The sequence below is a fragment of the Rhinoderma darwinii genome, unplaced genomic scaffold, assembly GCF_050947455.1.
Source record: "Rhinoderma darwinii isolate aRhiDar2 unplaced genomic scaffold, aRhiDar2.hap1 Scaffold_773, whole genome shotgun sequence".
NCBI lineage: Eukaryota > Metazoa > Chordata > Amphibia > Anura > Rhinodermatidae > Rhinoderma > Rhinoderma darwinii.
In genome coordinates this window covers 10-72,098 of record NW_027464337.1, presented here as the reverse complement: position 1 = coordinate 72,098, position 72,089 = coordinate 10, and the positions used below count along the sequence as shown (strand labels likewise).

The 72,089-nt window shown below is 45.2% G+C and overlaps 1 protein-coding gene across 3 annotated transcripts; it reads right to left on the bottom strand.

Moving 5' to 3' along the window:
• Positions 1-14,619: 14,619 nt before the first annotated feature.
• Positions 14,620-71,165, bottom strand: LOC142730621 (plasma membrane calcium-transporting ATPase 2-like). 3 transcript variants are annotated; one of them, XM_075849374.1, is made up of 7 exons: positions 70,933-71,165; positions 70,636-70,847; positions 68,975-69,082; positions 59,193-59,375; positions 30,387-30,552; positions 22,647-22,701; positions 19,998-20,083 (listed from the first exon to the last, which is right to left on the bottom strand). In XM_075849374.1, exons 1-6 carry the CDS (start codon positions 71,120-71,122, stop codon positions 22,694-22,696), a joined length of 867 nt encoding a protein of 288 aa, XP_075705489.1. In that variant the 5' UTR covers positions 71,123-71,165; the 3' UTR covers positions 19,998-20,083; positions 22,647-22,693. The 3 variants fall into 3 exon arrangements, with proteins under 3 accessions (XP_075705487.1, XP_075705488.1, XP_075705489.1); XM_075849373.1 differs by lacking the exon at positions 22,647-22,701 and having other exon boundaries at positions 19,968-20,083; XM_075849372.1 differs by lacking the exons at positions 22,647-22,701; positions 30,387-30,552 and having other exon boundaries at positions 14,620-20,083.
• Between the last annotated feature and the right edge of the window lie 924 nt (positions 71,166-72,089).

Sequence of the window (72,089 nt, the reverse complement as noted above, 5' to 3'; positions counted from 1 at the left end):
TGGTCACTATCCTGTCAGAGCGGGGGTCTCTCTTCTATACTGGTCACTGTCCTGTCAGAGCGGGGGTCTCATCTATACTGGTCACTATCCTGTCAGAGCGGGGGTCTCCTCTATACTGGTCACTGTCCCGTCAGAGCGGGGGTCTCCCCTATACTGGTCACTATCCTGTCAGAGCGGGGGTCTCTCATCTATACTGGTCACTATCCTGTCAGAGCGGGGGTCTCATCTATACTGGTCACTATCCTGTCAGAGCGGGGGTCTCATCTATACTGGTCACTATCCTGTCAGAGCGGGGGTCTCCTCTATACTGGTCACTATCCTGTCAGAGCGGGGGTCTCATCTATACTGGTCACTGTCCTGTCAGAACGGGGGTCTCATCTATACTGGTCACTATCCTGTCAGAGCAGGGGTTTCCTCTATACTGGTCACTGTCCTGTCAGAGCGGGGGTCTCATCTATACTGGTCACTGTCCTGGCAGAGCGGGGGGTCTCATCTATACTGGTCACTATCCTGTCAGAGCGGGGGTCTCCTCTATACTGGTCACTATCCTGTCAGAGCGGGGGTCTCATCTATACTGGTCACTATCCTGTCAGAGCAGGGGTCTCCTCTATACTGGTCACTGTCCTGTCAGAGCGGGGGTCTCATCTTTACTGGTCACTATCCTGTCAGAGCAGGGGTCTCCTCTATACTGGTCACTGTCCTGTCAGAGCGGGGGTCTCCTCTATGCTGGTCACTATCCTGTCAGAGCAGGGGTCTCCTCTATACTGGTCACTGTCCTGTCAGAGCGGGGGTCTCCTCTCTACTGGTCACTGCCCTGTCAGAGCGGGGGTCTCATCTATACTGGTCACTGTCCTGTCAGAGCGGGGGTCTCATCTATACTGGTCACTGTCCTGTCAGAGCGGGGGTCTCATCTATACTGGTCACTATCCTGTCAGAGCGGGGGTCTCATCTATACTGGTCACTGTCCTGTCAGAGCGGGGGTCTCATCTATACTGGTCACTGTCCTGTCAGAGCGGGGGTCTCCTCTATACTGGTCACTGTCCTGTCAGAGCGGGGGTCTCCTCTATACTGGTCACTATCCTGTCAGAGCGGGGGTCTCCTCTATACTGGTCACTATCCTGTCAGAGCGGGGGTCTCATCTATACTGGTCACTGTCCCGTCAGAGCGGGAGTCTCATCTATACTGGTCACTGTCCCGTCAGAGCGGGGGTCTTATCTATACTGGTCACTATCCTGTCAGAGCGGGGGTCTCATCTATACTGGTCACTATCCTGTCAGAGCGGGGGTCTCCTCTATACTGGTCACTATTCTGTCAGAGCGGGGGTCTCATCTATACTGGTCACTGTCCTGTCAGAGCGGGGGTCTCATCTATACTGGTCACTATCCTGTCAGAGCAGGGGTCTCCTCTATACTGGTCACTGTCCTGTCAGAGCGGGGGTCTCCCCTATACTGGTCACTAAACTGTCAGAGCGGGGGTCTCCTCTATACTGGTCACTGTCCTGTCAGAGCGGGGGTCTCATCTATACTGGTCACTATCCTGTCAGAGCGGGGGTCTCCTCTATACTGGTCACTGTCCTGTCAGAGCGGGGGTCTCATCTATACTGGTCACTGTCCTGGCAGAGCGGGGGGTCTCATCTATACTGGTCACTATCCTGTCAGAGCGGGGGTCTCCTCTATACTGGTCACTATCCTGTCAGAGCGGGGGTCTCATCTATACTGGTCACTATCCTGTCAGAGCAGGGGTCTCCTCTATACTGGTCACTGTCCTGTCAGAGCGGGGGTCTCCTCTATACTGGTCACTATCCTGTCAGAGCGGGGGTCTCATCTATACTGGTCACTATCCTGTCAGAGCAGGGGTCTCCTCTATACTGGTCACTGTCCTGTCAGAGCGGGGGTCTCCTCTATACTGGTCACTGCCCTGTCAGAGCGGGGGTCTCATCTAAACTGGTCACTATCCTGTCAGAGCGGGGGTCTCATCTATACTGGTCACTATCCTGTCAGAGCAGGGGTCTCCTCTATACTGGTCACTATCCTGTCAGAGCGGGGGTCTCCTCTATACTGGTCACTGTTCTGTCAGAGCGGGGGTCTCATCTATACTGGCCACTATCCTGTCAGAGCAGGGGTCTCCTCTATACTGGTCACTATCCTGTCAGAGCGGGGGTCTCATCTATACTGGTCACTATCCTGTCAGAGCAGGGGTCTCCTCTATACTTGTCACTGTCCTGTCAGAGCGGGGGTCTCATCTATACTGGTCACTGTCCTGTCAGAGCGAGGGGTCTCATCTATACTGGTCACTGTCCTGTCAGAGCGGGGGTCTCCTCTATACTGGTCACTGTCCTGTCAGAGCGGGGGTCTCATCTATACTGGTCACTGTCCTGTCAGAGCGAGGGGTCTCATCTATACTGGTCACTGTCCTGTCAGAGCGGGGGTCTCCTCTATACTGGTCACTATCCTGTCAGAGCGGGGGTCTCTCTTCTATACTGGTCACTGTCCTGTCAGAGCGGGGGTCTCATCTATACTGGTCACTATCCTGTCAGAGTGGGGGTCTCCTCTATACTGGTCACTGTCCTGTCAGAGCGGGGGTCTCCTCTCTACTGGTCACTGCCCTGTCAGAGCGGGGGTCTCATCTATACTGGTCACTGTCCTGTCAGAGCGGGGGTCTCATCTATACTGGTCACTGTCCTGTCAGAGCGGGGGTCTCATCTATACTGGTCACTATCCTGTCAGACGGGGGTCTCATCTATACTGGTCACTGTCCTGTCAGAGCGGGGGTCTCATCTATACTGGTCACTGTCCTGTCAGAGCGGGGGTCTCCTCTATACTGGTCACTGTCTTTCAGAGTGGGGGTCTCCTCTATACTGGTCACTATCCCTGTCAGAGCGGGGGTCTCCTCTATACTGGTCACTATCCTGTCAGAGCGGGGGTCTCATCTATACTGGTCACTGTCCGTCAGAGCGGGAGTCTCATCTATACTGGTCACTGTCCCGTCAGAGCGGGGGTCTTATCTATACTGGTCACTATCCTGTCAGAGCGGGGGTCTCATCTATACTGGTCACTTCCTGTCAGAGCGGGGGTCTCATCTATACTGGTCACTATCCTGTCAGAGCGGGGGTCTCCTCTATACTGGTCACTATCCTGTCAGAGCGGGGGTCTCATCTATACTGGTCACTGTCCTGTCAGAGCGGGGGTCTCATCTATACTGGTCACTATCCTGTCAGAGCAGGGGTCTCCTCTATACTGGTCACTGTCCTGTCAGAGCGGGGGTCTCCCCTATACTGGTCACTATCCTGTCAGAGCGGGGGTCTCCTCTATACTGGTCACTGTCCTGTCAGAGCGGGGGTCTCATCTATACTGGTCACTATCCTGTCAGAGCGGGGGTCTCCTCTATACTGGTCACTGTCCTGTCAGAGCGGGGGTCTCATCTATACTGGTCACTGTCCTGGCAGAGCGGGGGGTCTCATCTATACTGGTCACTATCCTGTCAGAGCGGGGGTCTCCTCTATACTGGTCATTATCCTGTCAGAGCGGGGGTCTCATCTATACTGGTCACTATCCTGTCAGAGCAGGGGTCTCCTCTATACTGGTCACTGTCCTGTCAGAGCGGGGTCTCCTCTATACTGGTCACTATCCTGTCAGAGCGGGGGTCTCATCTATACTGGTCACTATCCTGTCAGAGCAGGGGTCTCCTCTATACTGGTCACTGTCCTGTCAGAGCGGGGGTCTCCTCTATACTGGTCACTGCCCCTGTCAGAGCGGGGGTCTCATCTAAACTGGTCACTATCCTGTCAGAGCGGGGGTCTCATCTATACTGGTCACTATCCTGTCAGAGCAGGGGTCTCCTCTATACTGGTCACTATCCTGTCAGAGCGGGGGTCTCCTCTATACTGGTCACTGTTCTGTCAGAGCGGGGGTCTCATCTATACTGGTCACTATCCTGTCAGAGCAGGGGTCTCCCTCTATACTGGTCACTATCCTGTCAGAGCGGGGGTCTCATCTATACTGGTCACTATCCTGTCAGAGCAGGGGTCTCCTCTATACTGGTCACTGTCCTGTCAGAGCGGGGGTCTCATCTATACTGGTCACTGTCCTGTCAGAGCGAGGGGTCTCATCTATACTGGTCACTGTCCTGTCAGAGCGGGGTCTCCTCTATACTGGTCACTGTCCTGTCAGAGCGGGGGTCTCATCTATACTGGTCACTGTCCTGTCAGAGCGAGGGGTCTCATCTATACTGGTCACTGTCCTGTCAGAGCGGGGGTCTCCTCTATACTGGTCACTATCCTGTCAGAGCGGGGGTCTCTCTTCTATACTGGTCACTGTCCTGTCAGAGCGGGGTCTCATCTATACTGGTCACTATCTTGTCAGAGTGGGGGTCTCCTCTATACTGGTCACTGTCCCGTCAGAGCGGGGGTCTCCCCTATACTGGTCACTATCCTGTCAGAGCGGGGTCTCATCTATACTGGTCACTATCCTGTCAGAGCGGGGGTCCTCCTCTATACTGGTCACTATCCTGTCAGAGCGGGGGTCTCATCTATACTGGTCACTGTCCTGTCAGAGCGGGGGTCTCATCTATACTGGTCACTATCCTGTCAGAGCAGGGGTCTCCTCTATACTGGTCACTGTCCTGTCAGAGCGGGGGTCTCATCTATACTGGTCACTGTCCTGGCAGAGCGGGGGGGTCTCATCTATACTGGTCACTATCCTGTCAGAGCGGGGTCTCCTCTATACTGGTCACTATCCTGTCAGAGCGGGGGTCTCATCTATACTGGTCACTATCCTGTCAGAGCAGGGGTCTCCTCTATACTGGTCACTGTCCTGTCAGAGCGGGGGTCTCCTCTATACTGGTCACTATCCTGTCAGAGCGGGGGTCTCATCTTTACTGGTCACTATCCTGTCAGAGCAGGGGTCTCCTCTATACTGGTCACTGCCCTGTCAGAGCGGGGGTCTCATCTAAACTGGTCACTATCCTGTCAGAGCGGGGGTCTCATCTATACTGGTCACTATCCTGTCAGAGCAGGGGTCTCCTCTATACTGGTCACTATCCTGTCAGAGCGGGGGTCTCCTCTATACTGGTCACTGTTCTGTCAGAGCGGGGCTCTCATCTATACTGGTCACTATCCTGTCAGAGCAGCGGTCTCCTCTATACTGGTCCCTATCCTGTCAGAGCGGGGGTCTCATCTATACTGGTCTCTATCCTGTCAGAGCAGGGTCTCCTCTATACTGGTCACTGTCCTGTCAGAGCGGGGGTCTCATCTATACTGGTCACTGTCCTGTCAGAGCGAGGGGTCTCATCTATACTGGTCACTGTCCTGTCAGAGCGGGGGTCTCCTCTATACTGGTCACTGTTCCTGTCAGAGCGAGGGGTCTCATCTATACTGGTCACTGTCCTGTCAGAGCGGGGGTCTCCTCTATACTGGTCACTATCCTGTCAGAGCGGGGGTCTCTCTTCTATACTGGTCACTGTCCTGTCAGAGCGGGGGTCTCATCTATACTGGTCACTATCCTGTCAGAGTGGGGGTCTCCTCTATACTGGTCACTGTCCCGTCAGAGCGGGGGTCTCCCCTATACTGGTCACTATCCTGTCAGAGCGGGGGTCTCTCATCTATACTGGTCACTATCCTGTCAGAGCGGGGGTCTCATCTATACTGGTCACTATCCTGTCAGAGCGGGGGTCTCTCATCTATACTGGTCACTGTCCTGTCAGAGCGGGTGTCTCATCTATACTGGTCACTGTCCTGTCAGAGCGGGGGGTGTCATCTATACTGGTCACTATCCTGTCAGAGCCGGGGTCTCCTCTATACTGGTCACTATCCTGTCAGAGCGGGGGTCTCCTCTATACTGGTCACCGTCCTGTCAGAGCGGGGGTCTCATCTATACTGGTCACTGTCCTGTCAGAGCTGGGGGTCTCATCTATACTGGTCACTATCCTGTCAGAGCGGGGGTCTCCTCTATACTGGTCACTGTCCTGTCAGAGCGGGGGTCTCATCTATACTGGTCACTATCCTGTCAGAGCAGGGGTCTCCTCTATACTGGTCACTGTCCTGTCAGAGCGGGGGTCTCCTCCATACTGGTCACTGTCCTGTCAGAGCGGGGGTCTCATCTATACTGGTCACTATCCTGTCAGAGCGGGGGTCTCATCTATACTGGTCACTATCCTGTCAGAGCAGGGATCTCCTCTATACTGGTCACTATCCTGTCAGAGCGGGGGTCTCCTCTATACTGGTCACTGTCCTGTCAGAGCGGGGGTCTCATCTATACTGGTCACTATCCTGTCAGAGCAGGGGTCTCATCTATACTTGTCACTGTCCTGTCAGAGCGGGGTCTCCTCTATACTGGTCACTATCCTGTCAGAGCGGGGGTCTCCTCTATACTGGTCACTATCCTGTCAGAGTGGGGGGTCTCATCTATAGTGTCCGTTACACCCCGTTATGGAGTATTACGGCACATACCATGTTGTGAGGGACTATGAGGGGAGAAGTTTGGAGTAAAGTGGTTTTTCTCTTCTATCTGGACGGCTCCACAGGAATCTCAATGTCTTCATGTAAGAAGCTGGAAAATTACTGACTGAACCAAAAACTTCTCTTATTTGTCTCCAGATATTGAGTGTTGTGATTATGATCCATTGGGAGTAGTCCGTTCATTAAGGGCAGAGTTTATTGTGGCTGGTCATACTGCCGGCAGAGAAGAGGGTCCCTGCCTCCCACCCAAACACTTCCTTTATGTCTACACAGCAGTGCCCTCAGGACATACAGACTTGATGCTTTTCCCACCACTTGGATAGAACGTGAGATTAGATTTGTGTGATGTCCATTATTGGCGCCTCCTTCCTGCGTCTCTTGAGATTTGGCGCCTCTTTTCTGCGTCTCTTGAGATTTGGCACCTCCTTCCTGCGTCTCTTGAGATTTGGAGCCTCCTTCCTGCGTCTCTTGAGATTTGGCGTCTCCTTCCTGTGTCTCTTGAGATTTGGCGCCTCCTTTCTGCATCTCTTGAGATTTGGCGCCTCCTTTCTGCGTCTCTTGAGATTTGGCGCCTCCTTTCTGCGTCTCTTGAGATTTGGCGCCTCCTTCCTGCGTCTCTTGAGATTTGGCGCCTCCTTCCTGCGTCTCCTGAGATTTGGCGCCTCCTTCCTGCGTCTCCTGAGATTTGGCGCCTCCTTTCTACGTCTCTTGAGATTTGGCGCCTCCTTTCTGCGTCTCTTGAGATTAGGCGCCTCCTTCCTGCGTCTCCTGAGATTTGGCGCCTCCTTCCTGCATCTCTTGAGATTTGGCGCCTCCTTTCTGCGTCTCTTGAGATTTGGCACCTCCTTCCTGCTTCTCCTGAGATTTGGTGCCTCCTTCCTGCGTCTCCTGAGATTTTGCGCCTCCTTCCTGCATCTTTTGAGATTTGGTGCCTCCTGAGATTTAGCACCTCCTTCCTGCGTCTCCTGAGATTTGGTGCCTCCTTCCTGCGTCTCCTGAGATTTGGCACCTCTTTCCTGCGTCTCTTGAGATTTGGCACCTCCTTCCTGCGTCTCCTGATATTTGGCGCCTCCTTCCTGTGTCTCTTGAGATTTGGCGCCTCCGTCTCCTGAGATTTGGCGCCTCTTTCCTGCGTCTCCTGAGATTTGGCGCCTCCTTCCTGCGTCTCCTGAGATTTGGCACCTCCTTCCTGCGTCTCCTGAGATTTGGCGCCTCCTTCCTGCGTCTCCTGAGATTTTGCGCCTCCTTCCTGTGTCTCTTGAGATTTTGCGCCTCCTTTCTGCGTCTCCTTCCTGCGTCTCCTGAGATTTAGCGCTTCCTTCCGGCGTCTCCTGAGATTTGGCGCTTCCTTCCTGCGTCTCCTGAGATTTGGCGCCTCCTTCCTGCGTCTCCTGAGATTTGGCGCCCCCTTCCTGCGTCTCCTGAGATTTGGCGTTTCCTTCCTGCGTCTCCTGAGATTTGGCGCTACCTTCCTGCGCCTCCTGAGATTTGGCGCCTCCTTCCTGCGTTTCCTGAGATTTGGCGCCTCCTTCCTGCGTCTCCTGAGATTTGGCGCCTCCTTTCTGCGTGTCCTGAGATTTGGCGCCTCCTTCCTGCGTCTCTTGAGATTTGGCGCCTCCTTTCTGCGTCTCTTGAGATTTGGCGCCTCTTTCTTGCGTCTCCCGAGATTTGGCGCCTCCCGAGATTTGGCGCTTCCTTCCTGCGTCTCCCGAGATTTGGCACTTCCTTCCTGCGTCTCCTGAGATTTGGCGCTTCCTTCCTGCGTCTCCCGAGATTTGGCGCCTCCTTCCTGCGTCTCCCGAGATTTGGCACTTCCTTCCTGCGTCTCCTGAGATTTGGCGCCCCCTTCCTGCGTCTCCTGAGATTTGGCGCCTCCTGAGATTTGGCGCCTCCCGAGATTTGGAGCCTCCTTCCTGCGTCTCCCGAGATTTGGCTCTCCCTTCCTGCATCTCCCGAGATTTGGCGCCCCCTTCCTGCGTCTCCTGAGATTTGGCGCTTCCTTCCTGCGTCTCCTGAGATTTGGCGCTTCCTTCCTGCGTCTCCTGAGATTTGGCGCCTCCTTCCTGCGTCTCTTGAGATTTGGCGCCTCCTTTCTGCGTCTCTTGAGATTTGGCGCCTCCTTTCTGCGTCTCCTTCCTGCGTCTCCATAGATTTGGCGCCTCCTTCCTGCGTCTCCAGAGATTTGGCGCCTCCTTCCTCCATCTCCTGAGATTTGGCGCCTCTTTCCTGCGTCTCCTGAGATTTGGCGCCTCCTTCCTGCGTCTCTTGAGATTTTGCGCCTCCTTTCTGCGTCTCGTTCCTGCGTCTCCTGAGATTTAGCGCTTCCTTCCTGCGTCTCCTGAGATTTGGCGCTTCCTTCCTGCGTCTCCTGAGATTTGGCGCCTCCTTCCTGCGTCTCCTGAGATTTGGCGCCCCCTTCCTGCGTCTCCTGAGATTTGGCGTTTCCTTCCTGCGTCTCCTGAGATTTGGCGTTTCCTTCCTGCGTCTCCTGAGATTTGGCGCTACCTTCCTGCGTCTCCCGAGATTTGGCTCCCCTTCCTGCATCTCCCGAGATTTGGCACCCCCTTCCTGCGTCTCCTGAGATTTAGCGCCCCCTTCCTGCGTCTCCTGAGATTTGGCGCTTCCTTCCTGCGTCTCCTGAGATTTGGCGCCTCCTTCCTGCGTCTCCTGAGATTTGGCGCCCCCTTCCTGCGTCTCCTGAGATTTGGCTTTTCCTTCCTGCGTCTCCTGAGATTTGGCGCTTCCTTCCTGCGTCTCCTGAGATTTGGCGCCTCCTTCCTGCATTTCCTGAGATTTGGCGCCTCCTTCCTGCGTCTCCTGAGATTTGGCGCCTCCTTTCTCCGTGTCCTGAGATTTGGCGCTTCCTTCCTGCGTCTCCTGAGATTTGGCGCCTCCTTCCTGCGTCTCCTGAGATTTGACGCCTCCTTCCTGCGTCTCCTGAGATTTGGCGTTTCCTTCCTGCGTCTCCTGAGATTTGGCGCTTCCTTCCTGCGTCTCCTGAGATTTGGCGCCTCCTTCCTGCGTCTCCTGAGATTTGGCGCCTCCTTCCTGCGTCTCCTGAGATTTGGCGCCTCCTTCCTGCGTCTCCTGAGATTTGGCGCCTCCTTCCTGCGTCTCCTGAGATTTGGCGCCTCCTTCCTGCGTCTCTTGAGATTTGGCTCCTCCTTCCTGCGTCTCCTGAGATTTGGCGCCTCCTTCCTGCGTCTCCTGAGATTTGGCGCCTCCTTCCTGCGTCTCTTGAGATTTGGCTCCTCCTTCCTGCGTCTCCTGAGATTTGGCGCCTCCTTCCTGCGTCTCCTGAGATTGGACCCCATTGGATGTAACCACAAGTGTCTGTGTCCTATTGTGCGCGCACGTATGAGGTCAGCGTTACCTTTATCCTTCATTGTATCATGATTCTTGGTCCCTGAGAGGGTCTGCACCTGACTGATGGGGCTGGGGGCAATATTAGTGAGGAACATGTATAAATCCTGCCCGGAAAACAAAGAATCCCCCTCTTAATGGACTGCGCTGCTCTGAATCTTCCTCGCTCGCGGATTCTGCAGCTCTGTCACATTGATGGGTAACTTGAGGCCTTGTTCACGCGCTTACTAAAAAACATCGGAAAATACGAAGCTGTTCTCAAGGGAAAACCGCTCCTGATTTTCAGCTGTTTTTTTTAGCAACTCGCGTTTTTCATGAAAAACGGCTACAAAAACGTCTCAAGAAGTGATGTGCACTTCTTTTTCACGGGGGTTTTTTTACAGGGCCGTTTTTAAAAACGGCCACGTAAAAAAAACGGCTCGTCTGAACAGAACGTCGTTTTTCACCATTGAATTCAATGTGCAGATGTTTGGAGGCGTTCTGCTTACGATTTTACGGCCCAGAATACGGCCGAAAATAAGCGGTGTGAACATACCATTACAATTCTGAGTGAGAGGTTTGGCATCTGGCGTTGTGTATGCGTCTGTGCGACGCCTTAGGCCGTGTTCACTGGGGTTTCAATCAGATCACGGTGAAGAACAGTCCTGCGGGGGGCCTACAATCTAATCCGGATCCGTCAGGGAGACGAGTGGAAGACTGCCTTTAACACACGTGATGGACACTACGAATATTTGGTCATGCCCTTCGGCCTGTGTAAAACTCCCGCAGTATTTCAAGAATTTGTCAATGACATATTTCGTGACCTCCTCTATGTCTGTGTTGTGGTGTATCTCGATGATATCTTGATTTTTTTCACCAGATCTTGTGACTCATCAGGGCCATGTCCGCCAGGTGTTTCTTAGATTAAGAGAGAATCATCTCTACGCCAAGTTGGAGAAGTGCGTGTTCCAAGAGAAGTCTCTACCCTTCCTGGGCTATATCATCTCTGATCAGGGTCTCAAGATGGACCCTGAAAAGGTCAAGGCTGTCCTGGAGTGGCCACGTCCCTAAGGCTTAAGGGCCATACAACGCTTCCTGGGATTCGCCAACTTCTACAGACTGTTCATCCCCAACTTCTCTTCTCTGACAGCCCCCATCTCCACCCTCACTAAGAAGGGTATGAATGCCAAAGTATGGACTCCAGAGGCGTAGATCGCATTTGAAACCTTAAAGAAAGCCTTCACGTCTGCCTCCATTCTGCACCATCCTGATGTATCCCTACAGTTTTCATTGGAGGTGGACGCCTCCTCTATTGGTACCGGTGCTCTATTGTTCCAGAGGGGTTCGAAAGGCAAGACGGTGGTATGTGGTTACTACTCCAAGCAACTACTCGATTGGGGACCGGGAGTTACTGGCCATCAAGCTGGCCCTGCAGGAGTGGAGACACCTACTGGAAGGCGCAGCTCATCCTATCCTGGTCTTCACGGACCACCAGAACTTGACCTACCTACAGAGGGCTCAACGGCTGAACCCTCGTCAAGACAGATGGTCATTGTTTTTTGCACGGTTCCGGTTCGAACTCCACTACCGACCTGCTGACAAGAATGTGAGGGCCGATGCCTTGTCCAGGTCATTTGAGACAGAGGACACTGTGGAGTCCCCACAGAATATTATCGACCCTTCCTGCATCTACTCTGTCAACCCTCTGCAGGTTAAAGACATTCCTCCAGGAAAAACTTTCGTACGGCTGGCAGACAGAGGAAGAATCCTTCACTGGGGTCACAGTTCCAAGCTGGCAGGACATGCGGGTGCCCGTAAGACCCGAGACCTAATTGCCCGTCAGTTCTGGTGGCCCACGCTGCCCAAAGACGTCATAGACTTTGTCTCCTCCTGTACGGTGTGTGCAGCCAACAAGGGTGCCCACTCCGGACCAGCCGTTCTGCTCCAACCACTGCCTGTGCCCGAGGCCCCCTGGCGGCATATTGCTATGGATTTTGTTACAGATCTGCCCCTCTCTGCAGGATGCAGTGTGATCTGGTTGGTGGTGGATCGTTTTTCAAAGATGGCTCATTTTGTTCCCCTGACTGGCCTGCCTTCTGCCGCTCAACTAGCTGATCTCTTCATGCAACACATCTTCCGTCCGCATGGACTACCCCTGCTTATTGTCTCGGATCGAGGGGTCCAGTTCACTTCTAATTTCTGGAGAGCACTCTGCGGCCTACTCGGGGTAAAGTTGGACTTCTCCTCAGCTTACCACCCTCAGTCCAATGGGCAAGTTGAGAGGATTAATCAAATTATGGAGAACTACCTACGGCACTTTGTCTCCAGAAGACATGATGACTGGGTGCAGCTGCTCCCGTGGGCGATGTTCTCTTATAATAACCATACCAGTGAGTCCACCACCTCCAGTCCGTTCTTCATAGTCTACGGCCAACATCCTCAAATACCCCTGCCCGGCTCTACTATGTCTCAGGTGTCTGCAGCCGATTCTACCTTCAGGAACTTTCTGCAAATATGGCAGCAGACACGATCTGCTATTCTGCTGGCGATGGACCGCATGAAGAGAAAGGCAGACACTAGAAGACGAGAACCTTCCCAGTTTCTTCCAGGTACTAAGGTCTGTCTGTCTTCCAGGAATATCCGGCTGAGGGTGCCATCTTGCAAGTTTGCCCCCAGGTTCCTTGGACCCTTCGAGATTCTGCTGCAGATCAATCCTGTGTCGTACAAGCTTCGACTGCCTCCTACCCTCAAGATCCCTTACTCCTTCCACGTCTCCTTGCTAAAACCCGTAGTTCTGAACCGCTACTCTAGGACTCCTAGTTCCGCAGTGGCTCCTGGTGGTTCATCCGGAACTTTCGAAGTGAGGGAGATCCTGGCCACCAAGAAAGTAGGAGGCAGGACATTTTACTTGGTAGATTGCAGGGGATTTGGTCCAGAAGAGAGGTCTTGGGAGCCAGAGGAGAACATCGATGCCCCTGTCCTCGTGAAGACATTTCTTTCCCGCTCTGGTCCCAAGAAGAGGGGGCGTAAGAGGGGGGATACTGTTACATCCATGGCCGGGGGTCGCCGTTCTAACTCACCCCATGACGATCCCAGCCATGGACATCTCTCTGCTCGGCGTCCTCCTCCTCCTGGCAGACGCCGGCACTCTCTTTTCCGGGTCCTTGTGCTGTTTCCCGCAGGGCGTGCGCACGGCCTTAAAGGGCCACCTGCTGTGAAAGCCAAGTCGTGTCTTCCCGCTGCATCCGCGGCGTCACCTGCTGTGAAAGCCAAGTCGTGTCTTCCCACTGCATCCGCGGTGTCACCTGCTGTGAAAGCCAAGTCGTGTCTTCCCGCTGCATCCGCGGCGTCACCTGCTGTGAAAGCCAAGTCGTGTCCCTGCCACTGTCTACATTGCCTCAGGTACCCGTTCAGAACTATAGACATTGTTTTGTACCTTGTTGGCCAGCTGCTATCCCGCTACACGGTACGGCCCAGTGGGTCCACACCCCGCGCCGTGACATGTGTGAACCTTACCGTACCCCCCGCATGAGGCGTGTGAACCTTACCGTACCCCCCCGCATGAGGCGTGTGAACCTTACCGTACCCCCCGCATGAGGCGTGTGAACCTTACCGTACCACCCGCATGAGGCGTGTGAACCTTACCGTACCCACCCCCGCATGAGGCGTGTGAACCTTACCGTACCCCCTGGCATGAGGTGTGTGAACCTTACCGTACCCCCTGCATGAGGCGTGTGAACCTTACCGTACCCCCCGCATGAGGCGTGTGAACCTTACCGTACCCCCCGCATGAGGCGTGTGAACCTTACCGTACCCCCCGCATGAGGCATGTGAACCTTACCGTACCCCCCCCCCCGCATGAGGCGTATGAACCTTACCGTACCCCCCGCATGAGGCGTGTGAACCTTACCGTACCCCCCCCCCCCACATGAGGCGTGTGAACCTTACCGTACCCCCCGCATGAGGCGTGTGAACCTTACCGTACCCCCCCCCCGCATGAGGCGTGTGAACCTTACCGTACCCCCCGCATGAGGCGTGTGAACCTTACTGGGCTGGTGGGGGAGCAGCGTGGAGAGGGAGGTCACAGACTCGCATGGTGACCTAGTTACAGATGTTACCCTCACCTTTTATACTAACCAAACCCATTCATGCAGAGGTAAACCCCACGGCGTGGACCCACCTGCCATAGAACGGAAGAACTTCCTTCTGACGCCTAATTGGCAATCTGCTCCCTGGAGCCGTATTCGACATTAATACCAGTGTCCCTGTGTATTCACATGTGCGGGACTGCGGGTAAAAGCCCAAGCACTCTCTTTATTTTGTCTTCATGATGGGACATGACGAGACGGCGGCTCATCGCGTGATTATTACCGGTCACACCGGGGATTGACATTCACTGGCCCTCATCTCTCATGTACATAGTGATGGTATATTGATGAGATGTGGCGCCATTGTCTGATCAGTCAGGATGCGTCATAATGTACATAACCGCCATCATGGTCTCTACATTCATGTCTATTCCAAGGGTAGAAACCTTGACAAACATTACATGTGGTTAAAAACTGCATGGAAAGCACCGATTGTGACTGTTGTGCGGGCGGACGGGAAGATTATCACTTATAATGTATAGACTGCAGTGCGATAACACCGCAGAGCGCGAGCCGCTCACGGACGCCCGCTGCCGATACTCAGCTCCGTCACAAGACGCTTAGAGGGCTGAGGAGTGATCCTAGAGGTTATTAACCCCTTCCAGCCCAGCGGTCAGCACCCCTATATTCACCTCACACACAACAAATAAGAGCGGGGACTCCGGTTTCATGCTGCTTTGTCAATTTATTGATTTTTTTATTGTTTTTAATTTGACTTTGTTTCCACTTGTGCTCCTGCCAGGAATCACCAGAAAGACAATCACAGCAGCAAGAGTAACCCTCAGCATTGCTGGTCGTAGGTTAGAAAATCATTGACATCACTTATTTCACTTTTTTCCTTTTTAAACTTTTTTTTTTTTTTTCTCTTTTAAAACCACAAACATTCCAGTATGACACGCAGGGGAGGGTCAGCGATACAGAGCATTACCTTTTGCATAGTATTAAATGAACATAGACGACATGGTTTTATTTACAATTAGTATCATCTAGAATTAAAAAAGTATGTAAAAATGGGTGAACCAAGGGTTTCCTCCCCCACTGCTAAAAAAGGCCAAGCGCAGAGCAGACCCTATAGCACAGACAGAGGAAACCCATTAAATATCGGTATATATATATATATGTATAGATCTTTATATAGACTTTGTTCACATCTCCCATGCTGCTAAGGACAGGACATAGAAAGCACATGTGTTAATAATGAGCCTTTATAAATACACACAGTTCCATCTCCTGAATTCCCCTCCAGTCTCGGAGTGCGACTCTTGCGCTGCCATCATGCGTGCAAACATTTGTTAACCAGTTCATAAGTCAGGACGGACACGGGAAGCAGCTGCGGCTCAATCACTTGTGGGAACATGAAGCCTGTGCATTGGTCAGCGGTTCATTTCTGCCACCTCCATGTTGGGTTATGTCTTGTGGCCGTCGATCAACATGGAATACACCGGAGCCGGGATCGGCAGGCCTCCGCATTGAATGTAGCACAGTGCTCGGCTGAATCTAGAGAAGACCAGAGACAAGATGGCGATGATGGTGATGGGCCAGACACGCTTATTGCTGTGATACATGCTTTGAGTGGCAGCTTTCATCAGACGTTTCTTCATGTGGAGATTCGTGGCTCCCGTTTCCATGCACAGTGGGCTGTATCTGTGCCACGTACTGCTAATATACAGGAAAGATGCCTGCACTTTTCTGATTCCACTGTAATCTTTCAATATTTTTAAAAAAGTAAAAAAAGAATAAAAAAAAATAAAAAGATTGCGAAATGGAAGTCACGTGGACATAAAGCCAGGAGAGGAGCCGTGATCTGTGGCCTTTAGCTACAGGAACCTTCAGTGGATTCAATATATGTAGAACCCGGGGCCCCTCCCAACAAAGAGAAGCCATACTGACGTGGTGGAGAGAAGGACACTCTTTTTGGCCTTCGTTGGGCTAATAAAGCACTAGGGACACATTCAGCGCTAGACGCAATGTAAACCAGGCCTTAAAGGGGTTTTCAAGGATTAAAAAATAGGGTCTGCTTTTTTCATTAATGTGTCTTATGATGAACTGGGAAAGATTCTTTGTGGGGTGAAATGGGCAAAAAACAGCGATTCGACCTTTTTGTTTTTTGGGTTCCGTATTTCTGATGTACATAGAGCGGTAAAAACGACGCGTGAACTTTATTCTACCGCTCCGTCCCACAGAGATGCCAGATTTATACGCGTTTGATATTTTACAACTTTTATTAAGAAAAAACGAATTGTTAAAAAAAATAGTTTTGCGTCGCCATATTCTGAGCGCCATAACTTTCTTTTTAATTTTCGGACGATTTAGCGGTGTGATGGCTTATATTTTGCAGGGTGAGCTGTTTTTACTGGTAAAACTTTGGGGCAAATGTGACTTTTGATCACTTTTTGTTCCATTTTTCTTAGAGCCAAGGTGACCAAAAAACAGCAATTTTGTAAAGATTTTTTACTGCATTCACCGAGCGGATAAAATAACGTTATATTGTAATAGTTCAGACTTTTACGGACGCTGCGATACCGCTTATATTAATTATTTACTCTAGCGGGAAAAGGTGGGGTTTTTTTTGTTGTTTGTTTTTACTTTTAATAGTTTTTTTTGTACATTAAAAAAACAACAACTTTAGGCCTAATTCACACGAGCGTGTTCGGTCCGTGATATACCGTGCATACGTCGGCTGCATTTCCTGGGCTGAACACGCTGCAGGGAGCCGGGCTCCTAGCTTCATAGTTATCTATGACGCCAAGTGTCACTGCCTCGCTGCGGGAAACCTGCCCCGTACTGTAATCATTCTGATGGAAAGCCCTGACGCAGGTGTGAACCAAGCCTAATGAAAACCTCTGTGACTTTCTGCTGTAAATTCATTGTCTGCATCTGAGGCTGAGAACCCGTTCTAACGTAGCGTAAAAAACGGATATTCTGTGCAGAAATTCTGCAGCGTTTCCGCAAGAAGAATTGACAAACTACAGACCCTGGATCAGCGCTGGTCAATTTGCGCATTTCTCCTCCACTCACTGCATAAAAAAATCTGCAGGAAAGATTTGCTGCTACTGTAATGCTGTGCGCAATATTGTGCAGTATTCACGCTACACGTGCGGCGCTTGTTACAGTGTGTCAGAGCTCTCTCTCTCTCTCTTGTAACATGCTATGCACCTGTTGAGCAGGACTGGTTCTGAAGGAATTTTCAGTTTTTGGATGTGGTTAATGAATGTTTCCTATTACTCACAGCAAGCAGGGATCTTGAAAACTGTGAGGAATTAAAATACAAAGTATATTATATTGATGTAAAGCAGGAAAATCCCTTCAATAATATCTTAGCTGCTTCCTTCATCTGAGGGGATCTTAAGGAGGTTCCTTGTCAGCAGAAAGGGCCGCATTTACTAAAACCGGGATGTCGAACGCCAGTCTAGGGAAAAAAAAAGACATTCGGAGTAATTTGCACTAAATTTATGAATTTTGCACATTTGGGTCTAAAAGTCATAAAGTAAAATCTCCGCTTGCATCCTGTAGAACTCCGCGACCATGGCCACTCCCTGAAAACCAGGCACACTTTTATTAAGGCCTCATGCACAGCAGCGTGTTTTTGCAGCTGCAAGTCTGCGGGTGAATTGCGGTCCCGTTCATATCTATAGGACCATGCATACGACCGAGGTTTCAATGGTCTGTGCATTGCCTGGGAACCTGGACCTCAAAAAGCTAGGACGTGTCTTATATGGTTCGGGCTCATTGAAATGACTGTACACGGCCCGTGATTTGCGGGGCCCTGCACACCGCTACGGTCGTGTGCATGAGGCCTAACACTTTGCAAATCTGGTAAGCAAGGAGAATAATCACAGCATTTTGCACAAACATGGCATGCATCATGATTTGCAACTTTTTAAGGCACAGTTTACACCAAAAACGGGTAAACTGAATAATAAATGTGGGCCGGAGTGTTGACGGACTGTGACATTCCCGGCAGCCCTGCAGGTTATTATGGGATGTTCGTTCTGATCGTGTCTTTAGTTAAACCGTTCTTATCCGCGGTCAATGCTGATGATTTGCGGATGTCGCCCTTTCTACCGTACACTGGAGGCCGCGCCGGGGAGGCTCCGCATCTCTTCAGCCTCTAGTGTCTTACATTAGGATCTGTCTGTTCTAGATTCTCTTATATTTTCTAGGTGGAGCCGCTCATTACCAGGAGGACTTCACTGGATTATCACGCCGGTATTTCTGTGGATGAAGGGTTTACGGCCAGTAAGGTACAGATGAGATGACCCTCAGGCTGCTTTATATGTACCCGTAATGTCATGTTGGGCAATGTAACACTGCTGATAACTGTTGTATGAGAAGGGGGTGACGCCATAAAATAATCACCGAGTAATGATGATGGTTAAGGCATGCCAAGTCTGTGGGGTATGTGTAGAACAGCTCGTTATTGCATATAAACATATATCCCTATATAATCACTGGAATATGGCGTACAAGGATGGCTTCAGACCACTGACCGAGGCGAAGTCAAGCAGCGGAGGCGTTTATTGCAGCAACTAGATAAAGCGCTCCACTCTGTGTCCTGTGGCCGTGATTCCCATGAGGCCTGGACACGATTTTCCATGAAACCTTCAACTCTACAGCGTTTTCTTCTTTGCCTTTCAGCGACGAGACCGAAACTTGTAAAGAAATTACATTCGTCTTTCTGGATGTAAATAGTAAAACCAAATGTCAAAATGAAGATCTGGAATGAGGCTGCTACTCAGAGGAAGTAAAGAGGAGTATGTCGTAGCAGAGAACCGCTCAGGGCGGACACAGAGAATTATTGCTATTATAGCCCCATAAGGGGGAACTGGACGGAGCAAACAACCGGCTTCTTTTTCTGCAGCAGTCGTGTGTGAGGATGGCGGAGAAGCCATTCAGACTCGGATCTTGACTGGTCTCATGAAGGAACGTCCCTTCTACTGTCTTGCCACATTGCACTTCAAGTTCTAGAAATGGAATCTGTCCGAGGAACGTGTGCGTTGTCAGATCTCCACAGGAACATTGCTTTGTGCATGTCGTCCACTACAAGTGCTAGATACAAAGAAACATAACATTTTTCATGCACCCTGCTTGCAATAAGTATATTAGCATTTTTTTGTTATTTTTTTTATCTTCATATATTTCTAGGGAACAACATATTTCCCTTCTCACATGCATAAAGGGATTGTACACAGATTTTTGTCATTTTGTAAGAGTAAAAATGCATTTGTGGCTGGGGTGTTGTGCAGCCCCAGCACCTGTGAGGATACGCCAATGTTCACATGTCTCCTTTGACCTCTGTCAGGGGGTTTCCACATGTGTATATATATATATACACACACACACATCTGCTGCCTGTAAAAATCTCTCATATATGTTCCTCTGTCATTATGGGTGTAAATCCACTGTGCAAGTTGAGGTTTACAACTTCAAAAAGGAAAAATCGAGCAATCCACTATAAAGGATTTCGAGGGTGAGGTCTTTGCCTCGTGGTGGTTTGGTGGCTCATGTATCCGTACGAGATCAATACTGTAGACTGGAGAAATGCTTGTTTTTCAAGTCTGTCCCTTCCATGGAAACCTCCAGAAACGGATGTAAAAAATAAAGCAGGGCTTGTAGGTGTACATTCATGCAGGAACATGGTTGCTTAGAGTATTTTGTTTTCAGGAGGGAGCAACATGCGGCTTGTGCAGAAATCTGCCACAGTCTCTTTCCTAGCACTGTCCGGACAAGGAACAGTCAGGCGGTGTCCCCTCTTCTTTCAGACAGACACAAGTATTGATTGCTTTTGTGGTTCTGGATTATTTCTCTGTTGCAATGCCGTCTCCAGCTAAAGGGAGGTTTCCAGGCTGTGTATCGGACTCCCGGGACTGGAAGAGGTAGCGGATTTGCTTGTCTCTGTGGTGAGATTGATCCCACTGTCAATTGCATTGTTGTTTTTGTTGGGTGAGGGAGGCTCGCTGGAGTTTTGCTTCAGGGCTGGGTCTTCCTCCAGGTCTGTATCATCCATTAGAGAGATATGTGGCTGAGAATCTTCTATCTTAAATTCTGGATGGGTCATGAAATTGTGAATGGAAGTTCGAGAGTCCGGTTTTTCTAAACCTTCATAGAGAGAGCTACGGAATGCCTTCACGACGCGGATCTGTGTGCAAGGAGTCAGAGAAGAGAGTGAAAAGAAACACTGGGACAAATTATGCAGTTACAGACAAGAAAGGACATGGCATAGGACGCTCCGCTAAAGAGAAGCACCTTCTGCTCAGGGGTGAAAATGTGGGAACGTTCACTTCCTGCAGAGGGACAAGCGGCTCAGTGTTCTGTGCTTTACTCTCGGACACAAGAAGAAACGACACCTTCTACCAACAACCCTTAATAAACTGATGAAATACAGAGATATTTGCTCTTTATTAAGGGTTCGTGGATGTGGATAATAAAAACAAAGACCAAATTTGAGGCTAGATTAGCAAATAAAGGCCACGTTAAGTCAACGGTTCACAAAGATGATGTGGTGACACTACAGATGGGAAAAGCACGAAACAACACTGGCGTGGTCCGATGAGTAAGAGGCAAAGAAAGACAGAAAATAACTGCTGCATGTTTGCCATTGGTTTCTTGCAGAGACCAGAACAATTGCACGGCGCAGGCTCCCTCGTCATCCACCCGTCATTGACCGGCCAGACACTCGTCTAGGCTTTAACGTTCAAAAATTGTAGCATAAAACAATATTTGTCTAATGGCCACAAAACTGTCAGCGGACCCCAGCACTATTTGCAGACACGCTGCTATGGCTGCAGCAGACCTTTTTTGGTCTGAATCTTGTCTGCTCAACCATCATATAAACCGCTCCAGAACAATTGCTTATAGTGCTCGTTGTGGATCAATAGAAAGTTGAGGGTCTCTGGCAAGTAAACTTAGCAAACACAGCAGCAGAAACATGGCGGCCACAAGCAACACTGAACAAACACATGCCACAACAGACATAGGGTCACCAGTACCACAAGGAATAAGACACTGGCACACAGTGACTACCACGCTACACTCCAAGCCCTGGATAAGGTCTACAAGCGGTTTCTGCTTTTCTCATGCACAAAAGGTAAACAATTGAGTATAGGCCCAATATTCAGCGAGAGTGAATTGCCAAAATGGCTGCTTATCCGAGGGGAAGGACTGCTAAGACCAAACCGTACTCTGTCTGATCTGGGAATTATAAAAGTACAAGATGCTTTACAGGTCGCACTGATACAACTGTAGAGTCCGAGGTACTGACCCCGAAGGATCGCAGTCCCTGAGCCACTGGCATCTACAAACGTTGTTTTATGTAAGTAACATTTAGTAAAGGGACCTGAACTAGATCCTCTGTCCTCCCATCTCCAAGCTTTGTTTTCCAGATATTTGCCTTTCCTCTCACCTGTCCTGCACTGTGGATCGTGTCATTTACACCGCACATGATAGAATATGGGACAGGATCATCTCACGAACTTCACCATTTTGCATCAAATCTGAATATCTTATTTTTACTACTGACACGGATAAACATCTACATCAACACCCAACTAACTGTTACCTAATGTACTAAATCCAGGAAATCGTGGATCATTTAAAGTAATTGCCAGGAAACAGACATAGTAGCGACACAGACAGGGAGAAACAAGCTCTTGTTCTAGCGGGACTAGAGACGCCACATAACAGAAAACCGCTCTGAACAGAGGAACTACGAGACAGACATGACAAGTCTACTGCACACAGTGGAGTCTTCTTTCCCGCCAGCTGTAACAAATAACCGCAATAAAATCTTCATCCGATCCCTGCAAGTTAGATGGTAATAATACTGATGAGGAGAGAGATACATTCACGTGTCGTTCTATAAATTCTACAAGGAAGCGCTTCTAGATCTGGACACCGCTATCTCCTGTAGGACGTCTGCTCTGAATTCTGGAGCATGACGGATGTGACCGTTATATTATCAGTGATGTTTGGAATTTTACTTCTAGGTCCTTGGCTGCTATTGAAATAGTCCATAGTGTGTCTGTAAGATAGGGAAAGTATTCTGCGAGACCACAGGCCATGGGGACTGATCTACCCTGTGTTACGTGAATATAAAGTTAGAGCTCTGCCAGGGCAGAGACCGTGAAAATTCAACATGTGAAAAAGACGTCTGCCTAGAAGTAAGATTAACCTACCAAAAGGAGCACACCTGGGCTGAAGCTCCACAAATATTACAATGCCATGGGCTGACATATTCACTTGGAATCAACGTCATCACTGATGGGTCTTATCCCAACTGGTAAAATGGGGACCTTTCACCATAGTGTAATTTTATACTACAAGATCTGAGCCATGAGGCGGTGTCCAAAACATGTTGATGTGGAAACGTATTTTATATAGAGATTCTCTGACGTTCTGGAGCAGATAGGAGCCCAAAATCGAAACACCAGACTCGTATATTGTGTAAATAACGTTACCCCAAAACTCAAACCACAAAATATTTCTGTGAGTGCAGTTTGCTTATGCAGTAGTTAAACCTGTGAGGGAAGACAATCTCATTCTAGACCCAGTATGAACATAAATGATGAGATCCTCTAGATATTATGGTTGCACAGCTGGTTATTTTTGGGCATATACTCGAAGGTTTACCCCGGCTTCGTCAAGGTGAAACCCTTTAACTCTGAGTCACATTCAATTTAGTCTTAAGGTTAAAGACTCACAACCTCTTTATATTTCACTCTCTCTCGCTAAACCTTGGGTCCAGTGTTCTCTAGCCCTCTGAGAAAGACAAACAAAGTGGGAAAGGTTTAGACATAGAGCAGCGCAGCAAGGAAAGAAATGCAAATCCAGATCTACACTGGGTAATACACATTACTCTATGAGAATCAATATGTCTTAACAGTCCCAAGAGATGCCAACTGCTGAGAGCAAAGGACAGTGATGTGGGAGCAGGGAGGAGGAGGAGATGGTAATCGCTCTTGATTTGAAGTGTACGTTTCATCTACAGTCATGTTAACTCTCCGGGTAATCGGTAGAAATTCAGGGAAGATGTCCTATTAATGTGCTAGTCATGGACTGGAGATGCTAACCAGCACCCCTCCCCCAGTGAGCTACTAATATTCTCTATACAAAGCCAAAATCTTCAAGGACCCTGTGCTGACCGTGCTATACCCACCATTATCAATCCCATCGGCAAACGATGACCAAGAACCATTCTTAAAGAGGCTGTCACCAGATTATCAAATCCCTATCTCCTATTGAATGTGATCGGCGCTGCAATGTAGATAACAGCAAAGTTTTTTTGTTTTTTTTTAAACGATCATTTTTGCCCAAGTTATGAGCAATTTAATATTTATGCAAATTAGCTTTTCAATGGACAACTGGGCGTGTTTTCTCGTTTTACCAACTGGGCGTGTATTATGTTTTGCCAACTGGGCGTTGTGAATAGAAGTGTATGACGCTGACAAATCAGCGTCATACATTTCTCATCGTTCCCACCCAGCTTTTTTCACTGCAGACACACAGAGTGACGTCACCCACAGGTCCTTCAACCTTGGCGTTGGACAGAGAAGATACATGGGCTCCAGTATGACTAGTGAAGTCTTACAGTCGCTCGGTATATGACTAGTGAAGTCTTACAGTCGCTCAGTATATTATTAGTGAAGTCTTACAGTCACTCAGTATATGACGGGAAGTTTCACAGTCGCTCAGTATATGACTAGTGAAGTCTTACAGTCGCTCAGTATATGACTAGTGAAGTCTTACAGTCGCTCAGTATATGACTAGAGAAGTCTTACAGTCGCTCAGTATATGACTAGTGAAGTCTTACAGTCACTCAGTATATGACGGGAAGTTTCACAGTCGCTCAGTATATGACTAGTGAAGTCTTACAGTCGCTCAGTATATGACTAGTGAAGTCTTACAGTCGCTCAGTATATGACTAGAGAAGTCTTACAGTCGCTCAGTATATGACTAGTGAAGTCTTACAGTTGCTCAGTATATGACGGGAAGTTTCACAGTCGCTCAGTATATGACTAGTGAAGTTTTACAGTCGCTCAGTATATGACGGGAAGTTTCACAGTCGCTCAGTATATGACTAGTGAAGTTTTACAGTCGCTCAGTATATGACTAAAGAAGTTTTACAGTCGCTCAGTATATGACTAGTGAAGTCTTACAGTCGCTCAGTATATGACTAGAGAAGTTTTACAGTCGCTCAGTATATGACTAGTGAAGTTTTACAGTCGCTCAGTATATGACCAGTGAAGTCTTACAGTCGCTCAGTATATGACTAGAGAAGTCTTACAGTCGCTCAGTATATGACTAGTGAAGTCTTACAGTCGCTCAGTATATGACTAGTGAAGTTTTACAGTCGCTCAGTATATGACTAGTGAAGTCTTACAGTCGCTCGGTATATGACTAGTGAAGTCTTACAGTCGCTCAGTATATGACTAGTGAAGTCTTACAGTCGCTCAGTATATGACTAGAGAAGTTTTACAGTCGCTCAGTATATGACTAGAGAAGTCTTACAGTCGCTCGGTATATGACTAGTGAAGTCTTACAGTCGCTCGGTATATGACTAGAGAAGTCTTACAGTCGCTCGGTATATGACTAGTGAAGTCTTACAGTCGCTCAGTATATGACTAGTGAAGTTTTACAGTCGCTCAGTATATGACTAGTGAAGTCTTACAGTCGCTCGGTATATGACTAGTGAAGTCTTACAGTCGCTCAGTATATGACTAGTGAAGTCTTACAGTCGCTCAGTATATGACTAGAGAAGTTTTACAGTCGCTCAGTATATGACTAGAGAAGTCTTACAGTCGCTCAGTATATGACTAGTGAAGTCTTACAGTCGCTCGGTATATGACTAGTGAAGTCTTACAGTCGCTCAGTATATGACTAGAGAAGTTTTACAGTCACTCAGTATATGACTAGAGAAGTTTTACAGTCGCTCAGTATATGACTAGTGAAGTCTTACAGTCGCTCAGTATATGACTAGAGAAGTTTTACAGTCGCTCAGTATATGACTAGAGAAGTCTTACAGTCGCTCAGTATATTATTAGTGAAGTTTTACAGTCGCTCAGTATATGACTAGTGAAGTCTTACAGGCGCTCAGTATATGACCAGTGAAGTCTTACAGTCGCTCAGTATATGACTAGTGAAGTCTTACAGGCGCTCAGTATATGACTAGTGAAGTCTTACAGTCGCTCAGTATATGACTAGTGAAGTCTTACAGTCGCTCAGTATATGACTAGTGAAGTCTTACAGTCGCTCAGTATATGACTAGAGAAGTTTTACAGTCGCTCAGTATATGACTAGTGAAGTTTTACAGTCGCTCAGTATATGACTAGAGAAGTTTTACAGTCGCTCAGTATATGACTAGTGAAGTCTTACAGTCGCTCAGTATATGACTAGAGAAGTTTTACAGTCGCTCAGTATATGACTAGTGAAGTTTTACAGTCGCTCAGTATATGACTAGAGAAGTTTTACAGTCGCTCAGTATATGACTAGTGAAGTCTTACAGTCGCTCAGTATATGACTAGTGAAGTCTTACAGTCGCTCAGTATATGACGGGAAGTCTTACAGTCGCTCAGTATATGACTAGAGAAGTTTTACAGTCGCTCAGTATATGACTAGAGAAGTTTTACAGTCGCTCAGTATATGACTAGAGAAGTTTTACAGTCGCTCAGTATATGACTAGTGAAGTCTTACAGTCGCTCAGTATATGACTAGAGAAGTTTTACAGTCGCTCAGTATATGACTAGTGAAGTCTTACAGTCGCTCAGTATATGACTAGAGAAGTTTTACAGTCGCTCAGTATATGACTAGTGAAGTTTTACAGTCGCTCAGTATATGACTAGAGAAGTTTTACAGTCGCTCAGTATATGACTAGTGAAGTCTTACAGTCGCTCAGTATATGACTAGAGAAGTTTTACAGTCGCTCAGTATATGACTAGTGAAGTTTTACAGTCGCTCAGTATATGACTAGAGAAGTTTTACAGTCGCTCAGTATATGACTAGTGAAGTCTTACAGTCGCTCAGTATATGACTAGAGAAGTTTTACAGTCGCTCGGTATATGACTAGTGAAGTCTTACAGTCGCTCAGTATATGACTAGTGAAGTCTTAGTCGCTCAGTATATGACTAGTGAAGTCTTACAGTCGCTCAGTATATGACTAGTGAAGTCTTAGTCGCTCAGTATATGACTAGAGAAGTTTTACAGTCGCTCAGTATATGACTAGTGAAGTCTTACAGTCGCTCAGTATATGACTAGAGAAGTTTTACAGTCGCTCAGTATATGACTAGAGAAGTTTTACAGTCACTCAGTATATGACCAGTGAAGTCTTACAGTCGCTCAGTATATGACTAGAGAAGTCTTACAGTCGCTCAGTATATGACTAGTGAAGTTTTACAGTCGCTCGGTATATGACTAGTGAAGTCTTACAGTCGCTCGGTATATGACTAGTGAAGTCTTACAGTCGCTCAGTATATGACTAGTGAAGTCTTACAGTCGCTCAGTATATGACTAGAGAAGTTTTACAGTCGCTCAGTATATGACTAGAGAAGTCTTACAGTCGCTCGGTATATGACTAGTGAAGTCTTACAGTCGCTCGGTATATGACTAGTGAAGTCTTACAGTCGCTCAGTATATGACTAGTGAAGTCTTACAGTCGCTCAGTATATGACTAGTGAAGTTTCACAGTCGCTCAGTATATGACTAGAGAAGTCTTACAGTCGCTCAGTACATGACTAGTGAAGTCTTACAGTCGCTCAGTATATGACTAGAGAAGTTTTACAGTCGCTCAGTATATGACTAGTGAAGTCTTACAGGCGCTCAGTATATGACCAGTGAAGTCTTACAGTCGCTCAGTATATGACTAGTGAAGTCTTACAGTCGCTCAGTATATGACTAGTGAAGTCTTACAGTCGCTCAGTATATGACTAGTGAAGTCTTAGTTGCTCAGTATATGACTAGTGAAGTCTTACAGTCGCTCAGTATATGACTAGTGAAGTCTTACAGTCGCTCAGTATATGACTAGAGAAGTTTTACAGTCGCTCAGTATATGACTAGTGAAGTTTTACAGTCGCTCAGTATATGACTAGAGAAGTTTTACAGTCGCTCAGTATATGACTAGTGAAGTCTTACAGTCGCTCAGTATATGACTAGAGAAGTTTTACAGTCGCTCGGTATATGACTAGTGAAGTCTTACAGTCGCTCAGTATATGACTAGTGAAGTCTTAGTCGCTCAGTATATGACTAGAGAAGTTTTACAGTCACTCAGTATATGACTAGTGAAGTCTTAGTCGCTCAGTATATGACTAGAGAAGTTTTACAGTCGCTCAGTATATGACTAGTGAAGTCTTACAGTCGCTCGGTATATGACTAGTGAAGTCTTACAGTCGCTCAGTATATGACTAGTGAAGTCTTACAGTCGCTCAGTATATGACTAGTGAAGTTTTACAGTCGCTCAGTATATGACTAGAGAAGTCTTACAGTCGCTCGGTATATGACTAGTGAAGTCTTACAGTCGCTCAGTATATGACTAGTGAAGTCTTACAGGTGCTCAGTATATGACTAGTGAAGTCTTACAGGTGCTCAGTATATGACTAGTGAAGTCTTACAGTCGCTCAGTATATGACTAGTGAAGTTTTACAGTCGCTCAGTATATGACTAGTGAAGTCTTACAGTCGCTCAGTATATGACGGGAAGTCTTACAGTCGCTCAGTATATGACTAGTGAAGTCTTACAGTCGCTCAGTATATGACTAGTGAAGTTTCACAGTCGCTCAGTATATGACGGGAAGTTTCACAGTCGCTCAGTATATGACTAGTGAAGTTTTACAGTCGCTCAGTATATGACTAGTGAAGTCTTACAGTCGCTCAGTATATGACTAGTGAAGTCTTACAGTCGCTCAGTATATGACTAGTGAAGTCTTACAGTCGCTCAGTATATGACTAGTGAAGTCTTACAGTCGCTCAGTATATGACGGGAAGTCTTACAGTCGCTCAGTATATGACTAGTGAAGTTTCACAGTCGCTCAGTATATGACGGGAAGTTTCACAGTCGCTCAGTATATGACTAGTGAAGTTTTACAGTCGCTCAGTATATGACTAGTGAAGTCTTACAGTCGCTCGGTATATGACTAGTGAAGTCTTACAGTCGCTCAGTATATGACTAGAGAAGTCTTACAGGTGCTCAGTATATGACTAGTGAAGTCTTACAGTCGCTCAGTATATGACTAGAGAAGTCTTACAGTCGCTCGGTATATGACTAGTGAAGTCTTACAGTCGCTCAGTATATGACTAGTGAAGTCTTACAGTCGCTCAGTATATGACTAGTGAAGTCTTACAGTCGCTCAGTATATGACTAGTGAAGTCTTACAGTCGCTCAGTATATGACTAGTGAAGTCTTACAGTCGCTCAGTATATGACTAGTGAAGTCTTACAGTCGCTCAGTATATGACGGGAAGTCTTACAGTCGCTCAGTATATGACTAGTGAAGTCTTACAGTCGCTCGGTATATGACTAGTGAAGTCTTACAGTCGCTCGGTATATGACTAGTGAAGTCTTACAGTCGCTCAGTATATGACTAGTGAAGTCTTACAGTCGCTCAGTATATGACTAGTGAAGTCTTACAGTCGCTCGGTATATGACTAGTGAAGTCTTAGTCGCTCAGTATATGACTAGAGAAGTTTTACAGTCGCTCAGTATATGACTAGTGAAGTCTTACAGTCGCTCAGTATATGACTAGTGAAGTCTTACAGTCGCTCAGTATATGACTAGTGAAGTCTTACAGTCGCTCAGTATATGACTAGTGAAGTCTTACAGTCGCTCAGTATATGACTAGTGAAGTCTTACAGTCGCTCAGTATATGACGGGAAGTCTTACAGTCGCTCAGTATATGACTAGTGAAGTTTCACAGTCGCTCAGTATATGACGGGAAGTTTCACAGTCGCTTAGTGAAAGGCTATAGTTGTAGGAGATTAGATGTAAGATGTAATTCATATAAAAGTGAATGCTTGAAAGGCCAACATGTCACAGTCCTGGATGGTGTTACCTCCTAAATTCTGCTTTTATAACTCACTGCTTATGATTGTGAACTGGCCATTGGAAACATAAGCTATTAACGTGTAATTCCTCTTCTGAATGATTTTTATAATGGTCAACCTGCGACATTGTGGGGGTATAAATGTGAGGTTTGTCTCCTTTTGTGGGCCACATTGTTCAGCCAGGGTCTGGACAGAGTCACGCACACATATAAATACTTTTTAGTCTCTGCTTTCCGACTATACTTGTTAGATAACGGCTCCTCTGTCCTCTATGACCCGGCAGACACTTCAGCGTACAGCGTCTGCTCCTCCTCCATCATTAACCTGGGAAAGACGCTCTGCTCTATCCAGATGTTGGCTATTGGGTAATTACTGTGATACCAGCAGGTAACTGTGATAGTAGGTGAATGGGCGTTAGTCACTTCTTGTTATGTGTTGTACGGTGGACCAGGCTTCTGTGATGATGGTATCTGATTGGCTAGTGTAAGGGACACGCCCACATTCCACCTGTCTTCAGGTGCAGGTTACATATTGCATGTGGTGACCTGATCGGTCTATCTGGATAACACTCGTTACATCGTCTTCCTTTCATAAGAGTATCACTATGGATCTCATTGGCCATCAGTATGAATTATCATGGAATTGTTCCATTCCATGTTTCTTCTTCTAGCCTCAGCGAGTTGGATATGTTTGAATTTTGAACAATTCATATCCCTATATGATTATTATTGATATTTATCACACTGGAAGGACTTTTTACTCTGCACTAAAGTGATGTTTTTATCAGCGGCTAAATAGCATTGGCTGGTAAACGAGCGGTGGTGTCGTTATGATGATAGGGAAGCTGCTATGTGAGTATTCGTGTTATTCCTGTAAAACTCAAGAACCTGTAAAGAAGAGGCTGTATGAGTGAGCAGAAAAGTGACGGACCAGCACAGATACTGAATGAGGACAATGTGGTGGACAGAAAGTGATCAGTATGGAGGAAGCGTGCTACTTATAGACTGAGCGGTGGCCCCGGTTCCCTGTTCTGTCACTGTATATGAGCTCCAGGATGAAGTAAAACCTTTTCTGTGGGATTGATTTCCCTTTGGTTTTGGAAGGCAACTTGGAACTGATGAAAATACAGTGGCAGATTACATTGTGCTAGGGACTTCCCAGAGTTTACATCCAACCTCCTCATACCTCCAGCTAGGACCCCCACCCATCAGTCCTTTATGAGTCCATATTAATTAATCCACACAAATACATACATTTTGTGTTAATGAATGAATACAATGACATGACAATGAAGAGAACGGTATCTGTGCTGGGCTCTCACTATGGAGGACAGTATAGGAGATGGAGGAAGCCCCAGTCAGGCCTGCAGGCTAGTTGGCATTTCTGTGGATTTGAGGCAGTAAGAAGGCAAACTCACGCCCTGCCGCTGATGTGCTGGTAGGAGAAGAAAGAGCATTGGATAACGAGACATGACTAGGACTAGAAATATTGGTTACATCCTGGTTCTGGCTTGTGGTAGATGATTGTCTCCTCAGGGCCCCCTGAAAGGAAGCCCCGCTCTTGAAAGTATTCACTACTTCAATCTGTAACGGAGCAGAAAATGAGACAAATTTCTTTAACACTCCATGCAAGATGGCAAAATTAACAACACACAACAGTACAGAAAAGACACAGAGCACACACAAACGCAATACAACAACATGATATACAAGGAATACAATGTGACTTACACAACGTGATAAACAAAAGCACTAATATGTGAGCTCTAAACCATACATTGTAATCACATTGAAGTGAAGGAGAACTTCTGATATATATTAAATATCACCTTTGTCTCTTCTCCCCTCTGCTCGTAAAATTTACTGTATAAGATGATATTCAGGGGGTCATATCATCCAATACATTGTGTGACGTTCTTATGTAGGCTGAACTAGAAGCTCATGCTTCATTTCTTCTAATGTATCACAACAAATTTGAATGTGAATTTTGGTGGCACTCCAACATCTGGTCCAAAGTAGGCCACCGTGATATACCCTTGTTCAGAATTCTTGTAATACAGTAAAAGTGGTTATATCTTCCTCTACCAATACTTTGTATAGTCATAACCACTGATCTCCACCTCATACAGTCACTGTGAGGAACATGACTACACAAAGTATTAGTAGAGGAAGATAGAACCACTGACCACCTCATACAGTCACTGTGAGGAGTAATAGTAGAGGAAGATATAACCACTGATCACCTCATACAGTCACTGTGAGGAACATGACTACACAAAGTATTATTAGAGGAAGATATAGTCACTGATCACCACCTCATATAGTCACTGTGAGGAACATGACTACACAAAGTATTAGTAGAGGAAGATATAACCACTGATCACCTCATACAGTCGCTGTGAGGAACATGACTACACAAAGTATTAGTAGAGGAAGATATAACCACTGATCACCTCATACAGTCACTGTGAGGAACATGACTACACAAAGTATTAGTAGAGGAAGTATAACCACTAATCACCTCATACAGTCACTGTGAGGAACATGACTACACAAAGTATTAGTAGAGGAAGATATAACCACTGATCACCTTATACAGTCACTGTGAGGAACATGACTACACAAAGTATTAGTAGAGGAAGATATAACCATTGATCACCTCATACAGTCACTGTGAGGAACATGACTACACAAAGTATTAGTAGAGGAAGATATAACCACTGATCTCCACCTCATACAGTCACTGTGAGGAACATGACTGCACAAAGTATTAGTAGAGGAAGATATAACCATTGATCACCTCATACAGTCACTGTGAGGAACATGACTACACAAAGTATTAGTAGAGGAAGTATAACCACTGATCTCCACCTCATACAGTCGCTGTGAGGAGTAATAGTAGAGAAAGATATAACCACTGATCACCTCATACAGTCACTGTGAGGAACATGACTACACAAAGTATTAGTAGAGGGAGATATAACCACTGATCTCCACCTCATACAGTCGCTGTGAGGAGTAATAGTAGAGGAAGATATAACCACTGATCACCTCATACAGTCACTGTGAGGAACATGACTACACAAAGTATTAGTAGAGGGAGATATAACCACTGATCTCCACCTCATACAGTCACTGTGAGGAACATGACTACACAAAGTATTAGTAGAGGAAGTATAACCACTGATCACCTCATACAGTCGCTGTGAGGAACATGACTACACAAAGTATTAGTAGAGGAAGATATAACCACTGATCTCCACCTCATACAGTCACTGTGAGGAACATGACTACACAAAGTATTAGTAGAGGAAGTATAACCACTGATCACCTCATACAGTCACTGTGAGGAACATGACTACACAAAGTATTAGTAGAGGAAGTATAACCACTGATCATCTCATACAGTCACTGTGAGGAACATGACTACACAAAGTATTAGTAGAGGAAGTATAACCACTGATCACCTTATACAGTCACTGTGAGGAACATGACTACACAAAGTATTAGTAGAGGAAGATATAACCACTGATCACATCATACAGTCACTGTGAGGAACATGACTACACAAAGTATTAGTAGAGGAAGTATAACCACTGATCATCTCATACAGTCACTGTGAGGAACATGACTACACAAAGTATTAGTAGAGGAAGTATAACCACTGATCACCTCATACAGTCACTGTGAGGAACATGACTACACAAAGTATTAGTAGAGGAAGATATAACCACTGATCTCCACCTCATACAGTCACTGTGAGGAACATGACTACACAAAGTATTAGTAGAGGAAGATATAACCATTGATCACCTCATACAGTCACTGTGAGGAACATGACTACACAAAGTATTAGTAGAGGAAGATATAACCACTGATCACCACCTTATACAGTCACTGTGAGGAACATGACTACACAAAGTATTAGTAGAGGAAGATATAACCATTGATCACCTCATACAGTCACTGTGAGGAACATGACTACACAAAGTATTAGTAGAGGAAGATATAACCATTGATCACCACCTTATACAGTCACTGTGAGGAACATGACTACACAAAGTATTAGTAGAGGAAGATATAACCACTGATCACCACCTCATACAGTCACTGAGGAACATGACTACACAAAGTATTAGTAGAGGAAGATATAACCACTGATCACCACCTCATACAGTCACTGTGAGGAACATGACTACACAAAGTATTAGTAGAGGAAGATATAACCACTGATCACCTCATACAGTCACTGTGAGGAACATGACTACACAAAGTATTAGTGGAGGAAGATATAGTCACTGATCACCACCTCATATAGTCACTGTGAGGAACATGACTACACAAAGTATTAGTAGAGGAAGATATAACCACTGATCACCACCTCATACAGTCACTGAGGAACATGACTACACAAAGTATTAGTAGAGGAAGTATAACCACTGATCACCACCTCATACAGTCACTGCGAGGAACATGACTACACAAAGTATTAGCATCTTCCTCTACTAATACTTTGTGTAGTCATGTTCCTCACAGTGACTGTATGAGGTGGTGATCAGTGGTTATATCTTCCTCTACTAATACTTTGTGTAGTCATGTTCCTCACAGCGACTGTATGAGGTGATCAGTGGTTATACTTCCTCTACTAGTACTTTGTGTAGTCATGTTCCTCACAGTGACTGTATGAGATGATCAGTGGTTATATCTTCCTCTACTAATACTTTGTGTAGTCATGTTCCTCACAGTGACTGTATAAGGTGATCAGTGGTTATATCTTCCTCTACTAATACTTTGTGTAGTCATGTTCCTCACAGTGACTGTATGAGGTGCAGATCAGTGGTTATATCTTCCTCTACTAATACTTTGTGTAGTCATGTTCCTCACAGTGACCGTATGAGGTGGAGATCAGTGGTTATATCTTCCTCTACTAATACTTTGTGTAGTCATGTTCCTCACAGTGACCGTATGAGGTGGAGATCAGTGGTTATATCTTCCTCTACTAATACTTTGTGTAGTCATGTTCCTCACAGTGACTGTATGAGGTGATCAGTGGTTATACTTCCTCTACTAATACTTTGTGTAGTCATGTTCCTCATAGTGACTGTATGAGGTGGAGATCAGTGGTTATATCTTCCTCTACTAATACTTTGTGTAGTCCTGTTCCTCACAGTGACTGTATAAGGTGATCAGTGGTTATATCTTCCTCTACTAATACTTTGCGTAGTCATGTTCCTCACAGTGACTGTATGAGGTGGAGATCAGTGGTTATATCTTCCTCTACTAATAATTTGTGTAGTCATGTTCCTCATAGTGACTGTATGAGGTGGAGATCAGTGGTTATATCTTCATCTACTAATACTTTGTGTAGTCATGTTCCTCACAGTGACTGTATGAGGTGATTAGTGGTTATATCTTCCTCTACTAATACTTTGTGTAGTCATGTTCCTCACAGTGACTGTATGAGATGATCAGTGGTTATATCTCCCTCTACTAATACTTTGTGTAGTCATGTTCCTCACAGTGACTGTATAAGGTGATCAGTGGTTATACTTCCTCTACTAATACTTTGTGTAGTCATGTTCCTCACAGCAACTGTATGAGGTGATCAGTGGTTATACTTCCTCTACTAGTACTTTGTGTAGTCATGTTCCCCAGAGTGACTGTATGAGGTGATCAGTGGTTATATCTTCCTCTACTAATACTTTGTGTAGTCATGTTCCTCACAGTGACTGTATGAGATGATCAGTGGTTATATCTCCCTCTACTAATACTTTGTGTAGTCATGTTCCTCACAGTGACTGTATGAGATGATCAGTGGTTATATCTTCCTCTACTAATACTTTGTGTAGTCATGTTCCTCACAGTGACTGTATGAGATGATCAGTGGTTATATCTTCCTCTACTAATACTTTGTGTAGTCATGTTCCTCACAGTGACTGTATGAGGTGATCAGTGGTTATACTTCCTCTACTAATACTTTGTGTAGTCATGTTCCTCACAGTGACTGTATGAGGTGGAGATCAGTGGTTATACTTCCTCTACTAATACTTTGTGTAGTCATGTTCCTCACAGTGACTGTATGAGATGATCAGTGGTTATATCTCCCTCTACTAATACTTTGTGTAGTCATGTTCCTCACAGTGACTGTATAAGGTGATCAGTATTATACTTCCTCTACTAATACTTTGTGTAGTCATGTTCCTCACAGCAACTGTATGAGGTGATCAGTGGTTATACTTCCTCTACTAGTACTTTGTGTAGTCATGTTCCCCAGAGTGACTGTATGAGGTGATCAGTGGTTATACTTCCTATACTAATACTTTGTGTAGTCATGTTCCTCACAGCGACTGTATGAGGTGATCAGTGGTTATACTTCCTCTACTAGTACTTTGTGTAGTCATGTTCCTCACAGTGACTGTATGAGATGATCAGTGGTTATATCTTCCTCTACTAATACTTTGTGTAGTAATGTTCCTCACAGTGACTGTATGAGGTGATCAGTGGTTATATCTTCCTCTACTAATACTTTGTGTAGTTATGTTCCTCACAGTGACTGTATGAGGTGGTGATCAGTGGTTATACTTCCTCTACTAATACTTTGTGTAGTCATGTTCCTCACAGTGACTGTATGAGGTGATCAGTTGTTATATCTTCCTCTACTAAAACTTTGTGTAGTCATGTTCCTCACAGTGACTGTATAAGGTGATCAGTGGTTATATCTTCCTCTACTAATACTTTGTGTAGTCATGTTCCTCACAGTGACTGTATGAGGTGGAGATCAGTGGTTATATCTTCCTCTACTAATACTTTGTGTAATCATGTTCCTCACAGTGACTGTATGAGGTGATGATCAGTGGTTATACCTCCCTCTACTAATACTTTGTGTAGTCATGTTCCTCGCAGTGACTGTATGAGGTGATCAGTGGTTATATCTTCCTCTACTAATACTTTGTGTAGTCATGTTCCTCACAGCGACTGTATGAGGTGATCAGTGGTTATATCTTCCTCTACTAATACTTTGTGTAGTCATGTTCCTCACAGTGACTGTATGAGATGATCAGTGGTTATATCTCCCTCTACTAATACTTTGTGTAGTCATGTTCCTCACAGTGACTGTATGAGATGATCAGTGGTTATATCTCCCTCTACTAATACTTTGTGTAGTCATGTTCCTCACAGTGACTGTATAAGGTGATCAGTGGTTATACTTCCTCTACTAATACTTTGTGTAGTCATGTTCCTCACAGCAACTGTATGAGGTGATCAGTGGTTATACTTCCTCTACTAGTACTTTGTGTAGTCATGTTCCCCAGAGTGACTGTATGAGGTGATCAGTGGTTATACTTCCTATACTAATACTTTGTGTAGTCATGTTCCTCACAGCGACTGTATGAGGTGATCAGTGGTTATACTTCCTCTACTAGTACTTTGTGTAGTCATGTTCCTCACAGTGACTGTATGAGATGATCAGTGGTTATATCTTCCTCTACTAATACTTTGTGTAGTAATGTTCCTCACAGTGACTGTATGAGGTGATCAGTGGTTATATCTTCCTCTACTAATACTTTGTGTAGTCATGTTCCTCACAGTGACTGTATGAGATGATCAGTGGTTATATCTTCCTCTACTAATACTTTGTGTAGTCATGTTCCTCACAGTGACTGTATGAGGTGGTGATCAGTGGTTATACTTCCTCTACTAATACATTGTGTAGTCATGTTCCTCACAGCGACTGTATGAGGTGGTGATCAGTGGTTATATCTTCCTCTACTAATACTTTGTGTAGTCATGTTCCTCACAGTGACTGTATGAGGTGGTGATCAATGGTTATATCTTCCTCTACTAATACTTTGTGTAGTCATGTTCCTCACAGTGACTGTATGAGGTGATCAGTTGTTATATCTTCCTCTACTAAAACTTTGTGTAGTCATGTTCCTCACAGTGACTGTATAAGGTGATCAGTGGTTATATCTTCCTCTACTAATACTTTGTGTAGTCATGTTCCTCACAGTGACTGTATGAGGTGGAGATCAGTGGTTATACCTCCCTTTACTAATACTTTGTGTAGTCATGTTCCTCGCAGTGACTGTATGAGGTGGTGATCAGTGGTTATATCTTCCTCTACTAATACTTTGTGTAGTCATGTTCCTCACAGTGACTGTATAAGGTGATCAGTGGTTATACCTCCCTCTACTAATACTTTGTGTAGTCATGTTCCTCACAGCGACTGTATGAGGTGATCAGTGGTTATATCTTCCTCTACTAATACTTTGTGTAGTCATGTTCCTCACAGCGACTGTATGAGGTGATCAGTGGTTATATCTTCCTCTACTAATACTTTGTGTAGTCATGTTCCTCACAGTGACTGTATGAGGTGGAGATCAGTGGTTATATCTTCCTCTACTAATACTTTGTGTAGTCATGTTCCTCACAGTGACTGTATGATGTGATCAGTGGTTATACTTCCTCTACTAATACTTTGTGTAGTCATGTTCCTCACAGTGACTGTATAAGGTGATCAGTGGTTATATCTTCCTCTACTAATACTTTGTGTAGTCATGTTCCTCACAGTGACTGTATGAGGTGATTAGTGGTTATACTTCCTCTACTAATACTTTGTGTAGTCATGTTCCTCACAGTGACTGTATGAGGTGATCAATGGTTATATCTTCCTCTACTAATACTTTGTGTAGTCATGTTCCTCACAGTGACTGTATGAGGTGATCAATGGTTATATCTTCCTCTACTAATACTTTGTGTAGTCATGTTCCTCACAGTGACTGTATAAGGTGATGAGTGGTTATATCTTCCTCTACTAATACTTTGTGTAGTCATGTTCCTCACAGCGACTGTATGAGGTGATCAGTGGTTATACTTCCTCTACTAATACTTTGTGTAGTCATGTTCCTCACAGTGACTGTATGAGGTGATCAATGGTTATATCTTCCTCTACTAATGCTTTTTGTAATCATGTTCCTCACAGTGACTGTATGAGGTGATCAATGGTTATATCTCCCTCTGCTAATACTTTGTGTAATCATGTTCCTCACAGCGACTGTATGAGGTGATCAGTGGTTATACTTCCTCTACTAATACTTTGTGTAATCATGTTCCTCACAGTGACTGTATGAGGTGATCAATGGTTATATCTCCCTCTGCTAATTCTTTGTGTAATCATGTTCCTCACAGTGACTGTATGAGGTGGAGATCAGTGGTTATATCTTCCTCTACTAATACTTTGTGTAATCATGTTCCTCACAGTGACTGTATGAGGTGATCAATGGTTATATCTTCCTCTACTAATACTTTGTGTAGTCATGTTCCTCACAGTGACTGTATGAGGTGGAGATCAGTGGTTATATCTTCCTCTACTTATACTTTGTGTAATCATGTTCCTCACAGTGACTGTATGAGGTGATCAATGGTTATATCTTCCTCTACTAATACTTTGTGTAGTCATGTTCCTCACAGTGACTGTATGAGGTGGAGATCAGTGGTTATATCTTCCTCTACTAATACTTTGTGTAGTCATGTTCCTCACAGTGACTGTATAAGGTGATCAGTGGTTATATCTTCCTCTACTAATACTTTGTGTAGTCATGTTCCTCACAGTGACTGTATGAGGTGATCAGTGGTTATATCTCCCTCTACTAATACTTTGTGTAGTCATGTTCCTCACAGTGACTGTATAAGGTGATCAGTGGTTATATCTTCCTCTACTAATACTTTGTGTAGTCATGTTCCTCACAGTGACTGTATGAGGTGATTAGTGGTTATACTTCCTCTACTAATACTTTGTGTAGTCATGTTCCTCACAGTGACTGTATGAGGTGATCAATGGTTATATCTTCCTCTACTAATACTTTGTGTAGTCATGTTCCTCACAGCGACTGTATGAGGTGATCAGTGGTTATACTTCCTCTACTAATACTTTGTGTAGTCATGTTCCTCACAGTGACTGTATGAGGTGATTAGTGGTTATACTTCCTCTACTAATACTTTGTGTAGTCATGTTCCTCACAGCGACTGTATGAGATGATCAGTGGTTATATCTTCCTCTACTAATACTTTGTGTAGTCATGTTCCTCACAGTGACTGTATGAGGTGATCAGTGGTTATATCTTCCTCTACTATTACTCCTCACAGTGACTGTATGAGGTGGTCAGTGGTTCTATCTTCCTCTACTAATACTTTGTGTAGTCATGTTCCTCACAGTGACTGTATGAGGTGATCAATGGTTATATCTTCCTCTACTAATACTTTGTGTAGTCATGTTCCTCACAGTGACTGTATGAGGTGATTAGTGGTTATACTTCCTCTACTAATACTTTGTGTAGTCATGTTCCTCACAGTGACTGTATAAGGTGATCAGTGGTTATATCTTCCTCTACTAATACTTTGTGTAGTCATGTTCCTCACAGTGACTGTATGAGGTGATTAGTGGTTATACTTCCTCTACTAATACTTTGTGTAGTCATGTTCCTCACAGTGACTGTATAAGGTGATCAGTGGTTATATCTTCCTCTACTAATACTTTGTGTAGTCATGTTCCTCACAGTGACTGTATGAGGTGATTAGTGGTTATACTTCCTCTACTAATACTTTGTGTAGTCATGTTCCTCACAGTGACTGTATGAGGTGATCAATGGTTATATCTTCCTCTACTAATACTTTGTGTAGTCATGTTCCTCACAGCGACTGTATGAGGTGATCAGTGGTTATACTTCCTCTACTAATACTTTGTGTAGTCATGTTCCTCACAGTGACTGTATGAGGTGGAGATCAGTGGTTATATCTTCCTCTACTAATACTTTGTGTAGTCATGTTCCTCACAGTGACTGTATGATGTGATCAGTGGTTATATCTTCCTCTACTAATACTTTGTGTAATCATGTTCCTCACAGTGACTGTATGAGGTGATCAATGGTTATATCTTCCTCTACTAATACTTTGTGCAGTCATGTTCCTCACAGTGACTGTATGAGGTGGAGATCAGTGGTTATATCTTCCTCTACTAATACTTTGTGTAGTCATGTTCCTCACAGTGACTGTATGAGGTGATCAATGGTTATATCTTCCTCTACTAATGCTTTGTGTAATCATGTTCCTCACAGTGACTGTATGAGGTGATCAATGGTTATATCTCCCTCTGCTAATACTTTGTGTAGTCATGTTCCTCACAGTGACTGTATGAGGTGGAGATCAGTGGTTATATCTTCCTCTACTAATACTTTGTGTAATCATGTTCCTCACAGTGACTGTATGAGGTGATCAATGGTTATATCTTCCTCTACTAATACTTTGTGTAGTCATGTTCCTCACAGTGACTGTATAAGGTGATCAGTGGTTATATCTTCCTCTACTAATACTTTGTGTAGTCATGTTCCTCACAGTGACTGTATGAGGTGATTAGTGGTTATACTTCCTCTACTAATACTTTGTGTAGTCATGTTCCTCACAGTGACTGTATGAGGTGATCAATGGTTATATCTTCCTCTACTAATACTTTGTGTAGTCATGTTCCTCACAGCGACTGTATGAGGTGATCAGTGGTTATACTTCCTCTACTAATACTTTGTGTAGTCATGTTCCTCACAGTGACTGTATGAGGTGATCAATGGTTATATCTTCCTCTACTAATGCTTTGTGTAATCATGTTCCTCACAGTGACTGTATGAGGTGATCAATGGTTATATCTCCCTCTGCTAATACTTTGTGTAATCATGTTCCTCACAGTGACTGTATGAGGTGATCAATGGTTATATCTCCCTCTGCTAATACTTTGTGTAATCATGTTCCTCACAGTGACTGTATGAGGTGATCAATGGTTATATCTCCCTCTGCTAATACTTTGTGTAATCATGTTCCTCACAGTGACTGTATGAGGTGGAGATCAGTGGTTATATCTTCCTCTACTAATACTTTGTGTAATCATGTTCCTCACAGTGACTGTATGAGGTGATCAATGGTTATATCTTCCTCTACTAATACTTTGTGTAGTCATGTTCCTCACAGCGACTGTATGAGGTGATCAGTGGTTATACTTCCTCTACTAATACTTTGTGTAGTCATGTTCCTCACAGTGACTGTATGAGGTGATTAGTGGTTATACTTCCTCTACTAATACTTTGTGTAGTCATGTTCCTCACAGCGACTGTATGAGATGATCAGTGGTTATATCTTCCTCTACTAATACTTTGTGTAGTCATGTTCCTCACAGTGACTGTATGAGGTGATCAGTGGTTATATCTTCCTCTACTAATACTTTGTGTAATCATGTTCCTCACAGTGACTGTATGAGGTGGAGATCAGTGGTTATATCTTCCTCTACTAATACTTTGTGTAGTCATGTTCCTCACAGTGACTGTATGAGGTGGTGATCAATGGTTATATCTTCCTCTACTAATACTTTGTGTAGTCATGTTCCTCACAGTGACTGTATGAGATGATCAGTGGTTATATCTTCCTCTACTAATACTTTGTGTAATCATGTTCCTCACAGTGACTGTATGAGGTGATCAATGGTTATATCTTCCTCTACTAATACTTTGTGCAGTCATGTTCCTCACAGTGACTGTATGAGGTGGAGATCAGTGGTTATATCTTCCTCTACTAATACTTTGTGTAGTCATGTTCCTCACAGTGACTGTATGAGGTGATCAATGGTTATATCTTCCTCTACTAATGCTTTGTGTAATCATGTTCCTCACAGTGACTGTATGAGGTGATCAATGGTTATATCTCCCTCTGCTAATACTTTGTGTAGTCATGTTCCTCACAGTGACTGTATGAGGTGGAGATCAGTGGTTATATCTTCCTCTACTAATACTTTGTGTAATCATGTTCCTCACAGTGACTGTATGAGGTGATCAATGGTTATATCTCCCTCTGCTAATACTTTGTGTAATCATGTTCCTCACAGTGACTGTATGAGGTGGAGATCAGTGGTTATATCTTCCTCTACTAATACTTTGTGTAATCATGTTCCTCACAGTGACTGTATGAGGTGATCAATGGTTATATCTTCCTCTACTAATACTTTGTGTAGTCATGTTCCTCACAGTGACTGTATGAGGTGGAGATCAGTGGTTATATCTTCCTCTACTAATACTTTGTGTAGTCATGTTCCTCACAGTGACTGTATGAGGTGATTAGTGGTTATACTTCCTCTACTAATACTTTGTGTAGTCATGTTCCTCACAGTGACTGTATGAGGTGATCAATGGTTATATCTTCCTCTACTAATACTTTGTGTAGTCATGTTCCTCACAGCGACTGTATGAGGTGATCAGTGGTTATACTTCCTCTACTAATACTTTGTGTAGTCATGTTCCTCACAGTGACTGTATGAGGTGATCAATGGTTATATCTTCCTCTACTAATGCTTTGTGTAATCATGTTCCTCACAGTGACTGTATGAGGTGATCAATGGTTATATCTCCCTCTGCTAATACTTTGTGTAATCATGTTCCTCACAGTGACTGTATGAGGTGGAGATCAGTGGTTATATCTTCCTCTACTAATACTTTGTGTAATCATGTTCCTCACAGTGACTGTATGAGGTGGAGATCAGTGGTTATATCTTCCTCTACTAATACTTTGTGTAATCATGTTCCTCACAGTGACTGTATGAGGTGGTGATCAGTGGTTATATCTCCCTCTGCTAATACTTTGTGTAATCATGTTCCTCACAGTGACTGTATGAGGTGATCAATGGTTATATCTTCCTCTACTAATACTTTGTGTAGTCATGTTCCTCACAGTGACTGTATGAGGTGGAGATCAGTGGTTATATCTTCCTCTACTAATACTTTGTGTAATCATGTTCCTCACAGTGACTGTATGAGGTGATCAATGGTTATATCTTCCTCTACTAATACTTTGTGTAGTCATGTTCCTCACAGTGACTGTATAAGGTGATCAGTGGTTATATCTTCCTCTACTAATACTTTGTGTAGTCATGTTCCTCACAGTGACTGTATGAGGTGATTAGTGGTTATACTTCCTCTACTAATACTTTGTGTAGTCATGTTCCTCACAGTGACTGTATGAGGTGATCAATGGTTATATCTTCCTCTACTAATACTTTGTGTAGTCATGTTCCTCACAGCGACTGTATGAGGTGATCAGTGGTTATACTTCCTCTACTAATACTTTGTGTAGTCATGTTCCTCACAGTGACTGTATGAGGTGATTAGTGGTTATACTTCCTCTACTAATACTTTGTGTAGTCATGTTCCTCACAGCGACTGTATGAGATGATCAGTGTTTATATCTTCCTCTACTAATACTTTGTGTAGTCATGTTCCTCACAGTGACTGTATGAGGTGATCAGTGGTTATATCTTCCTCTACTATTACTCCTCACAGTGACTGTATGAGGTGGTCAGTGGTTCTATCTTCCTCTACTAATACTTTGTGTAGTCATGTTCCTCACAGTGACTGTATGAGGTGGTGATCAATGGTTATATCTTCCTCTACTAATACTTTGTGTAGTCATGTTCCTCACAGTGACTGTATGAGATGATCAGTGGTTATATCTTCCTCTACTAATACTTTGTGTAGTCATGTTCCTCACAGTGACTGTATGAGGTGATCAGTGGTTATATCTTCCTCTACTAATACTTTGTGTAATCATGTTCCTCACAGTGACTGTATGAGGTGGAGATCAGTGGTTATATCTTCCTCTACTAATACTTTGTGTAGTCATGTTCCTCACAGTGACTGTATGAGGTGATCAATGGTTATATCTTCCTCTACTAATACTTTGTGTAGTCATGTTCCTCGCAGTGACTGTATGAGGTGATCAGTGGTTATATCTTCCTCTACTAATACTTTGTGTAGTCATGTTCCTCACAGCGACTGTATGAGGTGATCAGTGGTTATATCTTCCTCTACTAATACTTTGTGTAGTCATGTTCCTCACAGTGACTGTATGAGGTGGAGATCAGTGGTTATATCTTCCTCTACTAATACTTTGTGTAGTCATGTTCCTCACAGTGACTGTATGATGTGATCAGTGGTTATACTTCCTCTACTAATACTTTGTGTAGTCATGTTCCTCACAGTGACTGTATAAGGTGATCAGTGGTTATATCTTCCTCTACTAATACTTTGTGTAGTCATGTTCCTCACAGTGACTGTATGAGGTGATTAGTGGTTATACTTCCTCTACTAATACTTTGTGTAGTCATGTTCCTCACAGTGACTGTATGAGGTGATCAATGGTTATATCTTCCTCTACTAATACTTTGTGTAGTCATGTTCCTCACAGTGACTGTATGAGGTGATCAATGGTTATATCTTCCTCTACTAATACTTTGTGTAGTCATGTTCCTCACAGTGACTGTATAAGGTGATGAGTGGTTATATCTTCCTCTACTAATACTTTGTGTAGTCATGTTCCTCACAGCGACTGTATGAGGTGATCAGTGGTTATACTTCCTCTACTAATACTTTGTGTAGTCATGTTCCTCACAGTGACTGTATGAGGTGATCAATGGTTATATCTTCCTCTACTAATGCTTTTTGTAATCATGTTCCTCACAGTGACTGTATGAGGTGATCAATGGTTATATCTCCCTCTGCTAATACTTTGTGTAATCATGTTCCTCACAGCGACTGTATGAGGTGATCAGTGGTTATACTTCCTCTACTAATACTTTGTGTAATCATGTTCCTCACAGTGACTGTATGAGGTGATCAATGGTTATATCTCCCTCTGCTAATTCTTTGTGTAATCATGTTCCTCACAGTGACTGTATGAGGTGGAGATCAGTGGTTATATCTTCCTCTACTAATACTTTGTGTAATCATGTTCCTCACAGTGACTGTATGAGGTGATCAATGGTTATATCTTCCTCTACTAATACTTTGTGTAGTCATGTTCCTCACAGTGACTGTATGAGGTGGAGATCAGTGGTTATATCTTCCTCTACTTATACTTTGTGTAATCATGTTCCTCACAGTGACTGTATGAGGTGATCAATGGTTATATCTTCCTCTACTAATACTTTGTGTAGTCATGTTCCTCACAGTGACTGTATGAGGTGGAGATCAGTGGTTATATCTTCCTCTACTAATACTTTGTGTAGTCATGTTCCTCACAGTGACTGTATAAGGTGATCAGTGGTTATATCTTCCTCTACTAATACTTTGTGTAGTCATGTTCCTCACAGTGACTGTATGAGGTGATCAGTGGTTATATCTCCCTCTACTAATACTTTGTGTAGTCATGTTCCTCACAGTGACTGTATAAGGTGATCAGTGGTTATATCTTCCTCTACTAATACTTTGTGTAGTCATGTTCCTCACAGTGACTGTATGAGGTGATTAGTGGTTATACTTCCTCTACTAATACTTTGTGTAGTCATGTTCCTCACAGTGACTGTATGAGGTGATCAATGGTTATATCTTCCTCTACTAATACTTTGTGTAGTCATGTTCCTCACAGCGACTGTATGAGGTGATCAGTGGTTATACTTCCTCTACTAATACTTTGTGTAGTCATGTTCCTCACAGTGACTGTATGAGGTGATTAGTGGTTATACTTCCTCTACTAATACTTTGTGTAGTCATGTTCCTCACAGCGACTGTATGAGATGATCAGTGGTTATATCTTCCTCTACTAATACTTTGTGTAGTCATGTTCCTCACAGTGACTGTATGAGGTGATCAGTGGTTATATCTTCCTCTACTATTACTCCTCACAGTGACTGTATGAGGTGGTCAGTGGTTCTATCTTCCTCTACTAATACTTTGTGTAGTCATGTTCCTCACAGTGACTGTATGAGGTGATCAATGGTTATATCTTCCTCTACTAATACTTTGTGTAGTCATGTTCCTCACAGTGACTGTATGAGGTGATTAGTGGTTATACTTCCTCTACTAATACTTTGTGTAGTCATGTTCCTCACAGTGACTGTATAAGGTGATCAGTGGTTATATCTTCCTCTACTAATACTTTGTGTAGTCATGTTCCTCACAGTGACTGTATGAGGTGATTAGTGGTTATACTTCCTCTACTAATACTTTGTGTAGTCATGTTCCTCACAGTGACTGTATAAGGTGATCAGTGGTTATATCTTCCTCTACTAATACTTTGTGTAGTCATGTTCCTCACAGTGACTGTATGAGGTGATTAGTGGTTATACTTCCTCTACTAATACTTTGTGTAGTCATGTTCCTCACAGTGACTGTATGAGGTGATCAATGGTTATATCTTCCTCTACTAATACTTTGTGTAGTCATGTTCCTCACAGCGACTGTATGAGGTGATCAGTGGTTATACTTCCTCTACTAATACTTTGTGTAGTCATGTTCCTCACAGTGACTGTATGAGGTGGAGATCAGTGGTTATATCTTCCTCTACTAATACTTTGTGTAGTCATGTTCCTCACAGTGACTGTATGAGGTGATCAGTGGTTATATCTTCCTCTACTATTACTCCTCACAGTGACTGTATGAGGTGGTCAGTGGTTCTATCTTCCTCTACTAATACTTTGTGTAGTCATGTTCCTCACAGTGACTGTATGAGGTGATCAATGGTTATATCTTCCTCTACTAATACTTTGTGTAGTCATGTTCCTCACAGTGACTGTATAAGGTGATCAGTGGTTATATCTTCCTCTACTAATACTTTGTGTAGTCATGTTCCTCACAGTGACTGTATGAGGTGATTAGTGGTTATACTTCCTCTACTAATACTTTGTGTAGTCATGTTCCTCACAGTGACTGTATAAGGTGATCAGTGGTTATATCTTCCTCTACTAATACTTTGTGTAGTCATGTTCCTCACAGTGACTGTATGAGGTGATTAGTGGTTATACTTCCTCTACTAATACTTTGTGTAGTCATGTTCCTCACAGTGACTGTATGAGGTGATCAATGGTTATATCTTCCTCTACTAATACTTTGTGTAGTCATGTTCCTCACAGCGACTGTATGAGGTGATCAGTGGTTATACTTCCTCTACTAATACTTTGTGTAGTCATGTTCCTCACAGTGACTGTATGAGGTGGAGATCAGTGGTTATATCTTCCTCTACTAATACTTTGTGTAGTCATGTTCCTCACAGTGACTGTATGATGTGATCAGTGGTTATATCTTCCTCTACTAATACTTTGTGTAATCATGTTCCTCACAGTGACTGTATGAGGTGATCAATGGTTATATCTTCCTCTACTAATACTTTGTGCAGTCATGTTCCTCACAGTGACTGTATGAGGTGGAGATCAGTGGTTATATCTTCCTCTACTAATACTTTGTGTAGTCATGTTCCTCACAGTGACTGTATGAGGTGATCAATGGTTATATCTTCCTCTACTAATGCTTTGTGTAATCATGTTCCTCACAGTGACTGTATGAGGTGATCAATGGTTATATCTCCCTCTGCTAATACTTTGTGTAGTCATGTTCCTCACAGTGACTGTATGAGGTGGAGATCAGTGGTTATATCTTCCTCTACTAATACTTTGTGTAATCATGTTCCTCACAGTGACTGTATGAGGTGATCAATGGTTATATCTCCCTCTGCTAATACTTTGTGTAATCATGTTCCTCACAGTGACTGTATGAGGTGGAGATCAGTGGTTATATCTTCCTCTACTAATACTCTGTGTAATCATGTTCCTCACAGTGACTGTATGAGGTGATCAATGGTTATATCTTCCTCTACTAATACTTTGTGTAGTCATGTTCCTCACAGTGACTGTATGAGGTGGAGATCAGTGGTTATATCTTCCTCTACTAATACTTTGTGTAATCATGTTCCTCACAGTGACTGTATGAGGTGATCAATGGTTATATCTTCCTCTACTAATACTTTGTGTAGTCATGTTCCTCACAGTGACTGTATAAGGTGATCAGTGGTTATATCTTCCTCTACTAATACTTTGTGTAGTCATGTTCCTCACAGTGACTGTATGAGGTGATTAGTGGTTATACTTCCTCTACTAATACTTTGTGTAGTCATGTTCCTCACAGTGACTGTATGAGGTGATCAATGGTTATATCTTCCTCTACTAATACTTTGTGTAGTCATGTTCCTCACAGCGACTGTATGAGGTGATCAGTGGTTATACTTCCTCTACTAATACTTTGTGTAGTCATGTTCCTCACAGTGACTGTATGAGGTGATCAATGGTTATATCTTCCTCTACTAATGCTTTGTGTAATCATGTTCCTCACAGTGACTGTATGAGGTGATCAATGGTTATATCTCCCTCTGCTAATACTTTGTGTAATCATGTTCCTCACAGTGACTGTATGAGGTGATCAATGGTTATATCTCCCTCTGCTAATACTTTGTGTAATCATGTTCCTCACAGTGACTGTATGAGGTGATCAATGGTTATATCTCCCTCTGCTAATACTTTGTGTAATCATGTTCCTCACAGTGACTGTATGAGGTGGAGATCAGTGGTTATATCTTCCTCTACTAATACTTTGTGTAATCATGTTCCTCACAGTGACTGTATGAGGTGATCAATGGTTATATCTTCCTCTACTAATACTTTGTGTAGTCATGTTCCTCACAGCGACTGTATGAGGTGATCAGTGGTTATACTTCCTCTACTAATACTTTGTGTAGTCATGTTCCCCACAGTGACTGTATGAGGTGATTAGTGGTTATACTTCCTCTACTAATACTTTGTGTAGTCATGTTCCTCACAGCGACTGTATGAGATGATCAGTGGTTATATCTTCCTCTACTAATACTTTGTGTAGTCATGTTCCTCACAGTGACTGTATGAGGTGATCAGTGGTTATATCTTCCTCTACTAATACTTTGTGTAATCATGTTCCTCACAGTGACTGTATGAGGTGGAGATCAGTGGTTATATCTTCCTCTACTAATACTTTGTGTAGTCATGTTCCTCACAGTGACTGTATGAGGTGGTGATCAATGGTTATATCTTCCTCTACTAATACTTTGTGTAGTCATGTTCCTCACAGTGACTGTATGAGATGATCAGTGGTTATATCTTCCTCTACTAATACTTTGTGTAATCATGTTCCTCACAGTGACTGTATGAGGTGATCAATGGTTATATCTTCCTCTACTAATACTTTGTGCAGTCATGTTCCTCACAGTGACTGTATGAGGTGGAGATCAGTGGTTATATCTTCCTCTACTAATACTTTGTGTAGTCATGTTCCTCACAGTGACTGTATGAGGTGATCAATGGTTATATCTTCCTCTACTAATGCTTTGTGTAATCATGTTCCTCACAGTGACTGTATGAGGTGATCAATGGTTATATCTCCCTCTGCTAATACTTTGTGTAGTCATGTTCCTCACAGTGACTGTATGAGGTGGAGATCAGTGGTTATATCTTCCTCTACTAATACTTTGTGTAATCATGTTCCTCACAGTGACTGTATGAGGTGATCAATGGTTATATCTCCCTCTGCTAATACTTTGTGTAATCATGTTCCTCACAGTGACTGTATGAGGTGGAGATCAGTGGTTATATCTTCCTCTACTAATACTTTGTGTAATCATGTTCCTCACAGTGACTGTATGAGGTGATCAATGGTTATATCTTCCTCTACTAATACTTTGTGTAGTCATGTTCCTCACAGTGACTGTATGAGGTGGAGATCAGTGGTTATATCTTCCTCTACTAATACTTTGTGTAGTCATGTTCCTCACAGTGACTGTATGAGGTGATTAGTGGTTATACTTCCTCTACTAATACTTTGTGTAGTCATGTTCCTCACAGTGACTGTATGAGGTGATCAATGGTTATATCTTCCTCTACTAATACTTTGTGTAGTCATGTTCCTCACAGCGACTGTATGAGGTGATCAGTGGTTATACTTCCTCTACTAATACTTTGTGTAGTCATGTTCCTCACAGTGACTGTATGAGGTGATCAATGGTTATATCTTCCTCTACTAATGCTTTGTGTAATCATGTTCCTCACAGTGACTGTATGAGGTGATCAATGGTTATATCTCCCTCTGCTAATACTTTGTGTAATCATGTTCCTCACAGTGACTGTATGAGGTGGAGATCAGTGGTTATATCTTCCTCTACTAATACTTTGTGTAATCATGTTCCTCACAGTGACTGTATGAGGTGGAGATCAGTGGTTATATCTTCCTCTACTAATACTTTGTGTAATCATGTTCCTCACAGTGACTGTATGAGGTGGTGATCAGTGGTTATATCTCCCTCTGCTAATACTTTGTGTAATCATGTTCCTCACAGTGACTGTATGAGGTGATCAATGGTTATATCTTCCTCTACTAATACTTTGTGTAGTCATGTTCCTCACAGTGACTGTATGAGGTGGAGATCAGTGGTTATATCTTCCTCTACTAATACTTTGTGTAATCATGTTCCTCACAGTGACTGTATGAGGTGATCAATGGTTATATCTTCCTCTACTAATACTTTGTGTAGTCATGTTCCTCACAGTGACTGTATAAGGTGATCAGTGGTTATATCTTCCTCTACTAATACTTTGTGTAGTCATGTTCCTCACAGTGACTGTATGAGGTGATTAGTGGTTATACTTCCTCTACTAATACTTTGTGTAGTCATGTTCCTCACAGTGACTGTATGAGGTGATCAATGGTTATATCTTCCTCTACTAATACTTTGTGTAGTCATGTTCCTCACAGCGACTGTATGAGGTGATCAGTGGTTATACTTCCTCTACTAATACTTTGTGTAGTCATGTTCCTCACAGTGACTGTATGAGGTGATTAGTGGTTATACTTCCTCTACTAATACTTTGTGTAGTCATGTTCCTCACAGCGACTGTATGAGATGATCAGTGTTTATATCTTCCTCTACTAATACTTTGTGTAGTCATGTTCCTCACAGTGACTGTATGAGGTGATCAGTGGTTATATCTTCCTCTACTATTACTCCTCACAGTGACTGTATGAGGTGGTCAGTGGTTCTATCTTCCTCTACTAATACTTTGTGTAGTCATGTTCCTCACAGTGACTGTATGAGGTGGTGATCAATGGTTATATCTTCCTCTACTAATACTTTGTGTAGTCATGTTCCTCACAGTGACTGTATGAGATGATCAGTGGTTATATCTTCCTCTACTAATACTTTGTGTAGTCATGTTCCTCACAGTGACTGTATGAGGTGATCAGTGGTTATATCTTCCTCTACTAATACTTTGTGTAATCATGTTCCTCACAGTGACTGTATGAGGTGGAGATCAGTGGTTATATCTTCCTCTACTAATACTTTGTGTAGTCATGTTCCTCACAGTGACTGTATGAGGTGGTGATCAATGGTTATATCTTCCTCTACTAATACTTTGTGTAGTCATGTTCCTCACAGTGACTGTATGAGATGATCAGTGGTTATATCTTCCTCTACTAATACTTTGTGTAGTAATGTTCCTCACAGTGACTGTATGAGGTGATCAATGGTTATATCTTCCTCTACTAATACTTTGTGTAGTCATGTTCCTCGCAGTGACTGTATGAGGTGATCAGTGGTTATATCTTCCTCTACTAATACTTTGTGTAATCATGTTCCTCACAGTGACTGTATGAGGTGATTAGTGGTTATACTTCCTCTACTAATACTTTGTGTAGTCATGTTCCTCACAGTGACTGTATGAGATGATCAGTGGTTATATCTTCCTCTACTAATACTTTGTGTAGTCATGTTCCTCACAGTGACTGTATGAGGTGGTGATCAGTGGTTATATCTTCCTCTACTAATACTTTGTGTAGTCATGTTCCTCACAGTGACTGTATGAGATGATCAGTGGTTATATCTTCCTCTACTAATACTTTGTGTAGTCATGTTCCTCACAGTGACTGTATGAGATGATCAGTGGTTATATCTTCCTCTACTAATACTTTGTGTAGTCATGTTCCTCACAGCGACTGTATGAGGTGATCAGTGGTTATATCTTTCTCTACTAATGCTTTGTGTAGTCATGTTCCTCACAGTGACTGTATGAGGTGATCAATGGTTATATCTTTCTCTACTAATGCTTTGTGTAGTCATGTTCCTCACAGTGACTGTATGAGGTGGAGATCAGTGGTTATATCTTCCTCTACTAATACTTTGTGTAATCATGTTCCTCACAGTGACTGTATGATGTGATCAGTGGTTATATCTTCCTCTACTAATACTTTGTGTAGTCATGTTCCTCACAGTGACTGTATGAGGTGGTGATCAGTGGTTATATCTTCCTCTACTAATACTTTGTGTAGTCATGTTCCTCACAGCGACTGTATGAGATGATCAGTGGTTATATCTTCCTCTACTAATACTTTGTGTAGTCATGTTCCTCACAGTGACTGTATGAGGTGGAGATCAGTGGTTATACCTCCCTCTACTAATACTTTGTGTAGTCATGTTCCTCACAGTGACTGTATGAGATGATCAGTGGTTATATCTTCCTCTACTAATACTTTGTGTAGTCATGTTCCTCACAGTGACTGTTTGAGGTGGAGATCAGTGGTTATACCTCCCTCTACTAATACTTTGTGTAGTCATGTTCCTCACAGCGACTGTATGAGATGATCAGTGGTTATATCTTCCTCTACTAATACTTTGTGTAGTCATGTTCCTCACAGTGACTGTTTGAGGTGGAGATCAGTGGTTATACCTCCCTCTACTAATACTTTGTGTAGTCATGTTCCTCACAGTGACTGTATGAGGTGATCAATGGTTATATCTTCCTCTACTAATACTTTGTGTAGTCATTTTCCTCACAGTGACTGTATGAGGTGATCAATGGTTATATCTTCCTCTACTAATACTTTGTGTAGTCATTTTCCTCACAGTGACTGTATTTTCCTTTTGTAATATAATAGATAAGAGATTCCATACATGACTCATAGAGGGGGTCCTGAGAGGGGGACCTGCTTTTCTTTTAGGGTAATATGACATAATGAGACCTGTGTAATTGATTTGTCTGTAGCAGGAGACCCCTGAGATATCTGCTGTATGGACAGATTTGTATTTGTAGTGTCTTCTCACATCCAGAATTTCCTGTATCTATAACATAATGGGGCACATTTATTAACAGTCTGGCATACTAGGGCTTTTTTACCTGGCGTCATTTACCTCTTTTCAGAAAACTATAATTAATCCATTGCCGAGAAGTACAACCTGAAGCCCGGCCCCTCTACCACCACAATCTAAAACTGCCCAAAGCGTTGGGAAAAGTGTCAGGGGGATTTCATAAATATGACGATGCTCCAAACACACTTTCTTGTCTGTGCAATTACTCCTTGAAGTTGCATCGATAAATCTCTACTGATGATCTGTATATACTTTAGTATATACAGAAGACATATCATTGGAATAATACAATATATGGCATTGGAATAGTATATTAATTATATACTGATATATATCACATATTTAACAGCGTGATATGAATGAGATAATTCTATTACATGTACAGTGTAATAAACAGGACAAGTATACCATGCAGTCAGCTGAGTAGATGATATAATCCTCGTAAAACTCAGCTCCACTTACAAATCCCATGTTCCTTACTCTAATAACGATATCATACCTTACAATCTTTGGCCTTTCCATGTTTTGGTGGCATCTTCTCATCTGACTGTAACTGCTCCGGTGACCACTAAACATGGTCACCGGTTATAGTTATAATTCTGGTCAGCAAAATGGAACTGCCTATGATACATGACAGACAGTGGTAGCATTGTGCCCACTTACTGCATAACATGTGACTACAGGATGACAAGCGAACGTGTCCCTAACAGTAATACATGCTGGATGTTAGTTCTGTCAGTCTAGGATACTGCGGTCTTCACTCGTTTTCATGAATCAGCACAACTTCATCCCAGTACTGCTTTAACCTTCTGATACAGCTCAAAAGGGATGTTGATGCTGAGAAGTGTGTGATTTACCCTTCTATCCTGCAGTGTCTGCTCTCCTTTCTCTCTACACGGATAGCCTCAGCGATTCCCTCTCCTTCCCTCTCTGCTTTCCTCTCTATCTGCACTCTGATACTGACATCCTGTATGATCCCCCCTCCCTTCCCCTATGCTCTCCTCACTATCTGCACTCTGATACTGACAACCTGTGTGATCCCCCCCTGTACTCTCCTCACTATCTACACTCTGATACTGACATCCTGTGTGATTCCCCCTCCCTTCCCCTGTGCTCTCCTCACTATCTACACTCTGATACTGACATCCTGTGTGATTCCCCCTCCCTTCCCCTGTGCTCTCCTCACTATCTACACTCTGATACTGACATCCTGTATGATCCCCCCTCCCTTCCCCTATGCTCTCCTCACTATCTGCACTCTGATACTGACAACCTGTGTGATCCCCCCTGTACTCTCCTCACTATCTACACTCTGATACTGACATCCTGTGTGATTCCCCCTCCCTTCCCCTGTGCTCTCCTCACTATCTACACTCTGATACTGACATCCTGTGTGATTCCCCCTCCCTTCCCCTGTACTCTCCTCACTATCTACACTCTGATACTGACAGCCTGTTTGATTCCCCCTCTGTCTGTACTCTACTCACTATCTACACTTTGATACTGACATCCTGTGTGATTCCTCCCTCCCTCCCCCTGTGCTCTCCTCACTATCTACACTCTGATACTGACATCCTGTGTAATTTCCCTACCTCCCCCTGTGCTCTATTCACTATTTACATTCTGATACTGACATCCTGTGTGATTCCCTCTCCCTCTGTAGTCTCCTCCCTATCTACACAGATACTGACGTCCTGTGTGATCCCCCCTCCCTCCCCTGTACTCTCCTCACGATCTACACTCTGATACTGACATCCTGTATGATTCCCCCTCCCTCTGTGCTCCCCTCAGTATCTACACTCTGATACTGACATAATGTGTGATTCCCCCTCCCTACCCCTGTACTCCCCTCACTATCTGCACTCTGATACTGACATCCAGTGTGATTCCCCCTCCCTCCCCCTGTACTCTCCTCACTATCTACACTCTGATACTGACATCCAGTGTGATTCCCCCTCCCTACCCCTGTACTCCCCTCACTATCTGCACTCTGATACTGACATCCTGTGTGATTCCTCCTCCCCCTGTACTCTCCTCACTATCTACATTCTCCCGTGTGATTCCCCCTCCCTCCCCCTGTACTCTCCTCACTATCTACACTCTGATACTGACATCCTGTGTGATTCCCCCTCCCTCCCCGTGTACTCTCCTCACGATCTATATTCTGATACTGACATCCTGTGTGATTCCCTCTCCCTGTACTCTCTTCACTATCTACACTCTGATACTGACATCCTGTATGATTCCTCCCTCTCCCTGTACTCTCCTCAGTATCTGCACTCTGATACTGACATCCTGTGTGAGTCCTCCTCCCCTTGTAGTCTCCTCACTATCTACATTCTGATACTGACATCCTGTGAGTCCTCCTCCCCCTGTAGTCTCCTCACTATCTACATTCTGATACTGACATCCTGTGTGATTCCCCCTCCCTCCCCCTGTACTCTCCTCACTATCTACACTCTGATACTGACAGCCTGTGTGATTTCCCCCTCCCTCCCCCTCCCTCCCCCTGTGCTTTCCTCACTATCTACACTCTGATACTGACATCCTGTATGATTCCTCCCTCTCCCTGTACTCTCCTCACTATCTACACTCTGATACTGACAGCCTGTGTGATTTCCCCCTCCCTCCCCCTGTACACTCCTCACTATCTACACTCTGATACTGACAACCTGTGTGATTCCCCCTCCCTCCCCCTGTACTATCCTCACTATCTACACTCTGATACTGACAGCCTGTGTGATTTCCCCCTCCCTCCCCCTGTACTCCCCTCACTATCTACACTCTGATACTGACATCCTGTGTGATTCCCCCTCCCTCCCCCTGTGCTCTCCTCACTATCTACACTCTGATACTGACATCCTGTGTGATTCCCCCTCCCTCCCCGTGCTCTCCTCACTATCTACACTCTGATACTGACATCCTGTGTGATTCCTCCTCCCTCCCCCTGTGCTCTCCTCACTATCTACACTCTGATACTGACATCCTGTATGATTCCTCCCTCTCCCTGTACTCTCCTCACTATCTACACTCTGATACTGACAGCCTGTGTGATTTCCCCCTCCCTCCCCCTGTACACTCCTCACTATCTACACTCTGATACTGACATCCTGTGTGATTTCCCCCTCCCCCCTGTGCTCTCCTCACTATCTACACTCTGATACTGACATCCTGTGTGATTCCCCCTCCCTCCCCGTGCTCTCCTCACTATCTACACTCTGATACTGACAGCCTGTGTGATTTCCCCCTCCCTCCCCCTGTACACTCCTCACTATCTACACTCTGATACTGACATCCTGTGTGATTTCCCCCTCTCCCTGTACTCTCCTCACTATCTACACTCTGATACTGACAGCCTGTGTGATTTCCCCCTCCCTCCCCCTGTACACTCCTCACTATCTACACTCTGATACTGACATCCTGTGTGATTTCCCCCTCCCCCCTGTGCTCTCCTCACTATCTACACTCTGATACTGACATCCTGTGTGATTCCCCCTCCCTCCCCCTGTGCTCTCCTCACTATCTACACTCTGATACTGACATCCTGTGTGATTCCCCCTCCCTCCCCCTGTGCTCTCCTCACTATCTACACTCTGATACTGACATCCTGTGTGATTTCCCCCTCTCCCTGTGCTCTCCTCACTATCTACACTCTGATACTGACATCCTGTATGATTCCTCCCTCCCCCTGTACTCTCCTCACTAGCTACACTCTGATACTGACATCCTGTGTGATTCCCCTCCCTCCCCCTGTACTCTCCTCACTATCTACACTCTGATACTGACATCCTGTGTGATTCCCCCTCCCTCCCCCTGTGCTCTCCTCGCTATCTACACTCTGATACTGACATCCTTTGTGATTTCCCCCTCCCTCCCCCTGTACTCCCCTCACTATCTACACTCTGATATTGACAACCTTTGTGAACTGCACTTCCTGAACACTTGAATGCTTTCCCCTTCTCATCACTCTGATCTGCTGGGTCCAACCTCCTCCCCCTAGCAGATGATGTCAGCCCGGACAGGAGCAGCGTGCTTTCAGATTCATGTCAGAATTTGCAGGACCCTTCCATTAATAGATGCAAAATGGTAGAACGTTTTTAACAAAGACTATTTAAAAAGTTGCTCAATTGCATATATGAAGCAAAGCATAAAAAAAAAAATATATATATATATATATGAGCGAGAACTTGCAGAATAACAGCACCAGGACTTCAAGGTAAATGGAGAGAAGTTGGTTTAATCACCAAAAAAGTGAGCGACGTTTCGGTTCACATCTCAACCTATAGCAAGTTTGAGAAAGGTTTAGATGTGAACCGAAACGTCGCTCATGTTTAGGTGATTAAACCAACTTCTCTCCATTTACCTTGAAGTCCTGGTGCTGTTACTTATTCTGCAAGTTCTCTATTCAAAGCAAAGAAGTTGATTCAATTAGTTTTGGGTAACGTGCACATAGCCTGATTTGCAGTATGGTGAGGTGTGCTGTGTTTTCTCCGGTCTATCTATATATATCCGTGCAAAGGCGTCCATCGCCTTAATGTAAATCTAGAATCAGGGACACATTATTATTATTAAACAACGGTGTTAATCAACACACGTCAACAAGCAAGAAGATAAATCAGTACTTTACCTCAGTAAGTGATCCATCAATTTTTACTACATACAGTACATTGAGTGATGATCATAAAGGGGGTTTTACACAGGACGATTATCGGGCGGACGAGCATTCATATAATGCTCGTTGCCGATGATTGTCATCTGTAAACGGGAACGATCAGTAGATGAACGAACAAAAGCTTGATGATCTGCCAGTTGTATCACTTTAAAAAAGGAAAAGATTATTGTTGTCGGCAGCAGACCTCCCAGCGTAAACGGGGAGAAGCGTTGCCAACATGATGATAATGTATTGGGACGAGCAAACGGAGTAACGACCACACGTCCCCATCCATAGCTCCATGTGACAGGAGCAAACTAGCGCTGATCATCGTTGCTCGCTGCACAGGCCGAGTGTCGGCCAGTTTAAAAGGGCCTTTAGACTACAATACACAATCCCTTCCCTCCATGTACTGTAGACAATCCCTTCCCTCCATGTACTGTAGACAATCCCTACCCTCCATGTACTGTAGACAATCCCTACCCTCCATGTACTGTAGACAATCCCTACCCTCCATGTACTGTAGACAATCCCTTCCCTCCATGTACTGTAGACAATCCCTTCCCTCCATGTACTGTAGACAATCCCTACCCTCCATGTACTGTAGACAATCCCTTCCCTCCATGTACTGTAGACAATCCCTTCCCTCCATGTACTGTAGACAATCCCTTCCCTCCATGTACTGTAGACAATCCCTACCCTCCATGTACTGTAGACAATCCCTACCCTCCATGTACTGTAGACAATCCCTACCCTCCATGTACTGTAGACAATCCCTACCCTCCATGTACTGTAGACAATCCCTACCCTCCATGTACTGTAGACAATCCCTTCCCTCCATGTACTGTAGACAATCCCTTCCCTCCATGTACTGTAGACAATCCCTACCCTCCATGTACTGTAGACAATCCCTTCCCTCCATGTACTGTAGACAATCCCTTCCCTCCATGTACTGTAGACAATCCCTACCCTCCATGTACTGTAGACAATCCCTACCCTCCATGTACTGTAGACAATCCCTACCCTCCATGTACTGTAGACAATCCCTACCCTCCATGTACTGTAGACAATCCCTACCCTCCATGTACTGTAGACAATCCCTTCCCTCCATGTACTGTAGACAATCCCTACCCTCCATGTACTGTAGACAATCCCTACCCTCCATGTACTGTAGACAATCCCTTCCCTCCATGTACTGTAGACAATCCCTACCCTCCATGTACTGTAGACAATCCCTACCCTCCATGTACTGTAGACAATCCCTACCCTCCATGTACTGTAGACAATCCCTACCCTCCATGTACTGTAGACAATCCCTACCCTCCATGTACTGTAGACAATCCCTACCCTCCATGTACTGTAGACAATCCCTTCCCTCCATGTACTGTAGACAATCTTTTATATGAATCATTCTGACCACTGAACCTGATATTGTGTATGGACCTTGTTCTCTCACCCGCTTTCTTCGCTCCTTCATTTTCTGTACTGTCTATAATGTCCATCTTTTGAGAGAGCCGCATATTCACAACGTCACTTGTAGTCATTGATATACCTGAGTTTGTATTCGGTTGAGCCCACGGAACCAGAGAATCTGTCCACGTCTGAGTTCCCGCTCTGCATGGTCTATTTCTTCCATGTCTTCATTTTGCTCCTCTTCCGGGTTCTCATCTTTCTGTGTCAGACGACCAGCTGCCTTGAGGAACTTTAACCTGCTGGTTGGGATGCTGGCAATGACCTGCAGGCAGAGAATACTAGGTCCATGATACAGCAAGTCACTCATGAAAATGAGGTGTCCGAATAGCAGAAAATGTTCTTAATGGAAAGCTGGTGGGATCTAAAGAACCATGACCAGCTCCATATCTGGTCCACACCTCACAAGCGAGCCAGAACAATAGCGCCAAGTCCAGGCAGTGTGACCTGAAGCCGCGACTGATGTCAGCTTCACACAAAGTGGAATCCCTTTAAGGAGGAAGACCAATGTCTTGTGAGCGTGGCCCTGTGTGTACAGATATGGCGCTGACCAGTGTTACCATCAGAATATACCGGCCGCCTCATGAACCCATAACAAAAGCCAGAATGAGCAGCAGAGTAATCATCTCCAAATAGACAAAGCAGGAAGGCGGCCATGATGATATCCTCTACATCTAGAGACTTCTGCACCGGCTGCATGTATGCTACTCCACTCCCACATGGCGTCCTAACACAATGACGTTTCTCAATACTTAGGGGCTTTTCGTGAAAGAGACGTAGGGCCAGTCGATTATTATCAAAATAAAGATTAATTGCACATGTAACCATGATTACGATTAGTGAACGATTTTAGGCCACACGCCTTTTGTATGCCGATCCCCTGAGCCTGCTGTATACTACTGTATATAATATACCCCCTGATACTGCCCCCCACACGGTATAATGCACCCATAACAGCCCCCAAACACTATAATTACCTGATAGCTGCCCCCACACAGTATAATGCTCCAATAGCTGCCCCCACACAGTATAATGCCCCCCATAGCTGCCTACACACAGTATAATGTCCCCATAGCTGCCTCCACACAGTATAATGTCCCCATAGCTGCCTCCACACAGTATAATGCCCTCATAGCTGCCTCCACACAGTATAATGCCCCCATAGCTGCCCCCACACAGTATAATGTCCCCATAGCTGCCCCCACACAGTATAACGTCCCCATAGCTGCCCCCACACAGTATAATGTCCCCATAGCTGCCTCCACACAGTATAATGCCCTCATAGCTGCCTCCACACAGTATAATGCCCCCATAGCTGCCTCCACACAGTATAATGTCCCCATAGCTGCCTCCACACAGTATAATGTCCCCATAGCTGCCTCCACACAGTATAATGTCCCCATAGCTGCCTCCACACAGTATAATGTCCCCATAGCTGCCTCCACACAGTATAATGTCCCCATAGCTGCCTCCACACAGTATAATGCCCCCATAGCTGCCTCCACACCGTATAATGTCCCCATAGCTGCCTCCACACAGTATAATGCCCCCATAGCTGCCTCCACACAGTATAATGTCCCCATAGCTGCCTCCACACAGTATAATGTCCCCATAGCTGCCTCCACACAGTATAATACCCCCATAACTGCCCCCACACAGTATAATGTCCCCATAGCTGCCCCCACACAGTATAATGTCCCCATAGCTGCCTCCACACAGTATAATGTCCCCATAGCTGCCTCCACACAGTATAATGTCCCCATAGCTGCCCCCACACAGTATAATGTCCCCATCGCTGCCCCCACACAGTATAATGTCCCCATAGCTGCCCCTACACAGCATAATGTCCCCATAGCTGCCCCTACAGTATAATGCCCCATAGCTGCCCCTACAGTATAATGCCCCATAGCTGCCCACACATAGTATAATTTCCCCATAGCTGCCCCTACAGTATAATGCCCCATAGCTGCCCACACATAGTATAATTTCCCCATAGCTGCCCCTACAGTATAATGTCCCCATAGCTGCCTCCACACAGTATAATGCGCCCATAGCTGCCTCCACATAGTATAATGCCCCATAGCTGCCCCCACACAGTATAATGTCCCCATAGCTGCCCCCACACAGTATAAGTCCCCATAGCTGCCTCCACACAGTATAATGTCCCCATAGCTGCCTCCACACAGTATAATGTCCCCATAGCTGCCTCCACACAGTATAATGCCCCCATAGCTGCCCCCACACAGTATAATGTCCCATAGCTGCCTCCACACAGTATAATGTCCCCATAGCTGCCTCCACACAGTATAACGTCCCCATAGCTGCCCCCACACAGTATAACGCCCCCATAGCTGCCTCCACACAGTATAATGTCCCCATAGCTGCCACCACACAGTATAATGTCCCCATAGCTGCCACCACACAGTATAATGTCCCCATAGCTGCACCCACACAGTATAATGTCCCCATAGCTGCCCTCCACACAGTATAATGTCCCCATAGCTGCCTCCACACAGTATAATGTCCCCATAGCTGCCTCCACACAGTATAATGTCCCCATAGCTGCCTCCACACAGTATAATGCCCCCATAGCTGCCTCCACACAGTATAATGTCCCCATAGCTGCCTCCACACAGTATAATGTCCCCATATCTGCCTCCACACAGTATAATGCCCCCATAGCTGCCTCCACACAGTATAATGCTCCCATAGCTGCCACCACACAGTATAATGCCCCCATAGCTGCCTCCACACAGTATAATGTCCCCATAGCTGCCTCCACACAGTATAATGTCCCCATATCTGCCTCCACACAGTATAATGCCCCCATAGCTGCCCCCACACAGTATAATGCTCCCATAGCTGCCTCCACACAGTATAATGTCCCCATAGCTGCCTCCACACAGTATAATGTCCCCATAGCTGCCTCCACACAGTATAATGTCCCCATAGCTGCCTCCACACAGTATAATGCCCCCATAGCTGCCTCCACACAGTATAATGCGCCCATAGCTGCCTCCACACAGTATAATGCCCCATAGCTACCCCCACACAGTATAATGTCCCCATAGCTGCCTCCACACAGTATAATGTCCCCATAGCTGCCACCACACAGTATAATGTCCCCATAGCTGCCACCACACAGTATAATGTCCCCATAGCTGCACCCACACAGTATAATGTCCCCATAGCTGCACCCACACAGTATAATGTCCCCATAGCTGCCCCCACACAGTATAATGTCCCCATAGCTGCCCCCACACAGTATTATGTCCCCATAGCTGCCTCCACACAATATAATATCCCCATAGCTGCCCCCACATAGTATAATGTCCCCATAGCTGCCCCACAGTATAATGTCCCCATAGCTGCCTCCGCACAGTATAATGTCCCCATAGCTGCCTCCACACAGTATAATGCCTCATAGCTGCCCCCACACAGTATAATGTCCCATAGCTGCCTCCACACAGTATAATGTCCCCATAGCTGCCTCCACACAGTATAACGTCCCCATAGCTGCCCCCACACAGTATAATGTCCCCATAGCTGCCACCACACAGTATAATGTCCCCATAGCTGCACCCACACAGTATAATGTCCCCATAGCTGCCCTCCACACAGTATAATGTCCCCATAGCTGCCTCCACACAGTATAATGTCCCCATAGCTGCCTCCACACAGTATAATGCCCCCATAGCTGCCTCCACACAGTATAATGTCCCCATAGCTGCCTCCACACAGTATAATGTCCCCATAGCTGCCTCCACACAGTATAATGCCCCCATAGCTGCCTCCATACAGTATAATGCGCCCATAGCTGCCTCCACACAGTATAATGCCCCATAGCTACCCCCACACAGTATAATGTCCCCATAGCTGCCTCCACACAGTATAATGCCCCATAGCTACCCCCACACAGTATAATGTCCCCATAGCTGCCTCCACACAATATAATATCCCCATAGCTGCCCCCACATAGTATAATGTCCCCATAGCTGCCCCACAGTATAATGCCCCCATAGCTGCCTCCACACAGTATAATCCCCCATAGCTGCTCCCACACAGTATAATGTCCCCATAGCTGCCTCCACACAGTATAATGCCCCATAGCTGCCTCCACACAGTATAATGTCCCCATAGCTGCCTCCACACAGTATAATGCTCCCATAGCTGCCTCCACATAGTATAATGCCCCATAGCTGCCTCCACACAGTATAAGTCCCCATAGCTGCCCCCACACAGTATAATGTCCCCATAGCTGCCTCCACACAGTATAATGCCCCATAGCTGCCTCCACACAGTATAATGTCCCCATAGCTGCCTCCACACAGTATAATGCTCTCATAGCTGCCTCCACACAGTATAATGTCCCCATAGCTGCTCCCACACAGTATAATGTCCCCATAGCTGCCTCCACACAGTATAATGCCCCATAGCTGCCTCCACACAGTATAATGTCCCCATAGCTGCCTCCACACAGTATAATGCTCCCATAGCTGCCTCCACATAGTATAATGCCCCATAGCTGCACCCACACAGTATAATGTCCCCATAGCTGCCCTCCACACAGTATAATGTCCCCATAGCTGCCTCCACACAGTATAATGCCCCCATAGCTGCCTCCACACAGTATAATGCGCCCATAGCTGCCTCCACACAGTATAATGCCCCATAGCTACCCCCACACAGTATAATGTCCCCATAGCTGCCCCCACACAGTATAATGTCCCCATAGCTGCCTCCACACAATATAATATCCCCATAGCTGCCCCCACATAGTATAATGTCCCCATAGCTGCCCCACAGTATAATGTCCCCATAGCTGCCTCCACACAGTATAATGCCCCCATAGCTGCCTCCACACAGTATAATGTCCCCATAGCTGCCTCCACACAGTATAATGTCCCCATAGCTGCCCCCACACAGTATAATGCCCCCATAGCTGCCTCCACACAGTATAATGTCCCCATAGCTGCCTCCACACAGTATAATGTCCCCATAGCTGCCCCCACACAGTATAATGTCCCCATAGCTGCCTCCACACAGTATAATGTCCCCATAGCTGCCTCCACACAGTATAATGTCCCCATAGCTGCCTCCACACAGTATAATGTCCCCATAGCTGCCCCCACACAGTATAATGTCCCCATAGCTGCCTCCACACAGTATAATGCCCCCATAGCTGCCTCCACACAGTATAATGCCCCCATAGCTGCCTCCACACAGTATAATGCCCCCATAGCTGCTCCCACACAGTATAATGTCCCCATAGCTGCCTCCACACAGTATAATGCCCCATAGCTGCCTCCACACAGTATAATGTCCCCATAGCTGCCTCCACACAGTATAATGCTCCAATAGCTGCCTCCACATAGTATAATGCCCCATAGCTGCCTCCACACAGTATAAGTCCCCATAGCTGCCCCCATACAGCCCCAATAGTGCCAAATAAAAAGAATAAAATAGATACGTAAAACCCCGTTGCAACGACGAGTGGAGGAGAACCCTCTGCTCCTCCGGTCTGTGCGGCTTGGGGCAGACGGGCACGATGACGTCACTGCCTCGCGCTCCTAGTTGTGTGATCTATTCTTGAGCGGTTACGTCTCCATTTGTATTGGCATTCCTGATCCATATACGTGCACAGAATTCTATTTATCTATTTTTTGAAACATGACCATGGAGTCGACACCCAGTGTTTTCCTACTCGGAGGAGGATGCCTCATTCCTAAGTATATCATCGATCAACAATGTGAAAAGAAAATGGGAGATGGAAATGAAAAGAGCCATCATGGTCCTGATGCAGCCGGTCACGCTTGGTGAATATTATAAAGTAGATCATATATCACGAGGTATGAGCTCCAACCTTACTCCTAATCTGTTTTCCAATAATTCAGAGTTTTTTCCTACGCTTCACATCCATGTCTAACAAATATGCACGGGGAATTATTTTACTGAATGTGGAATTTTTACAGAGTGAATTATTGAATGTCTATACACGTGTGCGAGAATTAGATGATTTGCTCACCACCTTGTCACCATCTGATGATCAAAAAAGGAAAAGGCGCTCCCAAACATCTGACACTGATGGTCTTGATACTGAACCAGAAATGGCCGTACAAGAAGCGGTGGCCATAAACACAGGCAGAGACGTAAAGGCCAAACCGGAGAGAACCAGGAGAGAGGGGCAGGCTCCACGGAACAAGGAACGAGAAACAGGAGGGGCAGGCTCCACGGAACAAGGAACGAGAAGCAGGAGAGAGGGGCAGGCTCCACGGAACAAGGAACGAGAACCAGGAGGGGCAGGCTCCACGGAACAAGGAACAAGAACCAGGAGAGAGGGGCAGGCTCCACGGAGCAAGGAACGAGAAGCAGGAGAGAGGGGCAGGCTCCACGGAGCAAGGAACGAGAAGCATGAGAGAGGGGCAGGCTCCACGGAACAAGGAACGAGAACCAGGAGAGAGGGGCAGGCTCCACGGAACAAGGAACGAGAAGCAGGAGAGAGGGGCAGGCTCCACGGAACAAGAAACGAGAACCAGAAGAGAGGGGCAGGCTCCACGGAACAAGGAACGAGAACCAGGAGAGAGGGGCAGGCTCCACGGAACAAGGAACGAGAACCAGGAGAGAGGGGTAGGCTCCACGGAACAAGGAACGAGAACCAGGAGAGAGGGGCAGGCTCCACGGAACAAGGAACGAGAACCAGTAGAGAGGGGCAGGCTCCACGGAACAAGGAACGAGAACCAGGAGAGAGGGGCAGGCTCCACGGAACAAGGAACGAGAACCAGGAGAGTGGGGCAGGCTCCACAGGAACAAGGAACGAGAACCAGTAGAGAAGGGCAGGCTCCACGGAACAAGGAACGAGAACCAGGAGAGAGGGTCAGGCTCCACAGGAACAAGGAACAAGAACCAGGAGAGAGGGGCAGGCCCCACGGAACAAGGAACGAGAACCAGGAGAGAGGGGCAGGCTCCACGGAACAAGGAACGAGAAACAGGAGGGGCAGGCTCCACGGAACAAGGAACGAGAAGCAGGAGAGAGGGGCAGGCTCCATGGAACAAGGAACGAGAACCAGGAGGGGCAGGCTCCACGGAACAAGGAACAAGAAACAAGAACCAGGAAAGAGGGGCAGGCTCCACAGAGCAAGGAACGAGAAGCAGGAGAGAGGGGCAGGCTCCACAGGTACAAGGAACGAGAACCAGTAGAGAAGGGCAGGCTCCACAGGAACAAGAACCAGGAGAGAGGGGCAGGCTCCACGGAACAAGGAACGAGAAACAGGAGGGGCAGGCTCCACGGAACAAGGAACGAGAAGCAGGAGAGAGGGGCAGGCTCCACGGAATGAGAAACAGGAGGGGCAGGCTCCATGGAACAAGGAACGAGAACCAGGAGAGAGGGGCAGGCTCCACGGAGCAAGGAACGAGAAGCAGGAGAGAGGGGCAGGCTCCACGGAGCAAGGAACGAGAACCAGGAGAGTGGGGCAGTCTCCAAGGCGGGGTGGGTCTGTATAACAAAAGTGGTTGGCAGCCATATGTTAATGAAGCCATCATTGATGCATTTATGTCATCAGTTAAGTTTTACCTATAGAAGTCATAAATTAAGTATGAAGGATTCCTCCTTCTCACATCCCAACCTTACAAATGCAGAATCGGTGGCCCTCTGAGACCTTTCCCATGATGTGTCCCTGACGATCAAGCCAGCCGATAAAGGCGGGGCCTTGGTCGTCATGGATACATCACAATACCTACATGAAGTCAGAAGTCAGGTAGAAGACCTCAACGTATATGAGAAATTGGGGCATGACTCTAGACTTAGAATTCAACGCAGGATTCAGGACATCTTAGACCTAGATGTGAACAATGGTATCATTGATAAGGACCTTAGGGACTATTTAAAGGGTAACTAAACGTAACAAACTTCTGACACGTCAAAGTGACATGTCAGAAGTTTTGATTGGCGGGGGTCCGAACACGCAGACCCCCACCAATCGCTAAAACGAAGCGGCAGAAGTGCTCGTGTGAGCGCTGAGCCGCTTCGTTTCTGTTCGGCTTTTTCCAAAAAGCTGATGTATTGAAGGACAAAGTACATACACCGATACATTGATTTCCGGAACAAGCCAAACAGAAACTAAACGGCTGAGAGCTTACACGAGGATTTCTGCCGCTTCGTTTTAGCAATAGGTGAGGGTCTCAGTGCTGGACCCCACCAATCAAAAATGTAACATGTCACTATGTCAGAAGTTTGTTGAACGTTTAGTTACCCTTTAATAGTGGCTCATCCTGTCACTCCTGTCCTTTTATTGATTTCCTAAAATCCACAACTGCATCTCCAAACCCCCTGGGTGACCATTCGTGTTGGGGAGGGATTCCATCTTCGGTCCCATTGCTATTTTACTTGATAAAATTCTAAGAGAATTTGCGGTCTCTGCAACCTCATATATTCAAGATACTACGGATTGTTTAAAACTGGTGTGGTTAACTAGGAGGGTGACATTATATTAACATCCTTTGATGTGTGTAGTTTATATACCTCCATTAACGACACCAGGGGCCTACATGTTGTATGTGAGGCTTTGGGTAACTTCAAACACTCGGCGAGTGTAGAGTTACGCATGAATTTACTCGAGATTGTACGCAATGAAAACTACTTTTTATTTTGGGACTTATTTTACGTTCAGAAGAGGGGTACCGCCATGGGGTCGAATGTTGTGCCCACTTATACAAACATGTTCATGGCTCATTCTTAAACATGTTCATGGCTCATTATGTATGGTGATCATCGCATGATCTCTGGCTTTGTACCAGGTCCTCTCCATTAATGATTGCCTTTCTAGACCTCTGCATTATATTTAGGGGATCTATCTATGTTTTTTTAGACGTACGATAACTAAGGGATTGTTTGCACACAAACTTATTTCCCCTTCTCATGAAAGACTTATACTTCTACTTGGCCAGTGTTGTTGGAATCGCTACATTATATCCCACGGAGCCACTGTGGTATGGGCCTTGCCCTTTCAGAATATGGAGGCCGGAGTATGTCTAGCTTGACTGAGCATGTGCGTATGACGTCCTTTGAGCATGCGCATTGCGTCTCTACCCATTCACAGCATAGACATTGTTGATTGGGTCATATTTCCTTTGACATGCAGCATTTTGTGGACGCTGGGTACCACGAGGGGTGAGTCGGACCTGTGGGATTTTGAATATTCATGTTATATTTGAATTCCTGATTGATAGTTCGTGTTTTACACTGAGCACGACTATTTTCTGATATGGCATGCATGTATTTGCTTCACTTCTGTACTTCTCCTTATATATCTGGTATGTGATGTATGGAACATTTGTGACACGCTGTAATTGCACATATTAATATTCATTTATTGATAATTGTGATTGACTTGTTGCACCACTTGACACTTTGTATTCTGCTAGAGAAAGGCTCTGAGGAGCTGAAACGTCACATTGGGGAATAAAAGCTCCTCTTTCGGATGTGCTGCCTGAACCTCCCTTTTTTGCCGTTGTTGGGGACGGTCGGATCCGGTCCTGTTGGGCTTGTACTCTTATTTGTACGATATATTCTGGTGCTGTTACCTCTCTGTATTGCACTGCCTCGCGCCTGTCTGTCCGGGCCGCTCACTATGACTTCCGTTATCTGCGCTGAATTGTGGTTTTGTTTTTCTTCCAATAATTGCGGAGTACAGGTCACTATAAGTTTCCATGTTTGGTAGAAGTGGATGAAACACGAGAGGAAGGGTTCAGGGGACAAGTGGAGGCTCCACGTATAATCTTCACTTCAACATCAGGATTGGAAATAATTGGCAAATAGGATAAGACAACGGAGAAATTATTCACACAGGGATCGAACATGGAACTTACCTGACCCCACACCAGTTCCCCGACACCGAGGAATATGCACCACATCCACTGATCGAGCTGCAGAGGCGAACAACTGAACGGCTTCCCACCGAACTGCACGATCACAATCTGCATAGAAGGATCAACTATGAGAATCACTATATATATATAAACCCACGACCCTCTACATTAAAGAGGATCCCCTACTGAAAGAGCAGTCACACTATGGAACCTCTACTGTAAGATCAGTCACACTATGGAACCTCTACTGTAAGAGCAGTCACACTATGGAGCCTCTACTGTAAGAGCAGTCACACTATGGAACCTCTACTGTAAGATCAGTCACACTATGGAACCCCTACTGTATGAGCAGTCACACTATGGAGCCTCTACTGTAAGAGCAGTCACACTATGGAGCCTCTACTGTAAGAGCAGTCACACTATGGAGCCTCTACTGTAAGAGCAGTCACACTATGGAACCTCTACTGTAAGATCAGTCACACTATGGAACCTCTACTGTAAGATCAGTCACACTATGGAGCCTCTACTGTAAGAGCAGTCACACTATGGAGCCTCTACTGTAAGATCAGTCACACTATGGAGCCTCTACTGTAAGATCAGTCACACTATGGAACCTCTACTGTAAGAGCAGTCACACTATGGAGCCTCTACTGTAAGATCAGTCACACTATGGAGCCTCTACTGTAAGATCAGTCACACTATGGAACCTCTACTGTAAGAGCAGTCACACTATGGAACCTCTACTGTAAGATCAGTCACACTATGGAACCTCTACTGTAAGAGCAGTCACACTATGGAACCTCTACTGTAAGATCAGTCACACTATGGAGCCTCTACTGTAAGATCAGTCACACTATGGAACCTCTACTGTAAGATCAGTCACACTATGGACCCTCTACTGTAAGAGCGGTCACACTATGGAAACTCTACTGTAAGAACAGTCACACTATGGAACCTCTACTGTAAGAGCAGTCACACTATGGAGCCTCTACTGTAAGATCAGTCACACTATGGAGCCTCTACTGTAAGATCAGTCACACTATGGAGCCTCTACTGTAAGATCAGTCACACTATGGAACCTCTACTGTAAGAGCAGTCACACTATGGAACCTCTACTGTAAGATCAGTCACACTATGGAACCTCTACTGTAAGAGCCAGTCACAATATGGAACTCTCTGTCCCAGGATGTTGTCATAATAAATTTGTTAAGAGTTAAAAAGGGGATGTAATATCTTGAGTAATGTTATGACTATCAGATATGGAGTGGGGAAGGATTTTTTCCCCTAAGACAAAGACTTGGCTTCTGCCTCATACAGTTGTATTCCTATGTCTGAGCCCACAGTGCAGGATGACGGTGACCTGGACCTCACTAGCGATAGTAGAAGGGATTATGTGTACAATGAACCTCCTGTGTAAAAGGAAGAAAGTCACTGCCCAAAATCTAGAAATGACTGTGACTGCCATACACCCCATGATCCCGGTGCCCCAGGTCACAATCACAGGGGTGCAGGAAGAGGTTTGGTCTCTCCGTGTCACGGGCAGCAGCTCTACAGGTAACTGATAACCTGTCCAGTCTTGCCCACAATGCTTTGCTGGATTTAGAGCATAGACTGGTTTCACTCCCGCCACCACTGACAATGACTTTGTAATGGTCAATTACCTGGATGACAAAGGTGCCAAGTACAATTGTACAAAAAATGGGATTTCGAAATATTCCATCAAATACGTTGCGCTCTCCGTGTATCTTGCGAGCGTTGATCTCATTGAAGAGCTGCATCATGACGAATGTGTTGAAGATGATGGTGTAGTGCTCAGACGGAGGAGAGTGGAGGGGGGCGTTCCGGCCACTGTCTATGTTAAAGATCTGCTCTCCTGCAAGAAAAGAAATCTCCCGGGATTATAGAGGAACGCGCCAGGGCACAGAACCATGTCTCTGCCGCGCCAAAGAGCAACTCACCAACGAAAAGCAGCGTAAAGATCAGCGTCAGCTGGTAGACCGCGTGACCCAGGATATTCTTCGTCATAGTCTGCGAAATCAGGGGCTTGTTCCTTCCATACGGCTTCCGAAGTAAAAGAGATTCTGTTGGCGGCTCAGTAGCCAGAGCGAGAGAGGCAAACGTGTCCATGATGAGGTTCACCCACAACATCTGAACAGCCTTCAAGGGGGAGTCCTACATGAGGAGGGTAAAGGAAGCCGAAACTGTATATATATACACATCACTCTACAAACTGTATATACAACATCTGAACAGCCTTCAAGGGGGAGTCCTACATGAGGAGGGTAAAGGAAGCCAAAACTGTATATATATATATACATCACTCTACAAACTGTATATACAACATCTGAACAGCCTTCAAGGGGGAGTCCTACAAGAGGGGGATAAAGGAAGCCGAAACTGTATATATATATACACATCACTCTACAAACTGTATATACAACATCTGAACAGCCTTCAAGGGGGAGTCCTACAAGAGGGGGATAAAGGAAGCCGAAACTGTATATATATACACATCACTCTACAAACTGTATATACAACATCTGAACAGCCTTCAAGGGGGAGTCCTACAAGAGGGGGATAAAGGAAGCCGAAACTGTATATATATATACACATCACTCTACAAACTGTATATACAACATCTGAACAGCCTTCAAGGGGGAGTCCTACATGAGGAGGAGAAAGGAAGCCGAAACTGTATATATATACACATCACTCTACAAACTGTATATACAACATCTGAACAGCCTTCAAGGGGGAGTCCTACATGAGGAGGGTAAAGGAAGCCGAAACTGTATATATATATACACATCACTCTACAAACTGTATATACAACATCTGAACAGCCTTCAAGGGGGAGTCCTACAAGAGGGGGATAAAGGAAGCCGAAACTGTATATATATATACATCACTCTACAAACTGTATATACAACATCTGAACAGCCTTCAAGGGGGAGTCCTACAAGAGGAGGGTAAAGGAAGCCGAAACTGTATATATATATACACATCACTCTACAAACTGTATATACAACATCTGAACAGCCCTCAAGAGGGAGTCCTACAAGAGGAGGATAAAGGAAGCCGAAACTGTATATATATATATACACATCACTCTACA

Excerpts from the sequence above, each read along its gene's own strand:
- LOC142730621 (XM_075849372.1), bottom strand. The coding sequence starts at position 71,122 with ATGTTGTGGGTGAACCTCATCATGGACACGTTTGCCTCTCTCGCTCTG. Across the intron at positions 69,083-70,635 it reads TTGGCACCTTTGTCATCCAG|ATTGTGATCGTGCAGTTCGG; the intron begins GTAATTGACCAT and ends CCTTCTATGCAG. Across the intron at positions 59,376-68,974 it reads GGGAACTGGTGTGGGGTCAG|GTCATTGCCAGCATCCCAAC; the intron begins GTAAGTTCCATG and ends CTCTGCCTGCAG.